This window comes from Primulina tabacum, chromosome 14 (genome assembly GCF_025594145.1).
Source record: "Primulina tabacum isolate GXHZ01 chromosome 14, ASM2559414v2, whole genome shotgun sequence".
NCBI lineage: Eukaryota > Viridiplantae > Streptophyta > Magnoliopsida > Lamiales > Gesneriaceae > Primulina > Primulina tabacum.
The window spans coordinates 24,568,068-24,640,156 of NC_134563.1; the positions used below are offsets into that span (position 1 = coordinate 24,568,068).

At 37.9% G+C, this 72,089-nt stretch overlaps 3 protein-coding genes across 3 annotated transcripts; 2 read left to right on the forward strand and 1 right to left on the reverse strand.

The window, feature by feature from the left end:
• Window positions 1-16,692: 16,692 nt before the first annotated feature.
• LOC142525147 (protein REVEILLE 6-like) lies at window positions 16,693-20,668 on the forward strand. The gene is made up of 8 exons (XM_075629323.1): window positions 16,693-17,052; window positions 17,646-17,703; window positions 18,427-18,550; window positions 18,647-18,814; window positions 18,908-18,991; window positions 19,512-19,621; window positions 19,949-20,008; window positions 20,254-20,668. The coding sequence occupies exons 1-8, from the start codon at window positions 16,835-16,837 to the stop codon at window positions 20,350-20,352; spliced, it is 921 nt and encodes a 306-aa protein (XP_075485438.1). The 5' UTR covers window positions 16,693-16,834; the 3' UTR covers window positions 20,353-20,668.
• Window positions 20,669-40,247: 19,579 nt separating this feature from the next.
• LOC142523865 (uncharacterized) lies at window positions 40,248-41,359 on the reverse strand. The gene is made up of 3 exons (XM_075627594.1): window positions 41,265-41,359; window positions 40,644-40,797; window positions 40,248-40,529 (listed from the first exon to the last, which is right to left on the reverse strand). Exons 1-3 carry the CDS (start codon window positions 41,357-41,359, stop codon window positions 40,248-40,250), a joined length of 531 nt encoding a protein of 176 aa, XP_075483709.1.
• Window positions 41,360-65,810: 24,451 nt separating this feature from the next.
• LOC142523866 (uncharacterized) lies at window positions 65,811-68,206 on the forward strand. Its single transcript, XM_075627597.1, has 4 exons — window positions 65,811-66,559; window positions 67,178-67,371; window positions 67,477-67,659; window positions 67,830-68,206. Exons 1-4 carry the CDS (start codon window positions 65,811-65,813, stop codon window positions 68,204-68,206), a joined length of 1,503 nt encoding a protein of 500 aa, XP_075483712.1.
• Window positions 68,207-72,089: the final 3,883 nt, after the last annotated feature.

Sequence of the window (72,089 nt, forward strand, 5' to 3'; positions counted from 1 at the left end):
CTCTATATCATGTATCATAAAAGCATTTAAAGTGCAACATATAAAATCTAAAACTGTAAAAACTCACAGACTTGAGGTGTGACTTCTTGAGCTTCTCGGAGTGGCAGTAACACAAACCTTTAGTGATCATTCGCTCTGATACCAACTGAAACATCTACTACTTTTAAACCTTAAAATCCTACTAAATTTTTTTAAAATTTGAACACCAAATTCGAACTTCATAATTAAACTAACTTAAAATTTCCATAATCCAAAATAATTTAACATCTACAAATTTGAAGTGCATAAAATCCCTAAATTGTCAATTAACAAAAATCATATATCAACCATTAGCATGATCAAAACTAACTTCAAAATAAAGCATTAAAATCTATAAATACTTTTAAAAAAATCTTAAAACTTTGACTAACAAGCTAATGCGAAAAATGTCACTCGGGAGTATACTGCCAGACTCGATCCACTCAAGCGTCATCGCCTCCCTCAATCTCATCATCACCTGCAACATTCAACCCTAGTGAGTCTAATGACTCAGCACGTTCCAACATGAGTAACAAATAATAAATATACAAGCACATTCATTAAAAATCATACTTTTACTCAAAATAAGCTAGCATAAATTTGTAGTCATAATTTAATCATAAATCGTCAAATCATAAAACTTTCAATCATTTATCATTTTGGGTGAGGTTTAATCCTTAAAAGTGACTAGCTCTATCATGTGGTCGACTGATCAATCTTATCTCACCATTGTGCATGGGGACGGACACTAGGCACCGACGTAAATGGAAATACGATCATTGGTCTACCTCTGGTTCTTCTAACGTAAACGGGATCACTTTGGGGCCTTTTCCTTTACGATATTTCCAATATTCATAAATCATATCCTTTTTGTCACAGTCAATTCACATCATTCAAAATATTTTTCTTTTATTTTTAACCATAAAATATCGTGTCCTTTCCAAATTCGTAAAATAGCATTTTAGTAGTAAAAATTGCACAGCTTTATCATATATCATAAAACCTCATATTTTCATCACAAACATTTAATATATCGTTTAACACGTGTTATGATTATTCGAGAAACTGCAAGACCTTTTTGTACTACCCAGATGTAAATTGATCGTTTTGCCCCTGGACTCAAAAATCCTCGATTTTGACTTTTTCTCACTTTTGTTGACTCGAGATTATCCCAAATAATTATTTAAGCTTAAATTTGACTTCTAATATTTTTAATTAACGTAAACATTGGCGTTTTGATTTAATTCTTTAATTATTAAACCGTGAAACGTTTAATTTTGAATTAATTCAAACTTAAATATTTTAGTCCCAAACTTTAATCATAACTTTTTCAAACCAAAACTACCCTCGTTAACCATTAATCGACCCCCGTGGACCATGGTTCATGCCCTTCACTTCACCAAGCCAAAATTCGACTAGCCTACCCATATTGAGCCACGGCTCAAATCCCTCAAGCCACCACTGATCCATCGTGGACCAGACCATTCACAGACCCCCCTCAACCCTAACCGACCTAGCCTAGACCAGCATGAACCAGCCCAAGTCCCTGTCAAAGCCCGCGCAGCCCTATACCTCTCTCCAAGTCCGCGGCCCTCATCCCCTCGAGCCACCACGAACCACGGCTACATCTGGACCTGCTACTACCCCTAGCCATCTTCCCTAAACCCTACTAGACCAGCCTAGCCATACCCAACCCAGCCACAAGCCACCCTAGCCGCAGCCATCCATCCGCGTGCATGGGTAAGAGTCCTACCCCTTGTGGACTCTTCCCTAGCTGCTATCCACGAGTCCTAGCCTTGATAGGACTCTTCCTAACCCTGAACCACATCTAGCACAAGCCCTTACCCGAGCCGTGACCGAGCCGCATGCCGCCATGCACCAAGCCAAGCCCATGATCGTGTGGCCCCCTATAAAAAACCCTCGGCTCGTTTCTTCCTAGCCAAGCTCGACTCCAGCCCTCGTGTTGTCCATTAACGACTCTTCTCTCGTCACTTAAACACCTCCTATTGGCAGCGTGTCCTTAGGAATCATAACATTTTTCAAACAAGAGTAAAATATCATAACTTTGAAAATATTTGTTCTATCGTTAAAACAAATCTTGTTTAAAAATTTTCATGCAAAAAAATAAACAAAATAAGCATAATATGACTTGAATGATGCGTCAAAGAAGTTTAGAATCGTGCCTTTGTGTTTTGAAACGCTCGATTATATGATCGTTGACGTGGGGTGTGAAGAAGGACGAACCGGCGACGAAGACTCCTTGTTTTTTCCTATTTAAAATCTCAAAAATATGGTGTGTGTTGTGTGTGAATTTTCTGCTGATCTGAGGCTTAAAAAATTTGTATGTTAGTAGGCTTGGGTTATGGACCTTTGAGTTTAGGAGCAATTGAGCTACTAATCTTAGGTAAATTAGGCCCAATAACAACTATTTAATTGAAAAATAAAAGTTTATAAAAAAATTAGTTTTCGATAATAATACTTTTGGTTCTTTAAAAGTCCCTCGTTTGCCCAAAACCGACTTCGTGAAATAAAAGCATGCTCGTCTTATAAAATAATTTGGACTCTACTATTTTTAGAAAAATTTAATCATATTAATAAGCCTTGAAAATATTTATTGAAAAAATATTTTATCTTGGTCTTCTCGGGTCTCCTTTCCTCAACCTATTATTGAATATTCGGATAAAATCTTCAATTCTCATAAATCATACAATCTAATCATTTAATTATACAATTAGACCTTTAATCATATAATATACATCAAGTAAGCATTTAAAATCAATTAAATAAAACAATTAAGCAATTTAAACCACTTGCATGCATGTGGTTTACGTGGGTTGGCTTTTTGGTTTTTTGACGTTACATAAACAAGATCGATCTGGGGATGGTTAGTTGTCTTCGGCTAGTTTTGATAGACGACGACTTTGGGATGTTGTTGCTGCTGAGAATTATATGAAATTACCAGGAAAAAATTATGCAACGGGAGAGATGGATGGATCAGAGCTACCCAAATTGTGACATATTGGTTCCGGCCCAGCAGTTGGATTTCGACGAGTTTGTGAAACCGCATGCAGATGCTATTATGTCCCTTGTTAGGGAATTTTACACAAATTTGAAAGTAAAGCACGAGGACTATTGTGTGAAGATCGGGGGCGGATGGTTGACTTTGACAGTGAGACGATCAACTCGTTGTACTCAATGCCCAGCTATGACACCAATGAGTACATGACGTTTATGAGAAAGGTAATATCATATTGATTGAAGACCTCCCGATAGACAAGAGACAGAGGCAGATTTCTAGTGGTCCGGGCGAGGCTTTGGGGAGTGGAGCATAGTGACAGCCGACCCCACGGGCGCCACACGCACGAAAAACATGTATAGAGACGGGACAGACATCGGACGAGTGTCTTGATGATCTAGAGCGCAGGATTAGGAGACAGTGGAAGATCACTTACAAGCACATGGATTATATGAACGATTTCACTGATAAGCTTGCACAACGCTTCCCTACGACCAGTGCCTCTGACGAGCCATACCCGACCCTGCCAGCGTTTTCACACCGACCCGTCGAGGATGATGCCGAGTATGATGAGGATGAGAATGAAGAGGTCGAGCTGTCAGACGAGGACAAAAAGTCCTGATGCTCGTTGTACGAGGTGCATGATCCCATGTTTTTTCTTTGTTTATTACTGTACATTGTGGACAATGCACGTACTTAAATTTGGGGGGGTTGTGAATTTACTTTGCTAGTTTCAGTTAAAGTTATTAATTCATTTGAGGACTACATGATTAGTTATTTCCTGCACTATAGTTAAGGTGTTTTAATTTCGTTGGGAGTCTAGTCGAGTCCTTTTGGTTTAAAAAAAAGAAAAAAGAGTCATTCTAATTCTTGCATCTAGAGTCATTAGAAAAGAGTCATGGATAAGTCATTGTATGGCCTATGATGAAACTGAAGTTATGGTTCTAAAGCTTATATTTGTTCATGATAACTTGGGACGCAAAATTTTTTGCACTGTCATGTTTGTTGATGCTATCGATGCTTAGATACAATTTACATACCTGTGATGCTAAATAGACATTTCAGATCCTAATTTTTAGTGATTCTCACATGACATTGACCGACACTTATGCAAACACAGAGATAATCTAGGCAATTATTTTTCAATATCTTTGGGCTTGTTTTCATTTTATGTTATCAATTGTTAGCCCATTGAACCTCAAGTTGTGTGAGATGCTTGAATTTTGTATACCTACCTTAGATATCATTTTGGGTTGAACAGAGGATGTGATTGGTTTGTATGAGATAACTAATTGATTGAGGGTACTTTACAACTTTCTCCGATCGACTGATCAGTCTTCAGCTCCACATGGTCCATGGGGGTGGGCACTAAGCTCCACCATGGAAATACGATCGTCGGGGCTTCCTCGGGGGCCTTCTCCTATAGACGGGCTCCCTCTGCGGCCTTTTCTCATAAATGGGCTCCCTCTAGGGCCTACTCCCGTTAATGGGCTCCCTCTAGGGCCTTTTCCTCTCACGACATCCCCAACAAAATCATATATCATTTGTCACAATCAATTCACATCTCTCAAAACATTTCTCATTTTCTTTTAAAATCATAAATCATCATAACTTTCCAAAAATAGCATTTTAGACTATGAAAATTGCATAGCTTTTACCAGAAATCATAAAATATCCATAAATCATAAAATAACATATTTTCATCAAAATCATCATTTTAAATCATAAAATATCATTTAATATGCATTATAATTCTTCGGGACGCTGCCAAGCTTTTACGTATTTTCCTAAATGTCAAATTACCGTTTTACCCTTAGATGTAAAAATTCTCGATTTTATCTTTTTCTCACTTTAAATGACATGGGAATATTCTAAATAATTATTTAAGCTAAAATATCATTTTTTCATTATTTTATTCCGCTTAAATCTAGGTATTTCAATTAATTTTTTAATTAACGTTTTGTGAGGCGATTAAATCCTGAATAAATCCAAAACTCATTATTTTGATCCCAAATTTTAAACATAATATTTTTTTATATATTCTACCCTTGTGAGCTATGAACCACACTCGTGGACCCATGGTTCCAATATTATTATTTTAAATCTCGTTTTTGACCCTTATATGACAACCCCGAGCCATCTTCCAAAATACTCGAGTCATGGTCGAGCCTCCTCAAGCCAAACCTGAGCCAACCCACCTAGGCACCCTCCTGATCAAGCCTAGCCCATAAAACATAGCCTTAGCTCGCTAAAATACACCTGGAACCATCCCCAACAATTCTGTGTGTGAACCTATCCTCCCCCAAGACTCCTAGTTGGCTTAAGACACCTCCAGCCCTTAACCACTGACCACTCACGACCCTCAATGACCCTGGACCACGCCCAACCTCATCTCAGACCAGCCTAAGCCGTCGGACCTGCCCCTCAATCCATGCACAAGCCCAGCAACCGAGCACTAGATCTGCACAAGCTGCTAAGTCACACTAATGGACTCCTAGCCAACCTAGGAAACTTCAAGCCGAGCCACCACCGAGCCCACCTGACCCTAACAAACCCTAGACCACGCCAAGACCCAACCAAGCCTAGCCCAAGCCGTTGAACCAAAGCAGCAAACCACCTGAAACAAGAACGATCTGCGTGCCTCTCCTCAACGTGATTGCTTCTCCTTATCGCTTGGGACTCCTCGCCTGAGCCACACCGAGCCATGTACCTTCCTACCCCTCTCTGAACCATCCTAGGGTACCGACCAGACCACCCAGCCTAGCCCCATGCTGAGCTGCAAGTCCCCTAGCCCGTGACTCACCTGATTGCGCATGGGGAAGGGTCCCAACTCCCGTGGGCTCTCCCCTATTGTTTCCTTCAAGTTCTATCCATGCTAGGACTCTACCAGGCCCTCACCCCTGACCCTCCTCGAGCCCCAGCCAGCCATGGCCGAGCCCACATGCAGCACAGCCCCAAACCGTGCCACTTGAATCAAACCATGCATGAAATTGCACCTAGAACCTAGAAACCCCCTCGGTCCTCTCATCTTGTTTCCCTCGGTTTCTAGCCTTATTTTCCCTTTAAATTTTTCATGTTTTAACCATATTTTATCATGTATTGGCAGCGTACTTGTTGGGAATCATAATGTGGTTCATATAAACGTAAAAACATCGTATTTTTGCAAATAAACGTTCTTTCGTAAAAATATTCAAACACCTATTCTTTTCAAGCATTAACATTTAAATCATGTGTATTATGATTTGTACGATGTTTTAAAAAGTTTAGAGAACGTGCCTTTGCGTTTATACGCTTGAATATATGATCGTTGACGAGGGTTTGACGTTGGACGACGAAGAACACAAGCCTTTTCCTTCCTTGATATTTTCGAATATTGTGTGTGTGCTTGAGGTGTATTTCGGCTGCTAGGAAGGTTTATTTGTGGTGTTTTGTAAGTCTAAGAGTCCTATTTATAAATTAATTAACATGTCAAGGGGCTTTGGTTTAGGGCTTGCAAGCTTAAGGATGATTGGGCATATTTAAATTAATTAAATTAGGCCCATAACACTTATTTAATTAAAACATAAATGTTTATAAAATTAGTTTCCCAAAAATAATATTTTTGATATTTTAAAATTTCTTTTTTTCCCAGAACCGGCTTCCCAGGAAAAATCGAGTTCGACTCGTAAAATCTTGAACTCCAACATTTTTAGGAAAATTAAATCATTTTTAATCATATTAGGAAGTCTTGCCAATATTTAATGAAAAATAAATATTCGTATCTTGGTCGTCCCCGATCTCCTTTCACTTGCCTATTATCGAATATTCGGGTAAAATACTTAAATTTCATGTAATCATGTCATATTATCATTTACTCATGCAATCATACCTTTAATCATATAATAAATATCATACAAGCATTTAAAATCAATTAAATAGAACAATTAAGCAATTAAAATAATTTGCATGCATGTGGTTTACGTAGGCTTAGTTTTCCGGACGTTACAAAATATTTCTTCACCCAAAGGGTTTGAATATGAGACAAAGATGGTGGCTAGAACTTGTTAAGGACTACGACTGTGACATTAGCTACCATCCTAGCAAGGCTAATATAGTTGCGGATGCTTTGAGTAGAAAGGGGACACTTTTGGCACATTTATTAGTATAGAGACCTTTACAAGTGGAAATTCAGAGCTTCGATCTTGAATTTTATGCTAGGGGAGAGGCCCCTAATCTCGCTACATTGACGGTGCATTCCACTCTACGTGATCGAATTTTAGCCGAGCAGTCTAATGACGAGCAACTACAGAAATAGAGACAACGAGATGAAACGGAGGGCAACATGTTATATTCAATCGAGGATGGCATAGTTAAGTATCGAGGTCGACTATGGGTTCGTAGTGGTGATTCACTTAGAGTTGACATTATGTCTGAAGCTCACAGTACTCCTTATTATGTTCATACCGGAGTACCAAGATATACAAGGACTTGCAATTTTTATATTGGTGGCGGGGAATGAAACGAGGCATTATGCGCTTTGTATCTGAATGCTTGACATGTCAACAAGTGAAGGCAGAGTATCAAAGATCGGCGGGAATGCTTCGACCAATCCCCATTCCCGAGTGGAAGTGGGAGAGTATTACTATGGATTTGGTGGTAGGATTGCCAAAGACGGTGAAAGGACTCAATGTCATTTGGATGATAGTGGACCGTTTTACTAAATCAATACACTTCTTACTAGTGAAGACGACTTTTTCAGTGACGCAATATGCAGAGCTACATATTCGAGAGATAGTTAGACTTCATGGTATTCCAGTGTCTATAATGTCGGATAGAGACACACGTTTCACCTCATCGTTCCAGAATAGTCTACATGCAGCATTAGGGACTAAACTACTACTCAGTACCGCATTTTATCCTCAGAAAGACGGTCAGTCTGAAAGAGGTGTAAAAATTTTAGAGGATCTTATCCATGCACGCGTGATTGATTTCCAAGGGAGTTCGGAATCTAAACTACCTCTATTGGAGTTTACTTACAAACAATTATAAGTCATCCATAGTAATGGCTCCATATGAGGGACTCTACGGAAGGAAATTTAGATCGCTTATCCATTGGGACGAGGTAGGAGAGAGAGCTACGTTGGAACCCGAAATAGTTCAGCACACAGCTGAAATGGTCGCCAAAATCCGAGAAAGAATGAAAACTGCTCAAAGTCGACAGAAAAGCTACGCGGACAAAAGGAGACGAGATCTCGAGTTTGCAGTAGGTGATCACTTGTTTACAAAGATAGTACCTATGAAGGGTGTTATGAGATTTGGCAAGAAAGGCAAACTTAGTCCAATATTCATTGGACCATTTGAGATACTCGAAAAAGTGGGAGCATTAGCATTTAGAGTGGCTTTGCCACCTAATCTCGCAGGAGTTCACAATTTCTTCCACATATCGATACTACATAAGTACATCTCAAACCCTTCACATGTACAGAACTTTGAGCCACTGCAACTTATTGCAAACATGTCATATGAGGAGAGGCCTACTCGAATCTTGGGTAGACAAGAGAGAAAGTTGCGAAACAAGGTGAGAAAAATGGTCAAAGTCAAGTGGCTGAATCACTCGGAGGAAGAAGCCACTTGAGAGACCGAGGCAGAGATAAGGAGTCGATATCTCGAATTATTTGTTAAGTCCTAATTTTGAGGAAGAAATTTTATTTAAGGAGGGGAGGATTTGTACCGTCCAAAAACCAACTTACGTAAACCACATGCATGCAAATGTACCAAATTGCTTAATTATTTTATCTTATTGATTTTACATGCTTGCATCATGCATATTATATGATTAAAGGTAGATTGGATGGTTAAATGATTAAATGGCATGATTTCATGATAATTGAAGATTTTATCCGAACATTCGATAATAGGCTGCGAAAAGGAGACTAGGTACGACCAAGACAAAATAAATATTTTTCAAAAATATTTTCAAGGCTTCTTAATATGATTAAAAATGATTAAATTTTTCTAAAAATGATATAGTTAAAATTATTTTACGAAACCAGCACTATTTTATCAGGGAAGCTGGTTCTGGGAAAACCATGGACTTTTAAATTATCAAATACATTATTTTTTAAAACTAATTTTTTTAAACTTTTATTTTTCAATTAAATAGTGTTATTGAGCCTAATTTACCAAGGATGTGTAGGCCCAATTGCTCTTAAATTTGAGAGCCAAAAACCCAAGCCTATTATCATGCAAATCAAAATCTATAAAATAAAAACCTAGGCTTCTAAACCTCTCAATCAGCCGATCCTCACACACAACACACACTGAAATTTTTGAAATCTTGGAGAGGAGAAAACTAGGAGTCTTCGTCACCCATTCGTTCTTTTTCGCACCCCACGCCGATGATCGTATATTCGAACGTTCTAAAACGCAAAAACGCACGTATCTAAATCATTTGACGCATCATTCAAACAATATTATGCATGTTTTGATTTATTTTGCATTAAAAATATTTACGTTCGATGGGTTTAACGATATAAAGAATATTTTCTAAGTTTTGATGTTTTTACGCTTGTTTCTTTAACGTTATGATTCCTAAGGACACTATTCCAATAGGAGGTGTTAAAGGGATGGGAAAAGAGTAGTTAGGGGATGAAATACATGTTGTAAATCGAGATTGGCCAAGGAGGCAAGGGCCTAGGGTTTTCTTAGGCTACCCAACTTGGAAGGGGTTCGGCTATGGGTTGTGCGCCGGGGGCTCGGCCAGGGTTGGGCTGGGGCTTGGTGTGGTCATGTTCAAGGTTAGGAAGATTCCATGTAGGGCTAGGACCCACGGTTAGCCTGTAGGGAAGAGTCCAAGATCGCATGGACTCTTCCCATGCGCGTGGGGTGCAGCCGAGGGCTGCTGCTGCGTGGAGGTTCAAGGCTTGGATATGGTGGTCTAGGCTAGGTCTTAGGGTGGTCCAGTGAGGGTCAGGAGGGTTTGGGCTCGGTGGTGGATCGAGCAGAAGAGTCCTAGTTTCGGTAGACTCCAAGGCTCTCAAGGAACGGTCGCGGCTCATGCAGGAGGTTGTGGCGTGTGCTAGGGGCTGGTCAGTAGGTTCTCTAAGTGGTCTGGTCACGGATTGGCTTGAGGTGGCTCGGGGGTGGTTCGAAAAAAAAAGTGAGATGGCTCGAGGGAACTAGCTAGGGTTCGTGATATTGAAGTTTAATGGTTAAGGGGTCGAACCATGGTTCACGTGTATCAATTCATGGTTCACGATGGTTGTTAAGTCATGAAAAGTATACTTTTAAAATTTGGGAATAAAATATTACAGTTTGAATTAATTTGGGAATTAAACGCTTCACCAATTAGTAAATAGGAAATTAAATCGAAAGTATCGAATTTAAGCTAAATAAAAATATTAAAAAATAAATTTAAGCTTAAGTAATTATTTGGGATGGTCTAGAGTCAATGAAAGTAAGAAAATTTCAAAATCCAGAAAATCTTTCGTCCAGGGCAAAACAGTCATTTTACACCTAGGTAGTACGAAAAGGGTTGGCCGCTTCCCGAAGGGTCATAATGCATGTTAAATGATATATTATGATGATTTTGATAAAAATATGATATTTATTATTTATGGTAAAATTTTGCAATTTTTACTGTAAAAATGCTATTTTTGAAAGTCGTGATATTTTATGATTTAAAAAGTAAAAAGAAAAAAATTTTAAAACATGCGAATTGACTGTTACAAAGAGGATATGATATATGATTTTGGAAATATCGTGAGGGAAAAGACCTAGAGGGAGCCCGTTTACGGGACAAGGCCCTAGAAGGAGCCCAACGATCATATTTCTATTTTACGTCGGTGCCTTGTGCCCGTTCCCATGCGCAATTGTGAGCTAAGACTGATCAGTCAACAAGAGGATAAAAGGCTAGTCATTTTCAATGATAAAACTTCACCCAAAATGATAAATGATTGAAAGCTTCACGATTTTAAGATTTACGATTTATTTATGCTTACTAGTTATTTTTAATAAAAGTATGATTTTAGTGCATGTGTTTTATATGTATTACTTGTTACGCCTGTTTAGAAAGTGTTGAGTCTTTAGGCTTACTAGGTTTGAATGCTGTAGGTGATGATGTTATTGATGGAGGCGCTGACGCTTGAGTGGGTCGAGTTCGGTAGTACACTCCCGAGGAGCTTTAATTTTTTGCATTAGCTTGATAGTTAAAAGTTTAAGATTTTGTTAATGATTTTATTAGAGATATTTATGTTTTATTTTGAGGATAGTTTCGATCATGTTAAGAGGTTGATGTTGAATTTTGTTAATTGACGATTTAGGGATTTTTATGCGCTTGAGACTATAAACCTTAAATCATTTTGATTTATGAAAAGGTTAAGTTATTTTAATTATTAATTTTCGAAATAATGTTTATAAAAAAATAGTAGGATTTTAAAGTTAAAAAGTAGAGGAAGTTTCAAGTTCAGTTTCCAACTGAACAAAATTGTCACTCAAAAAGTTCAGGAAACATTAGCTGCACCAGAACTACCATCATCTCATTTGGTGCTTTTTGAGACTTTCTTTATGTCTGAAGCTGCTCAGAAACTGATCTCTAAGAAGACTGTTGAGGCATCTAGCTCTGCAACTGATCATCAGGATCAGGCTCTCAGTCAATCAATTCAAGAAGAAACAGTGGCAGAACTGGCAGAAGAATTCTGCTCAGAACTTCCACTTGCAGCTGATGTGATGCTGGACAGTATGCTATCACATCTCATAGATCTTGGGTCAAATATCTCTCAAGTCAAATCCACTTAGTTAATGCATTCTTTGAGTCTGGACACCTTAAAAGATCACACAATAAAGGACTTAAAGAAGCTGGCAAAGGATGTATCTGCTCTCTTTGGCACCATGGAAAAGATGTAATGAGAATAAGTTACAATCCCTACATTGCTTTCCTCCCAGGAACTACTCAGCGACCAGATTGATTTGTTCATATAAGCCTATCTTAGAATATTGAAATAGTACAAGATCAACTGGTTGAGGTATCTGCTCACGTCAGTTCAGCACTCCTTCTTTCAGCAGGCACAAGCAGCAAGAAGAGGAGTGAACCAGAAAAACCAATTGATAAAGGACCAGCTGAGAATAAATCTAATAAATAAGATCAAGTGTCCTAAATCAGTTGCTAGTTTGTTGGACGTATGTAATTTTTTTCCATTTTGAAATGTATGTACGAATCTGTACTTACCTCTTTCAAATTCAATGAAAAAATATTCCTTATTATTTACGAATCTGTACATTATTTTATCTACAATCAGTCTCCATTATTTCAGTTTATCAAAATAATCAGTTCATCAGTTCAGATATCTAAGTTTTGTCAAACACCGAAAAGCGAAAAATTGTTGGAACATTATAAGTTTTAGATTTTGACAATTAAATCCACAAGACAACTGAAGAACCAAACAGATCGAACGTATTCAAGAAATCGTAACTGAAAGAAGATCTGAATCCGATGAGATAAAGTTCAGCAAACGAATTGGTAATTAGAACTGAAAACTTCGCTTAAATGAACTGGTAAAATCTTTATCAACAGAAGTATCCTGAACTGTAATGACATCAGTTAATACTAATGATGTCAAGCTAAACTGATTTGTCGAACAGTTGCTTCCTGATCAGTTAGCCACGTCATTAGTTGTAGTATCAACCGATAGACTAATAATTCGTACCAAAGCATAACAGATGAAGTAGAACAGAACAGTTTGATACTTCATACCCACTACAAGAAAAACCGTTGTCGTAGGCTCAAAAAACTCGCTCATAGACAATAATTTCTTAAAAATCGTTGTCTTTGATATGTATACGACAACGGTTTTTAAAAACCGTTGTCTATGAGCGTGTTTTTTTGGGCTACAACAACGATTTTTAAAACAGTTGTCTATGAGCCGTTTTTTTTAGATACAACAAGAGTTTATAAAAAACAGTTGAGGATTGGCGTTTTTTTTTGGACAAACGACAATGGTTTACTTAAATCGTTGTAGATTAATGTGTTTTTTTTGGAGAAACGACAATAGTTTTAGTGAACCGTTGTGGATTAGGGCGTTTTTTTGGAGAAACCACAACAGTTTTAGTTAATCGTTGTTAAAATAGCGACGGTTTAAAAACAGTCGCTATTAAAACCGTCGCTACATTAAAATTGCGACAGTTTTCCCAATTGGCGACGTTAAAATATTAAAATATTAGCGATAGATTATGACTAAACTGTCGCTAATTAGAGACGTTGTTACTCTAAATCGTCGCGAATTAGCGACGGTTTTGTTTAAAACTGACGCTAATTGGCGACGTTTTTTAGAAAGCCGTCGCTAATTGGCGACGTTTTTGAGAAAGTCGTCGCTAATTAGCAATGGTTTTAAATAAACCGTCGCTAACTTAAACCATCGCTAATTATAGCGACGGTTTATTTAAAATCGTCTCTAATTAGCGACGATTTTCATAATCCATCATTAATATTTTAGACGGTTTAGCCATAACTCGTCGCTAATAAGCGACGGTTTTTCAAAAACCGTCGCTAATTGAAGCTACGACAACAGTTACCGTTGTCGTAGAACACACTTTCAACAACACTATCAATTACAACAGTTGTAACAATGCCTGACAACGGGTTTTATCCGTTGTCGTACAACGTTTTTGTTGTAGTGACCACTGTCAGATAAAGTCATCAATTTGAACTAAACGACGATTCCACATATATTAGTCACTAAATGCATTCAATGTGCGTTGGAATCAGAGACCATATATAGTTGATCGATTCAACAGAAGAAGGTTGGTGAAAACATATTGGAAAAACTATCTATGATCATCAATCAATTGCGATACATTTTTCAAGCATTTATCAGTTTAAAAATTGCACACTTAAGCTCTTATTTCATTTTATTTATTTGTAGCATTCAGGCTATTCCTTAAGAGCGATTTAGTTATTTGCCGTGAGGTATTTGAAAAACTTAGAGTTTCAATTTGCTATGTATAAATCCAACTGAAGTGGATTATTACAATATGTTGTAATACATCAAAATCTCTTAGTGAAAAATTTATCCTTGAGATAGAAGGGGTAACGTAGGAGTATTTGAAAACTCTGAACATCCATAAAAATTGTGTGTTCTATTTTGTTATTTATTCAGTTTTTATAAGTACCTCACAGTATTCAATCTATAGTTTAGTCTAATTCTGCACTATCATTAGTTGACTGATTTATATCGATAAACAAGATTTCAGAATCATTCAAATTTAAAACTGATTCATACTCAAAATATTGTAAAAATCTAGAGTGTTTATTGAAAACCCCTCTAAACACTCCAATTGCATTGACCGATCTTATCATTACCTATTATAAGATTTAAAATACTTGATTTCCTTCTTTGAATATTCCAAATATATAAGAAAACACTATATTTCGAGCAATCACCACAAATTCAGTCATTATTGGACTTTTCATGAAAAATGTATTAGGATGACTTATTCATGTCATTTTATTTTAAAAAAAACATAGTTCATCATTCATTACGAAATAAGATTAAGTATTTATTTTGACATACAAAGTACCTATTTTAGAGTTCTAGATGCTTGATTTGACTATTTGAATAATCTAAATGCGTAAGAATTGATATGAGTATTTAGGGAGTAAAATAAAATATTTTTAGACTCGAAATAGTTACTTTTTTTATACCAATTTAGGTATCACATTTTAACTTCACAAATGACTCCATCAAAATTCACTCAATATTATTTGAATTTATATTTTTGACATAAAAAATAATCAAAATTGAGTTTTAAAAGGGTAAAATCAAGTATATGTGTGATCAAATTAGGTATTGTTTGTACCAATTTAGGTATCATATTTTTAATTCACAAATCTCATCATCAAATTTCTTTCAATATTAACTTCAAACTATATATTTTGACATCCTCAAATAATCGAATTTGAGTATTTAAAAGATAAAATCAAGTATTGTGGACACAAATTATGTCTTATTTGTATTAATTTCGGTATCACATTTTTACTTCATGAATGTCATCATCAATGCCACTCAATATTAACTTCAAACTATATTATGACATCCCTAAATAATTGGATATGAGTATTTAGAGAGTAAAATCAAGTATTTGTTGGCTCGAAATAGATACTCTTTGTACTAATTTAGGAATCACATTTTAACTTCATAAATGACATTATCAAAAGTCATTTAAAATTAATTGAAACTCAAGTATTTTTTTTACACTTGAGTATTCAAATAGTCAAATCAAAGATCTGGAACCCCAAAACAGTTATGTTATCGGTTAAAATAAGTATTTTTTGTTATTTTATGATGAGTGAGAAATTGTGTTTTCTCAAAAGTTAGACGACATAAATAAATCATCTTAATGCATTTTCAATTAAAAGACCAATAGTAGCTGAATTTATGGTGATCATCGCTCAAGATCCAATATTTTTTTACACATTTGGAGTATTTAAAGAGTCAAATCAAACATTTGGAACTCCAAAATTGATACTTTTATAGGTCAAAATAAGAACTTAATCTTATTTCATGATGAGTGATGAACTATGTTTTTTCAAAAATAAAATGACATGAATAAGTCATCCCAATCTATTTTCATGAAAAGATCAAAAATGGCTCAATTTATGGTGATTGTTCTAAAATATAGTATTTTTTTACACATTTAGAGTATTTAAAGAGCGAAATCAAATATCTGAAATCTCATAATATATACTAATTTAGTAGATGGATAAGACACAATTATTTTGGTGGAGAAAATTATATATTTATTTAAGTAATAAAAGGCAAAATTGTAAATTTGTCTTTTTATGAAGTTAAAACTAAGTTTGTACTGTTGTTATATATTGATTTGTAAAAAAATTTACCTAGGTACTGAATCTTAAATTAAAGACGTATTTAGGTATTATTTTTTAAATTTAACGATAAAATATTTAGTAATAAATCATGTAAACATAAAAGTGTTCTCTTATATTTTTTCAGGTATTAAAAAAAGACGAACAATGACTGAATTTATAGTGATCGCTGGGATATCCAGTATTTTCTTATACATTTGTAGTATTCAAAATATCACAAATCAAGTATATGAAATACCAAAACAGGTACTTTGTATGTCAAAATAAGTATTTACTCTTAATCTCTAATAATTGAGAAACCATATTTTTTTAAAAAAAATATTTTATATGGAAAAGACAGTGTATTTTTTTGGATAAAATTATAGATTTATTTAAATAATAAAAAGACAAAAATGTAACTTGTAGGGAGTTAAAACTAAAATTATAGAACTGTCAGGTACTGATCCTTAAAAAATTGTGGTTAGATATTGAATCTTGATTCAAAGATTGATGGAAGGATTTTTCACAAATTTATCGAATTTTTAAAAAAACTAATGTAAAATACAGAATTTTTTAATGTATGTGTAAAAATAGGAAAACTAATTGTTTGTAGCTTATAATTTAAAGCATAAAAATTGAAGAACAAGAAGTTAGTGGACAAGTAAGAGTATTTAATTATTTTTGGGCTGAGAGAGAGCAAGAACAAAGAAACCTAATTTTATTCTTGTAGGGACTACAACAAAAATTTGGATTTCACAAAAGATTTTAGTGAAAGTTCCAATCAACTAATATCTTATCTGTAATATTTATGAACCAAAATTACAGGAGAGAAGAAGCATGATTTAAGAAGGGATGGAATAGTAAATTCGTGTAAGCCATTCATTCAAGTCGACAAAAACATGCTTCCACAATTACTAACGGCCGGACAGCTGTTTAATCTCAGCTTGACATAAATCCGGCGCATGTCATCGCTGAGCACAAACCCACCAGATTGCTTCGACTTGTATCCGGCGGTGATGGCCTTGCCGAATCTCGGCTCTTTTTCTTCTCCCGCTGTCTCCAATGCCATTTGTTCCCCAGACGACCCGAATAAGAAGATCCGAAAGCCCTACACCATCACCAAGTCGCGCGAGAGCTGGACGGAGCCGGAGCACGACAAGTTTCTCGAGGCACTACACCTGTAAGTTTGAAGGTTCAAACTCCGTTTTCACATCAAAGTTTCGCCATTTTGTGTTTGAAGATGAAATTAGGGTTTTTTTTGTGTGTGTTTGGTGTTAGGCGAGGGATGCGGTCTCGTTGTTAGGATTATAGGTTGCGGTTTGTGCAGGGTGCATTAGTGTTTATGAGTTGTATGCTGTGGATGTGAATTGGATTCACCTGAATTGGGAACTTTGATTTCAGAATCTTATCAGTTTTGTGAAATTTCATTCTTTTATTGCTTGTGGTTTTAATTACGGTGCAACATTTTAGAGATGAAGTGAGTTCAAATGAAGTAGTTTCTCAGCTAACCAATTATTTTTCTTTCGTCGGAAAGTTCACCCATCTCTTGATTTGCTCAATATCTTCGAATTAGAATTATAGACTTGCGGGCATTTCCGGTTTCCTGATTAAATGTAATGAAACATAATTATGGGATTATATGCCCTTATATTTAAGGATGATAGTTGCTTCACTACATTGTCATTGTCTACCGTAACTGTTTCATACTTTTAGACTTTAGTTCGGTCCGTTTTGGTGCAATTTCCGGATTATATTTGTTTTTGGTGATAACAGTTTTGATCGTGATTGGAAGAAGATTGAAGCATTTGTGGGATCAAAGACTGTCATTCAGGTTAATTTCTATCTCCAGGCTAGCCTAGATATGCCACAGCTCCACTTGATTTTTCTAATTACCAGTGCATTATTTCCCCCGTTGCTTCTATATTCCTCCTGGTCTATTTTTCAGAAGTTTTTGGTGTAAAAGACGCTTTTGCGGTCTCTTTAAGGACGAACTCTCATATATTGGACATAGGCTCAAGAGTCTCAAGCCCATGGAAGAATCTAGATGTGTGAGGGAAAGGGAATATAATGTGGGAGTTGTAGCTCATTGGTGGCATTCTTTTAACCTGTTTACTTGAGTTTTTACTAGCTTAGCTAGGGTAAGGTGGAGAGAACACCTGTACAGAGGATAACTGTGGGTTATATCTTTTTATACTTCAATACTCAATTTGCAGTTTAGTGGCTTCTTTGCTCTGTTCATCCACATTCCATTGACAAATTATCTGAGGAGTGCAACAGACGCTTATTTCCTTTCTTGTTTGAAGGTTGAGAAAAGTTTTGGTTTTTATGCAAGTTCATTCTTGCTAGGTTTAATAGACGAATTAATTTTTTTTTTCTGAGCCGAAATTATTTTAGTTTTATAATTTGTACTGACTCTGGTTTTTCATATCATTGGCATAATGAGTCCAAGATATATGTGTTGGTCATCGAACAATTTTTTTAAACATAGTTATGCCTAATAGTAATATTTTGCTACAGTGGAATTTAAAACAAAACAGGGTTTACACTTTTGTAGATTCGTAGCCATGCGCAGAAATATTTTCTGAAAGTTCAAAAGAGTGGAACAAATGAACATTTGCCTCCACCTCGGCCAAAAAGGAAAGCTGCTCATCCCTATCCGCAAAAAGCATCTAAAACTGGTATGATTTTTCTGTTCAACTGTGAATTGTGGCATGCCTGAAGCTGGAAGATATCATAGCTTAAAAATTGACTTGATATGTTTTTTGCTCCGGCAGTCACACAAGCAGTATCAGCTTTCCAAGCATCCCCTGCAGTTCCTGATCCTGGATTTGGAAGGAGGCCTGATTCTTCATCATTGTTCAAGCACCCTGATGCTGCGGTGCTCAATCATAACTGGACAGACAATTCTGCGCACGCTACTAATTTGTCACCTGCAAGCAGAGGTCCATTACTTTTTGTTGCTTATCTAAAAGGTTTTTCTATTGCTTTAGGGCTTCAGTATTGATAGAGAGGTTCAAATACTTGTTGTGTTGCAGATGATGTAAAATTTGCAGCCCAGTCACTACCCAGTAATTACTATTGCAGCAGTAATGAGAGCACTCCACGTACAAGGCCAACAGGTGAGAAGACAGAAAATATTGATATAGAACTGCAAATGAATGGTGATTGATGCCTATGTTATATTGGGTGTTTGTTTCATTATAAATCGACTGATTCTATCTTGGTTAATTCTTGAATATCTTGTGAAATTCATTTGCTTATTTCAGTTGGTGGTGTTTATTACTCTGAAATTCTTGCTGCCTGATGTCTAAGTTAGTCATTGTATTTTCCTAGATGCCAAAGTACTTGTTCCTTTTGAGTTTAGTAATTCCTTTATAGATGGATTGCTTTCTGTGGTAGTGATTATCCTCTGTTTCTTATGTTATTCCTCACCTTTGTCTGTGTCATACATTCTGCATTTCCTTTGAACTTGTTCTCTTTTAATATAACGGGTCTAAGCTTTTCATTAACACATCTTGCATGTCTGAATATAATTAATAACTTATTGCTTATATGGGATCCATTGACCTAGTGGTACCGATACCATCTTTAAACTGATGCCTTCAGTTTCTTATTACCCTTTATTTCTGTCTTATGCAGTTCTTCCTGATTTCGCTCAAGTTTACAGCTTTATAGGAAGTGTCTTTGATCCAAATGCGACGGACCAATTGCAGAAATTGAAGAAATTGGACCCAATTGATATTGAAACAGTATGGCTTCATTTTTACATAATTAAAGTTACTGTTTTGATAAGTGAATATGAAAAATCCATATCGATATACCATCCATCTGCATATCATATAAAATGTTAAAAAGAAGTCATGAGTGACACATTAAATGAACCGGGAACAGAAAATTGAATTTTTGATGTTCATCTTCTTTACGATAACATGTCTCTTCAACTCATTTCCCTCAATCATCCTCCCCCCCTCCCCACCATAGAGAATACTATCATCTTTGTCAAATCTTCCAAAATCAATGCTCTAATTTTTTTGTGAATGCCTTGGCCTCTTACAATCTTTTGGAATCTCGAACAGGTGTTATTGTTGATGAGAAATCTATCCATCAATCTGGCCAGTCCTGATTTCGAGAATCATGTGAGTGCTAATTTGTTACGAGAACTGTAGCATTTGGTTCAGCACTAGTTTATCATCCAGTCTCTCCTTCCACCTCTACTATTTATATTGTCTTCTTTTGGTTTCTATTATAAATTAATCTTCAAGTGGTAAGATGTACATGCCATTTTTGGCATGAATTCATCTCCATCTTTCCATGAAGGTGCGGATTATGGTATAATGAGCTGGTGAATTTTTTTACTTACCATATCACTTGACTATTGCAGAGAAGGTTACTTTCATCGTACGAGATCGACGCTGAGAAAGATAGTGCTTATGATGTAATTTATCACATCCTTGGTAGTGAATCCGAGGATGCAACCTAATTTATGATGGCATTTGTGTACGTGTATTCCCCTTTGGCCATTTTAGGAGTGAGGTGCACCATGAATCCATCAGTACGTGAATGGTGTGCATTCATCTCAGTTGGATGTCAACTCTCTTTGATGTCAGAATAGGGGCAAACTTTTGGAGATCCCCCACTCCGTAGAAAAGTTTTCAGTATTATGTATTTGTTTGTATTGTTTCTCATCACAAGTTTTGTTTCTTTGCTCTGTATTTAATGTATATGTACATATTGTAACGTACGTGTACATTATTTTTGTCTATAAATACAAATTTTGCCTTGGTATTGTAGTTAAATCGATGTGTTCAAATTAGTTTGATTGTACCAACAGGCAGGTTTCAAGAAAATAGGCGACATGCTACGTCGCCATCCCTGGGGTTCGATTTTATGACCTGAAGGCAACTGAGAAATAATTGTTAATGCACCTCATCGGTGGATTTCATGGTAAAGTGCACCTTTAGCGGTTTTTTTTAAAATATAGGAAATTCGTATATTTTTTGGTTATTTTAAAGTTTCATGCATTAGGGTTTTAAATTGCGTTTCGCGCACGAAAGAGTATAAGAGACCGAGATAATCAGGAAAATTTTTTTTATTAAATAATTATTTATTTTAAAGTTTCATGCATTAGGGTTTTAAATTGCGTTTCGCGCTCGAAAGAGTATAAGAGACCGAGATAATCAGGAAAATTTTTTTTATTAAATATTTAAAATAATTATTTAATATATGGTGTATTTAATTATGATTTTTGAAAATGGGTTTTGGTTGGGTATTTTACTCGTCGAGTTATATTTTTACCGATACGCAAATTTTAACGATTCGGAGAACTTTTTGATGGTTCGTGCAATATTTTCAAAAACGTACTTAAACGAAAAAATTTTCGAGAGGGTTTTTGGGCTTGACGAGTTTATTTTTGGCACAATGAGCCTAAAACTTTTTAAACTCACTAAATTATTATTATAGGCCCATTAGTGCATAAGCTTCTACTTAAACTCTACCCTATCAAACCTTAACCCAAAACCTAAGCAATAGCATTTCAGTAGCTTTCTTCAGCAGCCACTCGATTTCCTCTCAAAGCTTTCAAAGAAAATCTTCCCCACCTCTCCGGTACGCATTCTACGCAAGAATTTTCAAGTTTTTGAGCACATAAATGCTAAGACACGTCTTGTACCTATTTTTCTCATCATTCACTCTATATACATGCGGTTGTGGGTGTGTTTGCATGAGAATTATTCGACTAGCCATGTAGTAACGTTTTGATAAGGATTTTGACATGTACATGCTTATATCTTTTGCATAACTCACGTTTTCTTGACTTTGTGCAAGGGGGCTGCCATTTTGTGTTGCTAGAGGGCTGAACACGCCAAAGATTAAGGGACCTAAGTGCTGGAGTCGGTTAGGGTGCAAGGTATTGAGAGGGCCGAACTTTTACTTAGGTGTATGGCTCGGTTGAGGGATGATCGGCTGAGGTGACTGAGCCGACAGTGCAAGGGCCGATCCAAGTCCTGGACCAGACCCCTGTGGGTCTGAGACATGGCCTAGGATGGCTCGAACGCTGCTGGACCTGACCACGAAGCCGATCGATCGAGTTGAGAGTAGGTTGGCCGCGGGTGGAGTCTTCTTTGGTAGCTCTCAGGCGTTTGCGACTTGCAGCATGCATGGGGCTGTAAACTTGGGTCATGTAGGTCCAGGAGGGTCCAAGGGTGGTCTAGGAAGGGTTGGCTCGGTCCTTGTTGGTTTGGCCTAGAGTTGAGAAATCGCGTCTAGGGTAAAGCTAGGATTTCGTGGTAGATGTGCTGGAAATTTCCACCAACTTTCAAGCGTGGTTCGTAGGTCCTAAGGGGTATGGAACGAGTGGTTTAGGGGCTGGTCGAGTAGGTTCAAGTCATGGTTTAAGTTGGGAAAATTTGGTTAGGTTCGGGTTGATTCGGGTTAAAACCGAGACCCCAGTCCAAGTTTTAAAATGAATCGTATAAGTTTTGAAACGGGCTCAAGTCTACGTCTAAGAAATGCTTATTAATATGTATTGAGGTGTTTTGAGGAGTTTGGTAAGAGTCGGGTCAAAATTTTGAGGTCCAGGGGTAAAATGGTCAGTTAGGGTTTTCAGGGGCAAGATGATCATTTTGCACCTAGGTCGAGTTAGCAGTCCTGGCAGCGCCCTAAACACGATTTTGACATGTTTTAAATTTTTATGTTATCTTGAATATGACTTTTATGAAATTATGAAAAATAAGTTGCATGCTTGATTTTAAGGAAAATTACGTATATACATGATTTTTATAAGTGATAAAAATGATGACATTTTGAAAGAAGTGAGTTGGTTGTGACTAATATGTATATGTATACGATGAGCCTTAATGCCAAGACTCAGTAGATGGGTAATACTCTAATCGATGTTCCCGAGGCCGGGTACCACGGTTATATGTAGATGGATCCATCGAATAGAGCTGATACGATAAAGCTGATACAAAAGTCACAACTAATGAACGAAACTCAATTAAAAGAAACGAACATGTATATGATGATATGTTTAGAGATGCTTCGACACGTATGCTTTATTATGTTCACGTTTACGATTTAAAGCTCATGAAATGTATTTTTTATTAAGGTACTTTTCACTGTTGCCTGCTATGTATATGTACTTGCTATAATGTTACAGGTGTGTTGAGCTTTTAGAGTCACTAGGTGTGAATGATGCAGGTGAGCCTATTGATCAGGAGATTGGAAGTGCCGAAGACTAAGTAACAGACTTGGTTGTGCGCACGCGAACCCGAGAACCATAATTTCTGCACATCATGTTTTTGAGATGGAGTGATTTTTGGATATTTTATTACTAGGTCTTTTTATTATGTTGATTCTTGATAGGATTTTCATATGTGTTGTATTTGCATTATTTTAAAACGTAAGATTATGGTTGATGATTTGCCTATTTTTAACTGCGATGTTTTTACTGATAGCTGAATATTTTTATTTTTAAAATATGAAATTTTCAGCTTTTATCGCCTGCAAGTTTAAAGATGTATAATTTTCGAAAATGAGTATTTAAAAAAAATTCTAGTAGTATTTGAAGTAGCAGAAGTCTCTGTTGGCATCAAATCAAGGGTCCTGTGTAGGGTTGTGCCACCACCAACTTGTGCAGCTCAGTCTTCAAGCCTCAAGTTTGTAAGTTAAATGTTTTAATGCTATCCCCTGCATGATTACCTGATACATGTTTTGCAGCGATTTATAGTATATTTTTAGCTGCTTCCATGATTTAAGGATTAAATATTTTGAAAACTAGATCAAATTACATGATGAACTACGTTTAGAATTTGGATTGTATTCAGATATCATGCCCCCCAGACGCGCCCCTAGCACTGACCGACAGGATGTTACTACTAGAGGCGATAGAGGCCTCCCATCACCACCGCCACCGCCAGGGGACGCAACTACCCGTGTACTAGAGAGTATTGCTAGACTTATGGAACATGCGCAGTAGGCTCCGAGACCTCAGACGGACATCTATGAGTAGTTTAGACGGCTAAAGTCGAAGGAGTTTGGGGGGACCACTGACCCTTTCGTGGCGGAGGGTTGGATTCGATCTTTGGAGTTCCATTTTCAGTATCTGCAGATGAGGGATGGCGACCGGGTCAGGTGCGCCATGTACATGTTGAAGGATGACGCATCACTATGGTGGGAGGGAGCCACTCACGTGGTGGACTTGGCTACGCTTACTTAGTGCCAGTTCAAAGAGATCTTCTTCAACAAATATTTTCCAGCTGATGTCAGGGGTCGCCTGACGAGGGAGTTCATGAGTATACGACAGGGGGACTCGTCTGTGGTAAAATTTATCAGGAAGTTCGAGAGGGGCTGTCATTTTGTTCCCCTTATTGCGAGAGATGCCGCTCAGAAGCTGAAGCATTTCATGGATGGTCTGAGACCCACTTTGCGCCAGGATGTTATGTTGATGAGACCGGCGAGCTATGATTCGGCCACCACTTGTGATTTTCAGGCGGAGCAAGCCTTGAGGGACATTGGGGTGGAGATGCAGCGGAAGAGACATCAGGCCGAGTCTAGTTCGCTGCTGCAGAAAGAGCAGTTTACAGGGTTGCTGAGGCCGCAGGGGCAGCAGAAGCCCTACGGACAGTTTAAGAGGTATGGACAGCAGAGACCACAACAGGAACCAGGGGCTCCTAAGCCAGAGGACAGACAACTGTGTAAGCAGTGTAGTCGGTTCCACTTCGGCAAATGTATGTGGGGGACCTTCAAGTGTTTCATATGCGAGCAGGAGGGTCACAAGGCGGCAGATTGCCCTAAGAACAAGGGTCCTACTACCGACAGGGTGTATGTGATGCACGAGGAGGCAGAGGCGGAGCTTGACTCTACATTGATCACCGGTAACATTTATGTTTAAGAATTTTTTAATTTACCGCCTTGATCATGGATTATATGTTTGTTGTAAGAATTATTTTGGGATTGAGAACCTAGAATAAATTAGGTTACATGTTCTAAATAGTTTTAATTAAGGATTGAATTGAATTGATTAAGGGTTTTAAGGACCTTATTGCAATAATTGAAAGTATGGAAACCTAATTGCAAAAATCTAAATTTTAAGGGTTGTTTTCGAAATTTTTGAATTTTTGGGATTAAATTCGTAATTTTTGAGAATTTTAAAGTTTAATTGCGCTAAATTCGAAAATTTTTATTGGGTGCTAGAAGTAAATCAATAATTTTTCGAGAATTTTGGGATAATTGACGGTAGAAACTTTTTTAAGTTTCAACACGATCAGATTTGATGGTTTGCTTTGTCACAGGAATGACATATATTTCAGGTGTATCCACCTATGCATTGCTAGACTCAGGAGCTACACATTCGTTTATATCCGAATATTTCGTCAAGCGACTAATCATGCCAGAGGCTATGGATTTGGGATTCAGAGTATCGATTCCCTCCGGAGATCAGATGTTTACATCGTAGATATTGAAGAGATTGGAGCTTCGGTTACATAAAAATGCGGTGCTAGCAGACCTGATTGTGCTACTATTGCCGGAGTTCGACATCATTTTGGGTATGGAGTGGCTCTTCGAACGAAGCTATCATAGATTTTCGGCGGAGGTGGTATTTGTCCGACCACCCAACGATAAGACATTTATATTTGAGGCAGCCAGACATCAGTAGATACCTCACATTATTTCTTGCATCTGTGCGAGGAAGCTCATGATGAGAGGCTGCCAGGCATTTTTGACCAGTATTGTGACAATGACAGAGCCAGTCAGTCAGAGGCTAGAGGAGGGTGAAGTGGTCAGGGACTTCCCCAGTGTTTTCCCAAACGATGTTTCAGGCATTCCACAAGACAGAGATGTGGACTTTTCCATCGAGCTTATGCCAGGTACGTGCCGATATCTAAGACACTCTATCATCTAGCACTTACAGAGATGAAGGAACTGAAGGATCAGACACATGACTTGCTAGATAAGGGTTTCATTCTCCTAGCTTTTCTCCATGGGACGCACCGGTACTATTTTTTAAGAAGAAATATTGCAGCATGCGGCTCTGCATGCGGCTCTGCATTGATTACAGAGAACTAAACAAAGTCACGGTCAAGAACAAATATCCATTGCCCAGGATCGATGATATATTTGATCAGCTCCAAGAAACATTAGTATTCTCGAAGATGGATCTCCGATCAGGATACCACCAACTGAAGGTAAGAGGGTTTGACGTGCATAAGACGGCATTCAGGATGCGTTATGGGCACTATGAGTTTATGGTGATGTCCTTCGAATTGACGAACGTGACAGTGATCTTCATGGATCTCATGAATCGCGTGTTCCAGCCGTATTTGGATCAGTTCGTCATAGTTTTCATAGATGACATCATGATCTATTCGAAGAGCTGAGAGGAGCACAATCAGCATCTGAGGACCGTACTGCAGACTTTACAGGACAGAAGGCTGTATGCCAAGTTCAGTAAGTGCGAGTTCTGGCTAGATAGAGTGGCATTCTTGGGCCACATGGAGTGGAGGTTGATTCCAGCAAGGTTGAGGCAGTCAGAGATTGGCCATTGCCTAGGAGTGTTACAGAGATCCGTAGTCTCTTGGGTCTAGCAAGGTATTATCGAAAGTTCATATAGGGTTTTTCTTCCATCGCGGTGCCATTAACTGTCTTGACAAAGAAAAACGTGAAGTTTGTTTGGGGACCCGAGAGCCAGGAGTGTTTTGACGAGCTGAAGCAGGCGTAGACCACATCACTAGCTCTAGCTATGCCAACAGGGCAAGGAACGTTTTTGGTTTATATAGATGCTTCGAAACTCGGTTTTGGCGCGGTTTGATTGCAGCATGACATAGTTATTGCCTATGCGTCCAGACAGCTGAAGGTCCATGAGATGAACTATCCGACTCATGACCTTGAGCTAGCAGCAATGGTTTTCGCCCGAAAGATTTGGTGGCATTATTTGTATGGGGATAAGTGCAGGATTTTCACTGATCACAAGAGCCTGAAGTACTTCTTCACGCAGAAGGAACTGAACATGAGATAGTGGAGGTGGCTAGAGCTAGTGAAGGATTATGACTGTGACATTAGCTATCATCCGCATAAGGTTAATGTAGTTTCGGATGCCCTGAGTAGGAATAGTGCAGTGATTGTTCAGTTGTCAGTACAATGACCGCTGCAGGCAAATATTCAGGGGTTTGAGCTTTCTGTCTACGCCAAGGGCCATGCCCCTAGTCTTACTACACTGACTGTACAGCCATCACTGAGGGACAAGATCCGAGCAGGGCAGACTGGTGAGGAGCGGTTACAGAAGTGGAGCTAGAGGGATGAGGCTAAGGGCCAGAGGTTGTATACACTTGTGGACGACATACTTAGATATCGCGACCGATTGTGGCTTCCTAGTAGTGACTCTCTGAGAGCAGATATTTTGAGCGAGGCCCACAACACCCCGTACACCATCCATCTAGGGAGTACAAAGATGTATAAGGATCTTCAGTCTCTTTATTGGTGGCCGGGCATGAAGCGGGATATTCTGCGTTTCATTTCCGAGTGTTTGACATGTCAACAGGTTATGATAGAGCATCAAAAACCTGAAAGGAAGCTGAGACCACTCCCTATTCCTGAGTGTAAATGGTAGAACATTACCACAGATTTCGTGACAGGGTTTCCGAGGACGACTGGAAGATATATTGCCATTTTTACCGGTACGCAAATTTTAACGATTTAGAGGACTTTATGAGGGTTCGAGCAATATTTTCAAAAACGTACCTAAACGAAGTACTTTTCCTGAGGTTTTTTGGGCTTGAGGGGTTTATTTTATGGCATAATGGGCCTAAAACCTTTTTAAACTCCCTAAATTATTATTATAGGCCAGTTAGTGCATAAGCTTCTACTTAAACTCTACCCTATCAAATCCTAACCCTAAACCTATCACATGGCCGCCCCTCCCCTTCAGCAGCACCAGCATTTCAATAGCTTTCTTCAGCAGCCACTCGTTTTCCTATCAAATCTTTCAAAAATAAATCTTCCCCCGCCTCTCCGGTGCGCGTTCTACGCAAGAATATTCATGTTTTTGAGCACATAAAGGCTAATGCACTACTTGTACATCTTTTTCTTACCATTCACGCTATATAATGTGGTTGTGTATGTGTTTTCATGAGAATTATTCGACAAGCCATGTAGTAACATTCTGATAAGGGTTTTGACATCTACATGCTTATATCTTTTGTATAACTCATGTTTTCTTGACTTTGTGCAAGGGGTTTTCCGTTTTGTGTTGCTAGAGGGCCGAAAATGTAAAGAATTAAGGGACCTAAGTGCTAGAGTCGGTTAGGGTGCGATGTATTGAGAGGGCCGAACGTTTTCCTTGGGTGTATGACTCGGTTTAGTGATTATCGGCTGATGTGACTAAGCCAGCGATGCAAGGGCCGATACCAGTCATAGACTAGATCTTGGTGGGTCTGATACGAGGCATAAAATGGCTCGAACGCTACTGGACCCGGCCATGAAGCCGATCGACCGAGTTGAGAGTAGGTTGGCCATGGGTGGAGTCTTCTTTGGTAGCTCTCAGGATTTCGTGTCTTGCAGAATGCATGGGGCTGTAAACTTGGGTCATGTAGGTCCAAGAGTGACCAAGGGTGGTCTAGGAAGTTTTGGCTCAGAGCTGGTCCTTGTCGGTTTGGGTTGGAGTCGAGAAATCGCGGATAGGGTAAAGCTAGGATTTCGGGGTATTTGTGCTGGAAATTTCCAGCAACTTTCAAGCGTGGTTCGTAGGTCCTAAGGGGTCTGGAACGAGTGGTTTAAGGGTTGGTCGAGTAGGTTCAAGTCATGGTTTAAGTCGAGAAAATTTTTGCTTGGTTTCGGGTTGATTCGGGTAAAAACCGGTACTCCGATCCAAGTTTTATAACGAATCGTATAAGTTTTGAAACGTGTAAGGTCTAGGAAATTCGAACTACGTAACCTGAATGGATGCAATCTAGAGCTTTATTTAAAATATGTTTTTAAGGATTTTTATGCATTTAATGCATGATTATTGCAAGGTTAGAGTTTATTTCATTATTTTTTAAAAGTTTCATGCATTAGGGTTTTAAGTTGCATTTCGCGCTCAAACGAGTAACGGAGATTGGGGATAATCATGGAAAAATATTTTTATTAAACAATTAAATGGAAAAATACTCGTTCGAACGCGAAATGCAACTTAAAACCCTAATAATATGAGGTGTTTTTAATGGATATTTTGAAATTGGGCTTTGGTGGGTATCTTTACTCGCTGAGTCATATTTTTAACCGGTACGCAAAATTTAGCGAATCAGGGTACTTTTTCAAGGGCTCGGGCAATATTTTCAAAAACGTACCTAAACGAAATATTTTTCTGGAGTGTTTTTGGGCTTGAAGAGTAAATTTAATTGCATAATGTGCCTAAAATCCTTTGTAACTTATTTAATTTAATTAGGGTCCATTATACACTAACCTTTTTAATTAAAAACCTTCCAACTAAACCCTAACCCTACACTCCTCACTCACGTATGCCCCTCCCCTCAGCTACAACAGCATTTTCGAGAGTTCCATCTTTAGCCACCTTGATTTTCTCTCAAGTTTTTAAGAAAACTCCTTCTACGTCTCTCTGGTGTTTGTCCCACATGTAGATATCTACGTTTTAGAGCGTTTAAATGCAAAGGCACTCCATGTATCCCTTTTTTCATCATTCACATTGTATATATACTGATATGTGTATGTCGTGTATGACGAATGCGTGAACTTTGCATGTTAAACGTTTATTATGCATCGGTTGTCATGATTTTGCGCATCTTCGCATGTAATTCACGTATTTTTGTGATCCTTTTGCAAGGGGACTGTCGAAGGGGTTCAAAGGACTGCTCACGTTGAGGTTTATGATGTCAAAGGGCTGGAGTTGGCTAGGCATCGAAAACGTTGAGGGCCGATCGATACTTGGTGTAGGTTGGCTCGATTTTGGCAAGATTGAAGGACTTGGGTTATGTCGTTGTGCATGGCTTGATCTCAACCAAGAATCCAACCCTTTGGAGAGGGCTTTGAGTGACTGAACGTGGTCCATAAGATTTTCTAAGGGCATAGTGCTAGGTTTGTTCTGGGGTGGTTCGAAGGGAGGGTAGGATGGATGATTGCGCACGTCCGCGAGCTTGGGCTAAGGGCGTGGTTAGGTCAGTCCAGGAAGGGGTCCATGGGCCGGTCATGGTCCTAGCATGGTCTAGTTTAGGGCTGGTCCAGCCTAGAGTCGAGCTAGGGTCGAAACATTCGAACCATGGTGCATTAGGGTTCTGTCGCCCATAGTGCAGAAAAATTCAGTAAGGGCCAGGTGGATTTAAAGGGTTCTTAGTGGTCTGAATTGGGTTCTTAGGGGGCGTGGTTATGTATTATTAACTCACAGTTTAATTTGGAAAAAAATTTGTTATGTTTTGGGTCGATTCGAGTCAAAACGGGGACCCCGGACCAAGTTTTAAAATGAATCGCATAAGTTTTGTAACGAGCTCGAGTTTACGTCTAAGGAACATTTATTATTATTTTTTAGGTGTTTTAAGGAGTTCGGTTGGCTTTAGGTCGAAATTATTAGGTCCAGGGGTAAAATGGTCATTTAGGTTTCAAGGGACAAAATGGTAATTTTGCACACGGGTGGAGTTTTTTGTCTTCACAGCGCTCTAAGCACAATTTGACATGTTATATTTAAATGTTTATGTATCACGAGCATGATTTTTATGAAATTATGAAAATACGTTGCATGCTTGATTTTAAGGAAAATTTACGTATATGCAAGATTTTATTAAGTGATGATTATGAAGAGACGTTTTGAAGGATGAAAGTTTAGTGACATCCAATTTTAGTATGAGGAATTGCGAGAAATATCAAAATCAAGGTCATATAGAACTGAACTAAGTCATCATAGGCCGTTTTAAGTTGGGATTCGCAAATGAGAATTTTGGTAGAAAATTTAATTAGGGTTGAGTAGACGTAAGGATAGCTTAACACTTATTTTATTAGAGTAGCGCAGCGGAAGCGTGAATTATTGGGATATTAGAATTAAGAGTCTAAACTGTTTGTTTATCGAAAATAAGCGAATTTCGGGGACGAAATTCAATTTAAGGCGTATAGATTGTAAAGTCCCGAAAATTTGAAGGTCCACATAAACCACATGCATGCATGTTATTAAATTATTTTAAATGCCTTTAATTCATGATTATTGCATGGATGAGTGTTATTTCATGGTTATTTAAAAGTTCCATGCATTAGGGTTTAAGTTGAATTTCGCGCTCAAACGAGGAACGGAGAGCGGGGATATTCAGGAAAAATATTTTTATTGAATAATTATTTTTAATTATTTAATATGAGGTGTTTTTTAAGTACAATTTTGCAAATGGGCTTTAGTTGGGTATTTTCACCTGCCGGGTTATATTTTTAGTCGGTACGCAAAATTTAACGATTCAGAGGACTTTTTGAGGGTTCGAATAATATTTTCAAAAACGTACATAAACAAAATATTTTTCGAGAGTGTTATTGGACTTGATGGGTTTATTTTAATGCTTAATGGGCTCAAAATCCTTTTTAACCATTTTAAGTTTAATGAAGGGCCTATTAGTGCATATAATCTTGATTTAAAAACACCATTAAGCAAACCCTAAACCTAAACTAACCTAGCAGCCATCCCCTCTCCCTCCCAACAGCAGCCTCTTCTCATTTTCAGCAGCAAGTCTCGAATTCTCCATAGGTTTTCAAGAAGTTCCTAGCCGGATTCTCCGGTGCAAGTCCTAAGCGCATATCTTCGGGTTTTTGAGCACATAAACATTAAGGCAGGCCCAAAATCTCATTTTTCGCATCATTCACATCATAATATGCTTGACGTCTTATGTTTTTAAATGGTAATTGTTTAGGTTTTTTGCTCTTTTCATAATTTTAAATGAAGTTATTTTTTTCAACAGTGGGTTGATTTTACAAAATGCATGTTTCGAATTTTATGTTTTTATTTAGGCATGGTTTCGGCCATTTCACTTTAAAATAAATGTTCAGTAAAATTTTAAAATGATCAGGTATTACAGGTAGTATCAGAGCAAGGGTCTTGTATAGTGTTGTGCCACCGTCAGCTTCTACAGCTCAGTTCAAGCCTCAAGTCTGTAAGTTTATATGATTTTAAATGTTTTTAAAGTTTTAATGCTATCACCTACATCTTTACATGATATATGTTTTACAGTACATGTTTAGTTGTTTTTTATTTTTTGGAGATTAAATATTTTAAAAACTAAATTGGATTGCATGTTGGTTACGTTGGAATTTGACATGTCTAAGGAATTCGGTTATTACGCATTAGGAAAGGTTGAAAATAATTTGACTAGATTGATTTGTGGATTTTTGTACTAATGTTCTACTCTTTTGGGTCTTAAGTTAATCATGAAAATTCTGAATGCTTTTGGGACATGTAAATTTTCTAAGAAAATATTGATGATTCGTGGATATTAATTGAGTTAATTTCTTGAGAATTACATATAAGGAATAATGATTCAAAAACTGGGTTGGCCTTTAGAAGGATGAAAATTGAAAATTTGGGATTTTAAGTTTCGATGGAAAGGTAAGAGTGGTAACGAGAATTGATTTTGAGTTTAATAAGCTTAAAGTTATTGAACCTTATGCTACGAGAAACCTATATAATCTAATTAAGAATGCCAAAAACTTATGGGTAATTATGGAATTTTCAAAATTAAGGACAGATTTGGGTAATTTTTGAGGAAATTAAGAATTAATTTTGCAATTTTTAAGAAATTTTGAGACTAGTTTAGCTGTAAGTGAGAATCGAATGGTTTAATTGATAGGAATTTCGATGATTTATGCTTGAAGTGATATTAAGAACCTTGAAATATTTGAGTTATAATGTTATAAGAAATGATAATCAAGAGGATTGTAGAATGAATCAATATTGGGCTTGAAAATCCAAGCGTTAGTGGAATAATATTGTGGAAAATTTAAGAATTTAGAATGATGACAATTTAAGGTAAAGTTGATTAATTAGTTAAGATATAAGATTAGACATTAAGTTAACTTATTTTTGGGGACTTAAGGTTTGATGTAGCATAAGTTTTAATCTTGATCTTAAGAGTTAAAACTATACATTTGTTAGGGTTAAATTTTATTAGAAAGTTGGGGATGATTGATTGTTAGTTTACTTGATAGAAGCAAGTAAGAAGTGAGTTAAACACCATATTTTGAGAATTTTTCTTTTCATTGAGAAACTTGGGAATAAATAAATATATATGTTGGAATCATGTAACTAAGACTATTTGGGTTGCGTAAGATTGAATTTCGAATTTTATGAAATAGATGTTCTACGAAAAATATGGGTGAAATAAAAACCAAAAGAAATTATTTGGGCTCAACATAAGTTACCAACGAACAAATATTAAGATTTTTATAGAATAAGTAACCTAAAATCTTGATGTGTGGATTCTAGTATTCCATGGATTTCAAGTGAAGTTGAATTATTAGAGTTAGTCTAATGCTACCCTGGGATTACTTATTAAGTTTTATACGCTAGTATCAATAAAAAATTAAGGATACATAAGAATGCGACATTCGTTTCAATGATGAAAGTCCAAGGTCTTAGGCCTCATCTATATTGTAACTGGGAAAGAAATAGTTTCACCAAGTAATTGATGTTAGATTGATTTTATTATTTAGATAGAAGATCGATCTTGTATATTTTGGGATTTATGGATTAACACTACTCGAATTTTAGAGTTGCAACAATTTGATATTTAGGATGTACTTGTAATAGTTAAGTTACGTTAGTTTGGTGTTGTAAGGTAAAGATTCAATACCAGGAATTATTATGGGGTTGAGATAAGGTTAACTTTTAAGTGTTACCGGGGATAGAAGTTGATCAGTAAAAATTGGTGCTAAGGTTTCTAAAGTCGAACTGCATAAATGATAATGTAATAGGTTGATGAGCATTATGGATATTTTATAAGTAAAGTGATGTGCGATAAGTTTGGAATTCCACTTCTAGTATGAGAAATTGCGAGAAAGGTCAAATTTAAGGTCATAGTAGAACATAACTAAGTCTTCATAGGCCGTTTTAAGTTGGGATTTTGCAAATGAGAATTTTGGTAGGAAATTTAATTAGGGTTGAGTAGACGTAAGGACAACTTAACACTTATTTTATTAGAGTAGCGCTGCTGAAGCGTGGATTATTATGATTCTAGAATTAAGAGTCTAAACTGTTTGTTTATTGAGGATAAGAGAATTTCATGGACGAAATTCAATTTAAGGGGGAAAGATTGTAACGTCCCGAAAATTTGAAGGTCCACGTAAACACATGCATGCAAGTTATTAAATTTATTTTGTATTTTAATTAAATTATTTTAAATGCCTTTAATGCATGATTTTTGCATGGATGGTTGTTATTTCATGGTTATTTAAAGTTTCATGCATTAGGGTTTAAGTTTCATTTCGCGCTCGAATGAGGAACAGAGACCGGGGATATTCAGAAAAAATATTTTTATTGAATAATTAATTTTATTTATTTAATATGAGGTGTTTTTAAGTATAATTTTTCTAAAATGGGCCTTGATTGAGTATTTTCACCCGTCGGGTTATATTTTTAGCCGGTACGTAAAATTTAACGATTCAGAGGACTTTTTGAGGGTTCGGGCAATATTTTCAAAACGTACCTAAACGAAATATATTTCAAGAGTGTTATTGGACTTTGTGAGTTTATTTTAATGCTTAATGGGCTCAAAATTATTTATAACCATTTTAAGTTTAATTAAGGGCCCATTAGTGCATATAATCTTGATTAAGAAACACCATTAAGAAAACCCTAAACCTAAACTAAACTAGCAACCGTCCCCTCCCACTCCCAACAGCAGCCTCTTATAATTTTCAACAGCAAGTCTCGAATTCTCCATAGGTTTTAAAGAAAGTTCCCCGTTTTTTCGGTGCAAGTCCTACGCGCATATCTTTCGGTTTTTGAGCACATAAACGTTAAGGCACGCCCAAAATCTCGTTGTTCTCATCATTCAAATCATTATATGCTTGATGTATTGTATTTTTAAACGGTAATTGCTTAGGTTGGCTGCTATTTGCATAATTTTAACTGTAGTTATTTTATTCAGCAGTGAGTTGATTTTACAAAATGCATGTTTTGAATTTTATGTATTTATGCAGGCATGGTTTCAGCCATTATACTTTAAAAAAAATGGTTCAGTTGAATTTTAAAATGTGCAGACTTTACAGATCTTATTTGAGAATTTTTCTTTTATGTCTAATCAATTGATTTTTCTCACTTATGGTTATCTTGACTTATATATTTTTGTTGGAATTTATGGATTGACTAATCGATGATTAGTGTTTTATGCAGAGGGTAGTTTTTCTTAACACATGGATCCTTATTTCGAGCTTCAAGATTTCCTATACTACGCTCAGGCGGCCTGATGGCACATTTAACCGTGAATTGAACGAGTTTCTTGACAGAAAAGTGCCTGCAAATTTTTAAAATTTCTAATTTATTAATATTATTTGGTACTATAGTAATTGTTGTATCTTGATTGATATGATTTGATGTGCAATGGTAATTGAAGGTTTTTTCATTATAGTGTTGGAGTTGGTGAGCTTTTCCCGGGGATGATGCCTCAGTTGGAAATTGATCATAATTCCATGCACTATGTAAATTTCTTTCATAGGGGTGACGTCCTGTTTGAGAAAAACTACTAATGAAATAAACCTACAATACATTACATGTTTGGTGTCCGAGTTGGTGAGCTGGTGGCCCGGTTGAGAATTGTTCCTAACTCCATGCGCCAACCTTTATATTAATGTTGAGTTTGTTGTACTCTTGTGTTATCTGTTATCTTGCATGTTAATTAATGAACATTGAAGTTGTTAACAAATTTTTGATTGTTTTGTTATTATTTCTTACTTGTTTTAATTAAGTAGCTTGGTCGGTTTTACATGCGATTTGTTTTCTATTTGAATCAATGAACATTGTTTTCGAGTATAGAGTTGTGTTGTTTGTTTTTTTTCGGAATGTCTTATTTACGGGGAGATTATGCCGAAATTTCTGTAGGCCCAAACGGAAATTTTTTTAACTTGTTTTTGTTGTTGACGCTAATAAATCCTACTCATTTGGTTATTAAGTGGTAATCAGGTGCACAACGTCACAGTTAAAAAATGATGCCGAACTAATTTGTAAACAAGGCCAAAGACATCGGTTTTTTTTACCTATTATTAAAATTTGTCTTTCATTTACAACAACGGTTTTTATATATTGCTTAAATGTTGTCATATACTAAAAACAACAACGTTTTTTATCCGTTGTTAATCGGTTGTCGTAAACTAAAAAGACAATTTTTTTACGCGTTGCAAAAGCATTGTCGTAGCTCATATAATACAACGTTTTATAAGCGTTTCAAAACCGTTGTCTTTGTTACATAAGACAACAGTTTTTATCCGTTGTTGTTGGCCGGGTTTTTAACAACAGTGGTTACAACATCAATTTTTCACGTTGTCTTTTAGCATTTTTCTTCTAGTGACGAGTCCTAACCTCAAGCCATCCTCTGTAAACCCTACTAGACTAGCCTAGACCCCTAGACCAGCCGCGAGCCTTTGCTAACAATCAAGCCGTGCGTGTATATGGGGAGGAGTCCTAGCTTTTGTGGACTCTTCCCTCCTTACCCAGCCACCCTCCAGCCTGCCTAGGGATCCTTCCTCTACTGCACCGGACCCTAATGAGCTAGCCCCGACCAGCCCCAGCCCTTACACGCAGCCCCTCGCTCGAACTCCCCCATGGCCGAGGCTTGTATCCCAAGGAAACCCTAGGTTCGTTTTTTCCTGGCCAAGCTCGACTCCAGCCCTCGTGTTGTACCTTAACGACTCTTTTCCTAGCCCTTAAACAAATTCTATTGGAAGAGCGTCTTTGGAATTCATAACATTTTTCAAACAAGCGTAAAATCATCAAAACTTTGAAAATATTTGTTCTATCATTAAACGGTTCATGTTTCAATATTTTTCATGCAAAAATAATTAAAACAAGCACAATATGATTTGAACTTTGCGACAAAGAAGTTTAGAAACTGCCTTTGCATTTTAGAACGACCAAATATACGATCGTTTGCGTGGGGTGCGAAGAAGGACGAACAAGCGAAGAGGACTCCTTGTTTTTTCCTCCTCAAAATCTTGAAATTGTGTGTGTGTGTGGTGTTAATTTAGGATGAATGGTGTCCAAGGAGCTCTAGAAGTCTTCTTTTATAATTTTCGAAAATTGCATGTTAAAATTTTAAGGTTTTTGGGATTTTTTTAAGGGATAATTGGGCCTTATAATTATTGGTAAATTTGGCCCAATAATACCTATTTAATTGGAAATAAAAGTTTACAAAATTAATTTTCAAAAATAATACTTTTGGTCCTTTAAAAGTCCATCGTTTACCCAAAACCGGCTTCTCGGATAAAATCGAGCTCGTCTCGTAAACAAATTGGACTCTATTATTTTTAGAAAAACTTAATCATATTTAATCATATTAATTAGCCTTGAATAAATTTATTGAAAAAAATATTTATTAAGCAATTTAACACATTTTCATGCATGCGATTTACGTAGGTTGACTTTTGAACGTTACAAATCCTCCCCCCTTAAATAAAATTTCGTCCTCGAAATTATGACTTACCGAATAATTCGGTGTAACGACTCCTTATCTCCGACTCGGTCTCCCAAGTGGCTTCTTTTTCCAAATGATTCAACCACTTGATTTTGACCATTTTTATCACCTTATTCCGCAACCTTCTCTCTCGTAGGACAGGTTTGGTGTAAGTTGTAGTGGTTCAAATTTTTGTACATGTGAATGGTTTGACATGTACTTACGGAGTATCGATATGTGGAAGACATTGTGGACTCTTGCGAGATTAGGTGGCAACGCCACTCGATATGCTAATGCTCTTACTCTTTCGAGTATCTCAAACGGTCCAATGAATCTTGGACCAAGTTTGCCTTTTTTTCCAAATCTCATAACACCTTTCATAGTTACTATCTTTATAAACACGTGATCACCTACTACAAACTCGAGATCTCGTCTTCTTTTGTCTGCGTAGCTCTTCTGTCGACTATGAGCAATTCACATTCTGTCTCGGATCTTAGAGACCATTTCAGCGGCATGCTGCACTATCTCGGGTCCCATCGTAGTCCTTTCTTCTACCTCGTCCCAATGAATAGGCGATCGACATTTCCTTCCATTGAGTGCCTCGTATGGAGCCATTTCAATAGATGATTGATAGTTGTTTTTGTGAGTGAACTCCACATGAGGTAGTTTCGGTTCTCAACTGCATTGAAAATCGATCACGTAGGCTAGGAGTATATCCTCTAAAATTTGTATGACTATCTTAGACTGACCGTCTGTTTGAGGATGAAATGCGGTACTAAATAGTAGTTTGATTCCCAAGGCCGCAAGTAAAGTCTTCCAGAATGATGAAGTGAATCGTGTGTCTCTGTCCGACACTATAGAGACATGAATTCCATGCAGTCTGACTATCTATCGAATATATAGCTCTTCATACTGTGTCATGAAAAAGTCATTTTCACTGGTAGGAAATGTGCTGACTTAGTATGGCGGTCCACTATTACCCAAATGGCATTGAGTCCTTTCACCGTTTTTGACAATCCTACCACGAAATCCATAGTAATGTTCTCTCACTTCCACTCGGGAATGGGAAGGGGTCGAAGCATTCCCGCTGGTCTTTGATGTCTGCCTTCACTTGTTGACAGGTTAAGCACTCGGATACAAAGCGCATAATATCTCGTTTCATTCTCGGCCACCAATATAAAAGTTGCAAGTCCTTGTATATCTTGGTACTTCCGGGATGAACATAATAAGGGGTACTGTGAGCTTCAGTCATATTGTCAACTCTAAGTGAATCACCAATAGGAACACATAGTCGACCTCGATACTTAACAATTCCATCCTCTGCTGAATATAACATGTTGCCTTTTGATTCATCTCGTTGTAATTGCTCATAATTAGATTGTCCTGCTCGAATTCTATCTTGCAAAGTGGAATTTACGGTCAACGTAGAGAGATTAAGGGCCTTTCCTCTAGCATAAACTTCAAGATCAAACCACTGAATTTCCACTAGTAGAGATTTCTGTACTGATAAATGGGCCAAGACTGACCATTTTCTACTCAAGGCGTCCGCCACTATATTAGCTTTGCCAGGATGATAGCTAATGTCGCAGTCGTAGTCCTTTACAAGTTCTAGCCATCTTCTTTGTCTCATGTTTAGCTCCTTTTGGGTGAAGAAATACTTGAGGCTTTTGTGTTACATAAAGATCTTGCATTTCTCTCCATACAAGTAGTTCCTTAAAATTTTAAACGCAAATACGACTGCTGTAAGCTCAAGATCATGCGTCGGATAATTATTTTCAAGTACTTTCAGCTGTCTAGACGTATACGCTATGACTCGCTCATGCTGAATAAGGACTGCGCCCAATCCTAACTTCGAAGCAACGGTGTACAACACATATTCCCCTTGTTTTGTCGGCATCACTAGAACTGGTGCGGTGGTGAGTGGTTGCTTCAACTGATCAAAGCTATTTTGACACTCCGTTCCCCATACAAAATTCTCATTTTTCTTTGTCAATGATGTCAAGAGTACTGCAATGGACAAAAAAACCTTGATGAACATACGATAGTAGCCAGCCAAACCCAAGAAACTGCGGATTTTCCTCACACTTTTAGGCATTGGTCACTGCTTCACTGACTCGACCTTAGATGGGTCGACCTCTACTCCCTCTTTTGACACAATGTGGCTTAAGAGTGCCACCCTCTCTAACAAAAACTCGCACTTGATGAACTTTGCATATACTTTCCGATCTTGTAACACTTGCAAGGTCGTTTTCAAGTGCTGCTCATGGTCCTCTCGGCTCTTGGAATAGATCAAAGTGTCATCAATGAAAGCAATAATATACTGATCGAGGTATGAATGAAATACGTGAATCATGAGATCCATGTAGATTGCCGGAGCATTAGTCAATCCAAAAGGCATCATTAAAAACTCATAATGCCCATAACACGTTCTAAAAGTCATCTTGTGCACAACTGATGATATCCAGACCATAAATCTATATTTGAAAATACCGAAGCTCCTTGCAATTGATCATAAAAATCTTCGATTCGAGGTAATGGATACTTATTCTTCACTGTCACTCTGTTCAGCTTTCTGTAATTGATGCATAGTCTCATGCTCCCATCTTTTTTCTTGACAAATAGTACTGGAGCGCCCCATGAAGAGAAATTAGGCTTGAATTTGATATTTTAATTCTTTCATTTCAGCAAGTGCTAGGCGATACGGTGCCTTAGAGATCTGCACAGTACTAGGCATTGATTCAATAGCAAATTCCACCTCTCATTCGGGTGGGATACCAGAAACATCGTCAGGGAACATGTCCTGAAAGTCCTTGACAACCTCCACATCCTCGATCAATCGACTGTCAGTAGTGGGTACAGATATAATACTAGCAAGAAAACATTGACAGCCTCTTCGAATAAGCTTCTTTGCACAAATACGTGAAATGATATGCGGCATTTGATTGTTTTGTGCAGTCTCAAAGATGAATGCTTTCCCACTGGGCAGTCTAATAGACACTGACCTCCGCCGAAAATCAATAGTAGCCCCATTTAGTGTGAGCTAATCCATGCCCAAAATAATATCGAACTCGGGCATTGTTAATACAATAAGGTCCGTCCATATAATATTCTTTTGCAATTTGAGTTCCACATCCTTAACCATGCTTGTAGAGACCATACGTTCGCCAGAAGGATCTATAACTTTGAATCTCGACTCTATGTCCATTGGTAAGATTCTCAATTGCTTCACAAAAGATTCAATTATGAAAGAATACGTAGCTCCAGAATCTAGCAAAGCATAAGTAGCTACGCCGCTAACAAAATTCGTCCTGATAATATTTTCATCATATTCGATTAAGGCCATAAAATTTTGAAATTTCATATCATATAGGCCCTTTCTAGTTTCTCATATTAGCATTTAAACACTTTAAATTTCAAAAAGTGCCAAGTAAACTCTTAAAACTTCGAAAATTTGACATTTTAACCCCTTGAAATTTTCGAATTGGTCCAAATTTTCTTCACCAAATTTCGAAAATATCTATTTAGTACCTTAATTTTTCAAGCATCTACAATTTGACCTAAATGGTTAGTGTTTGCAATAATTATTTCTTTAAACCCTATAATTTGAAACATGCAATTCTAAGCCATCAAGTTCCATGCACCTTAATTCAATTCCAGCATTCATGCTTATTATCTCAAGAAATAAGGCGATTTAAAATGCATGAATATTAGGAGTACTTGTAATAAGCGTAGTGTCTGGCTCTGCTTGCTCAGCGTGCATCACATAGGCCCTAACAGTCCTGGGTTTTTTAAGCTTTGGGCAATCAGCAGCCTTATGCTCCATTCCTCCGCACTTAAAGCACTTGTAGGTGCCCCACGTGCACTTTCCATAGTGATGGCGATTGCACTCCTTGCAGTGTGGACTTCTCTCAGTATTTGGGAAGTTTTCTTTAGGTGGATGTCCTTGCGGTTTGTACTGTCATGGCAGCTTCGGTGGTCCCGTAAACGGCTTCTTGTTCGGCTGACTTAATTGTTGGGCACAATTCCTCTTGCGCTGCATCTCCCAGTCAATATCCTTCATAGATTGCTTGGCTAGAAAATCTTTAGCAACGGCAGTAGTATGGTCAATAGGATCAGTCAACATCACATCTCATAGGATCGTCGGCCTCAATCCATCTAAGAAATGTCGTAACTTCTCCGCATAATCATTGGCAATCAAGGGCACAAAATGACAACCCCTAACAAACTTCTGCACAAACTCAGCAACAGTAAAGTCCCCCTGGCGGAGACTCATAAACTCTCTCTCAAGCCTAGAACGAATGTCGGTAGTGAAATATTTATCATAGAATACCCTCTTTAAATCCTCCCATGTCAGTGTCGCCAGTTCACTCCTCGCTCCTCTCCCTCCCACCATATAGAAGTTTCGCCCTTCGGCAGATAGATGGTAAAACGAATTCGGTCAGCGTCCGCCATATCCATATACTTAAATATCATCTATAAAGATCTAATCCATCCTCAGCCACAAATGGATCAGTAGTGACAGAAAAATCCGCGTGATCCATCCTCCTAAACAACTCATAGACAGCTTCTGGTCGGACCCTCGCACCATTTCCCACGTGCTGCTCTAGTAAACAAACCATACCGGAAAGTACACGGGCACTAGAATCTTGATTAGGTGAAGCAGGTAGAATCTCCTCCTCCTGCCTATCCTCATTATCCCTATTAAGAATCCGTCTAGGAGGCATCTATGTACAAATCGTCTATACTACGTAACCAACATGCATTTAAAATTTTTTAAATGACACATGCATCTAACCTCCTATATCATGTATCATGAAAGCATTTAAAATTCTGCATATAAAGTTTTAAGTAGTAAAAACTCATAGACTCGAGGCGTGACTTCTTGAGCTTCTCGTGGCAGTGACACAACCCTTTGGGAATCCTTTGCTCTTATACCAACTGAAACGCCCACTACTTTTAAACCTTAAAATCCTACTAAATTTTTTTCTTCAATATTCGAAACTTGCAAGTTTAAAATACTCAACATATCCAAAACTCAAAAATCAATTTAACATTTAAAATCTCAAGTGCATAAAATCCATAAATCGTCAATTAACAAAAATCCTTCGTCAAATATTAACCTGATCAATACTTACTTCAAAATAAAGCATAAAAATCTCTAATTAAATCATTAACAAAATCTTTAAAACTTTGACTATGAAGTTAATGCGGAAAATAATGTATCTCGGGAGTGTACTGTCGGACTCGATCCACTCAAGCGTTAGCGGCTCCATCAATCTCATCCTCACCTGCAACATTCAAACCTAGTGATTATAATGACTCAGCACGTTCTAAAAATGAGTAAAAAATAATACATATACAAGCACATGCATTAAAAATCATACTTTTATTCAAAATAAGCCAGCATAAATTTGTAAGCATCATAAATCGTCAAATCATAAAGCTTTCCATCATTTATCATTTTGGGTGAAGTTTGATCTTTGAAAGTGACTAGTTGTATCATTTGGTCGACTGATCAGTCTTACCTCACCATTGCGCATGGGGACGGGCACTAGGAACCGAGGTAAATGGAATACGATCATTGGGTTCCTTCTAGGGCCATCTCCCGTAAATGGGCTCTCTCTGGGGCTTTCTCCCTCACGATATTACCAATAATCATATATCATATCCTTTTTGTCACAGTCAATTCACATCCTTCAAAATATTTTTCTTTTCTTTTCAATCATAAAATATCGCGTCCTTTCCAAATTCGTAAAATAGCCTTTTAACAGTAAAAATTGCAAAGTTTTATCATAAATCATAAAATCTCATATTTTCATCACAAAAGTTTTAAAATATTATTTAGCATGTGTTATAATTCTTTGTGACACTGCCAAACCATTTTGTACTACCCAAGTGTAAATTGACCGATTTGCCCCTAGACTCAAAAATCCTCTATTTTGACTTTAACCTAGTTTTATTGACTCGAGACTATCCCAAATAACTATTTAAGCTCTAAAATTTTTATTTGACGAAAACTCGAGCTTTTTGATTTAGTTACTTATTTACTAAACCATGAAGCGTTTTAATCCCGAATAGATTTCAAATTTAATATTTTCTTCCCAATTTTTAAACATAAACTTTTCATTCCTAAACTACCCCCGTGAGCCACGAACCAACCCCCGTGGACCCATGGTTCAAACCATCTCCTTTTACCCTAGCCAATACGAACCCTAAGCTCTAAGTCAATTCGAACCATCCCAAACACCAAGCCACCCTCGAGCCACCTAGGACCAGACCTAACCCTGACCCTCCTGGACCCTACCTGAACCCTCTCGGACCAGTGCACCAGCCCCCAGCCCACACGAACCATCCATGCTCAAGACTCCTAAGTCGCTGTCGTCCCTCATCGAGCCACCATGGACCGTGCTGCAGCAGACCATGTCCTAACCCCAAGCCATCCTCCCTAGACCCTACTAGACCAGCCTAGACCCCTAGACAAGACACAAGCCCTTGCTGCTGATAAAGACGTGTGCGTGTAGGGGGAGGAGTCCTAGGGTTTTTGGACTCTTCCCTCCTTACCCAGCCACCCTCCAGCCTTCTTAGAGAACCGGATTCCCGAATAAAATCGAACTCCTCTCGTAAAATAATTTGGACTCTACTATTTTTAGAAAAAATTAATCATAATAATAAGCCTTGAAAAAATTTATTTTAAAATAATTTTATCGTGGTCATCTCCGATCTGTTTTCCCCATCCTATTATTGAATATTCGAATAAAATCTTCAATTCTCATGAAATCATGTAATCTAATCATTTAATCATGCAATTAGACCTATAATTATATATATACATCAAGTAAGCATTTAAAATTAATTAAATAAAACAATTAAGCAATTCAACACATTTACATGCATGCGGTTTACGTGGGTTGACTTTTGAACGATACAAAAGCATAACGTCATAAAATCTTAAAGTAATCTTAATGCAGAAATGTAGAACCCGATAAATCAGACTACGTATAAGCCACACATAATTACTATTATTTAAATTAAAATGATTTTCACACATGCATGAGGGTTTAATTCATTTTAAAATTTTTTAAGTCATGATCATTTATTTTAAATCGCAGAAGTTTAGTTTTATCTTTTCGGTTTAATACGCGAGGCCGGACTGGAGTTGGAGTATTGAGATAAAATTTAATAATAAGAAAATATTCCTAAATTTAATTTAAGTCAAAGAATAATTTATTTTAATGTACAAGAATGTTTAAGGATTTATTTAATTAATTGGAGTTAAGTAGTAAATAAGTTCTTTTATGTCCAATAATTAATTAAAAGCCTAAATTAAAATGTGTAATCAATGGGGATAAATTAATCTAAACCTATTTTATTTAAGAAATTGTAACTTAACATGATAGTAATTTATTTTAAGACCTAGCCATGCATGCAAGAAAATTGTTATCCTAAATTAAATTATTAATTCACTAAAATACGTAGTATGTGTTTAAAACTTTAAAGAGTCAAAATTCATGAATTAAGCAATATTTTTACCACACATTTGATAGCAATTTCGGCCCCTTGGAATCAAATCCTCACATGCTTGGAAACTCTGCATTTTTGATCATTTTCCTTATCCTTTCTTGGTATGATAATCCCTTCACCTTTAAATCACCTATAATTAATAATTAAGAAATATCTTTACCTTCATTTTGATAAGAAAAATCGGCCATCACTCCCCCTAAATCACCCCTCAATCCCATGATATCACACCTCATTCCTTATCTAGCAAACAAGTAGGATAGAAAGATTTGTTTGCCATTCTACCTCCCCATTTAATTAGTAAACTTCCCCTTCATCCCCTTTGCATTCTCTCCATCCTTACTCTCGAAAATTCAGAGAAAATCAGTAGCAAAAACTTGAGCCATCAACAAGAAAATCAAGAAAGAAAGTAAGAAAGAAACTCCGTCTCCGTCGCGCCGTGTTCGTCATATTGTTTTTTTTATTCAAAACAAATTTCCAGGCATGTAGATACCGTTCTTTTCTCTTCAATCAAGTCATATATACATTTTTAAACCATATTATGTTCATGAAGCACGAATCCATCGAATTTGACAGCACATAATTTTCGAAAACTTGCACAGATTTTTTCGGCTCTTCCTTGTGCTTCACAGGTTGGCTTGTTTTAGTGATTTCAGGGATTGGCTCGGTTCCAGGCGCTCAAGGCTGCATCTAGGCACGTACTAGGGTGTGTTAGGATCATGTTGGTCCATTAGTTCAAGCCCCATGCACGCTGGATGAAGACTTGACAGCAACTCTCCCTTAGTTGCAAGTTTGAGTCTCGATTCCTTTGTTTTGGTTGTCTAAGTTGAAGGTTCGGATCATGGTTGGTCTAAGGCCGGTAACCATGGTTAGAACCCTTCCTTAGCATGTCTAGGACGTGACCAAGATGGCATTTCAAGGCTTGGTTCATGGTCCCATCGATTTTTAAAACAAAATATACAAGTGCCCCTCGGTTTCATTTTTCTGTTTTGGGTGTGTGAGTTTCGGTCTTGGAGTGTTGGGTGGATCTTGGTTGGCTTCTAGCCCTTAGCCATGGTTCATACAATACCTCATGATGTCTAGATCAATCCATGGTCGATCATATGGCCACTGGAACGACACAAGACAACAAGTGATCCACACCATCGCATCGTACAGAATTTTGTTTGGTGTTCTCGGTTTCAAGCTTCGGTTGTCCTAGGTGTTTGCTTGAGTTGTGTTTGGCCAAGTTCCCTTAGCAATGGTTCAAGCCACACCTTAGGACATTGGAAAGAGACTCTGATCAGTGGTTCAAGCCCCAATGGCCTTGGTTTTGCAAACAATGCAAAGGAAAGCACGGCTGTTGTCACGGCTTTGGACAGCAGCTTTACTGCGGTTCAGAGGTATCGTGCGAGTCCTTGGTTGGCTTTTAGCCTATGGCCTTGGACTGGACAGTACCTCAATGAGTTAGGGAGGTCATGTTTTTGGCCGTTTGTGATTTGTTTAAGGTTAGTAGTCGTACGAGGATTTACGGTGCAATGTGCCAAAGTGACTCTCGAAAGAGCGTTTCACGATTTTGGCCTCCATTCACATTTTTCGTGTATTACAGCCCTAGGGTCATGTTTTCCAGTATTTTTGGTGTATTTTAACCATGGTTAAACGATGTTTCGATGTCGGTTCGGGTTGGTAAAAAACCATGGTCGAATACTAAGTATGTTGGACATAATTGTCTCGTTTTTGGTTCGGTTATGAAGTGTTGTTCAAGTTAAGATTATTTGCATGTTTCTCATGTTAGAATTAGGTCGCAGCGAGCCTGTGAACGATCCAACTCATTCGGTAAAAACATGGTTATAATTATATTACGTGCATAAAATATAAAATGTTTATTTTTGAAATATATGCGATATGTCTTGTGGCCACCTTACGCTTATGGGATTGCTTCACCCGGTGACTTACGACCGGTCTACGATTATGTATGGGTACGGATATCCAGTCCAAGGGCTGTGATGATCTCTACCGCCCAGTATACTGTGGTTTAGTCTGATCAGACGTGCATGTTATGTTATGTTATGGGCCACTTGCGTAGAAACATTATCTCTACCAAAAATTACGATATGATATGTTATGACAGAGCTCTATCGAGCAAGCTTTTACGTATGATTTTCAGATATGCACGTATTTATAATTACTCATGACATGATTTTCACCTTACGCTTTACGATACAATATTTTTACGTTACACGAAATTTTATGATATATTTACTTGTTATTCACGATATATGTATGCTGAGTCTTTAGACTCACTAGACTTGATTGTTGTAGGTACTGATGAGGTCGAGACCGAGGGTGGAGACCAGTGAGCTAGCTTGGGTCAGCAGTAGTAGGAACCCGAGGACCTCATGTTTCAGTTTATGCATTATTTTATATTCAAATCCAATTTTAATATGTTGAATGATTTTTAAGTGTTTGTTTTGAAAACAATATTTACTTCCGCTGCTATCTTAAAAATTAAACCTATTTTATCATATCATTTTATGAATGTTGCATGATTATTTATTTAAAGAGAAAAATTTTAAATAATTCCGCAAATTTACAAATACGAAATACGGGCCTCTACAAGAAAACTAGCAAAAGTTCTCAGGTTATGTGTACCATCAGTCCAGTTAGTTCAACCATCAAGTCCTCCATAATCAACAACATCACGCTCACCTACATCTATTACACCTGATGAGTTTATTGACTTAGCAAACCTTAAACATGATAACAAGTAATACATATTTATTCACTAGCAACAATGAAAGATACTTTTAACAAAATAGATTTTCATGAACACGCACAACTTTAAACCTTTTTCCTTTCATCATATACGTATATGTTTTCCCTTTTTATTGAATTCAGGTCGATAACTATCGTATCAGCTGCAGGTCGATGGATCTATCTATGTGTAACCATTGTACCAAGCGGCGGGAACATCAGCGACACTCTCACCCGTCAACTGGGCCTTGGCCTTACGTATAAGCATATCTTCATAACCTCGTATTAGTCACAATCAAGTCACCTCCTTCAACCTTTTTTTATTTTCATCACTTTATGATTCATATCACCGTATTAGTCACATTATTTTAATATCATCATTAGTCACAATCAAGTCACCTTTTTCATATCATCGTATTAGTCACATTATTTTCAACACTTAATGATTCATGCACATAAATCATTTTTATTTTTAAACGAAGCATGCACACATCTTTTAGCATTGTAGTTTCTCATCATAAAATTCCATAAAATTTCAAAATAAAAATTTTAACTTTCATTAAAGCATCGAGGACACTGCCATGACGACTAACATTTTTCAGTTGCAAAATGACCGTTTTTCCCGAGAAACCCAAACTTTCCCAATTTATCATTGGACCATAAACTGACGACCCAAATCCATCCAAACTTAACATAACACCTTAAAATACACCCAAAATCATTTTTTAGGCATAAAATTAAGCTATTCGACTAATTTCTCAATTCGTTTTAAAACATAAACGTACGTCTCGGTTTTAATCTGAATCTACTCAAAACATAACCAAACTTTACCAAACTTGAACTATAGCTTATTAACACCTAACCATACCCTATACAACCCAAATTAAGCCAATTAAAACCTTTGAACAAGCTTAAGACCTTGCTGGAAATTCTTGCACATTTTTTGAGTCCCTAGCTTGATCAAACCTTATGCCCCTTCCTTCCTAGCCCTATGCCGACCCAAACAGCTCCTATTCAACCTTCCTAGGAACATGACCGATCCCCTTATACCTACCTATATCAGCTCTAGCGAGCCATGCAATATGACGTGAACGGTTCTCCCTACAAACTCGCGGCCATAGCTAGGTTGTGTCCTAGCCGTGCGCCTGCTACTCCTATCCCCTCCAGCCTTTTGTGGACCACAAGATCGCCTGGAAAGTACCCCGCGCAGCCCTTTCATTCTTTTCCAACAAAAATTCAACCCTTGCCCCTATTGATCTCAATTCGTGCAGCCTTTCCATCCTTACTTTCCTGCCTTCCCTCAAGCCACCTTGGACCATGACTAGACCCTATTAGGCCCCTTAAACATTTCTCTACTGCACCTGGTTGCCGCGCCCTCCTACGAAGCCAACACCGAAAACCCTAGCTTATTCAGACCCCAATTTTCATTCAATACTTTGCCTCACCTATACAGCTCTTAACCGCGACCCTTAACCACCTTAAACACACTGAAATTTATCCCTTCCCATGGCCTTACCTTGGCAGCCCCTTTGTGCATCATAAACATGAATTTAAAAAGATGAAAACTCTAGTTTTGTTCATGTTTTTCCATAAAAACGAAAATATAAGATATTGTACCACATTTTTCATGCAAACATGTATCAATACATATAACATGATATAAATTATGAGTGAAGGAAGATTAAGGCGTGACTTTGCGTATATCACGCACCAAAACAATTTTTTGTGATGCGAAGAACATCGACAGAGAGGGACAGGACTTGCTACGTTTCTTTTCAAATCCATGTGAAAACCTTGAACTGGCATGTGTGTTCGTGTATGGCTGCTGCCCTTAGAGTCCTAATGCTCTAGGAGGTGGTGTGCGCGAGTTTGTGTTGTGTAGAATTGGGTTTTGGGACTTGTTTGATATATAAAATACATGGTACAAAATTAGGCCCAATAATAATATTAGAATAGGCCCATTAGAAAGTAGGTAAAATATTTTGTTTATAAAGTTTTCGAAAATTTTTAGCTGAGTTCCCAAAACATCCCTACCGGTTTAAAATACAACTCGGCACGTAAAAATATCTCAAAAAGCCTTATTTCGAAAATACCGTTTAAAATATATCATATATTAACTAATTAAAAAAATCATTTAATAAAACTATTTTTTCCTTTACGGTCCCGGACCAACATTCATCGATCGCGTCTCAAATAATCTTTAAAATACAGTTTTATGTACTTTCTTTCTTGCCTATCCAGGATTTGAATATGTCTTTCCTCGCATGACATATTTGAAGTCAACTGCAGAGGCTCATAATTCAGTTCATGTGAAGGATTCGACATGTAATTTTGCAGCATTGAGATATGAAACACATTATGCACTCAAGCTAGCGTCGGTGGAAACGCCACTCTATAAGATAATGTCCCAATCTTCTCTAAAATCTCAAACGGTCCTATGAACCTTGGACTAAGTTTTTCTTTCTTGCCCAATCTCATAACACTCTTCATAAGTGCTTCTTTCACAAATACGTGGTCACCCACAGCAAACTCTAGCTCTCTTCGTCGCTTATTAGCATAGATCTTCTGGCAGCTTTGAGCACTCTTTATTCTGTCTCGGATTTTGACTACTAGCTCTGCTTTTTGCTTGATTAAGTCCGGACCAAATTCTCGTCTTTCACCAACCTCGTCCAAATGTATAGTCAATCCACACTTAATTCCACAAAGCGCCTCATAACGATCCATTCCTATAGATGATTGGTAGCTATTGTTATAGGTGAACTCCATTAGAGGTAACTCCGGTTCCCAACTTCCTTGGAAATCGATCATTAAGCTAATAGTAGTTTCTCCAAAATTTGAATCACCCTTTCGCACTTACCACCGGGGAAGAAACATTGTACTGAACAATAACTTTGTTCCCATCGCTGAATGCAGACTTTTCCAGAAAGACGATGTGAACTTCGGATCTCTGTCATAAACATTAGATATTGGAATCCCATGAAGTTGGACTATCTCTCAAATATACAGTTCTGTATACTGCTTCATGGTGAATGTCGTCTTAATAGGTAGGAAATGCGCTAATTTCTTAAGATGATCAACTATCATCCAAATGGCATTGAAACCTCTAATAGTCCTTAGCAATCCCACTACAAAGTCTGTCGTAAGATTTTCCCATTTCCACTTGGGAATAGGAAGTGGCTTAAACTTACTTGCTGGCTTCTGATGCTCTACCTTAACTTGCTAGCATTTCAAAACCTCGGACACAAAACATAAGATGTCTCAATTCATGCCCGGACACCAATACAATGGTTGCAGGTCTTTATACATCTTCGTACTTCCAGATGAATGGAGTACGGAGTATTGTGAGCTTCCTTCATAATAACCTCTCTTAGTCAATCGCCACTAGGAACCCATATTCGATCTCAGTATCGAACTACGCCATCCTCTTCAAAGTACAGCTTTCGACCCTTAGACTAGTCTCTCAGTCTCTATTTTTACAACTGCTCATCAGAAGAATGACCTTCGCGTATTCTATCTCTCAGAGTCGACTGAACAATAATAGTAGAAAGATTAGGAGCCTCACTCCTAGCATAAACTTCAAGCTCTAATCACTGAATCTTCGCTCGCAATGGTCTTTGAACTGTCAATTGTAAGATAATTACTGTCTTTCTACTCAACGCGTCTGCAACAGAATTAGCTTTTCTCGGGCAGTAGCTAATATCGCAGTCATAGTATTTCACCTACTCCAACCATCTTTGTTGCCTCATATTCAACACTTTTTGGTGATAAGTATTTCATGCTTTTATGATCAGTGAAAATCTTGCACTTCTCCCAATATAAGTAATGTCTCCAAAACTTGAGAGCAAATATTACTGTTGCGAGATCAAAGTCATGAGTCGAGTAATGTTTGCGAAAAATTCTACAACTGCTTCTGTAGTAGTCTGTTGAATATCAGTGGCAACTGATTTAACAACTTCATCAATGTTTGCAAATGATAATTCAGCCTCTGTGTTAAGTTGAGATCCTGCAGTTCAGGAATGAGGAGCATCAGTTGACGGTTGTGCATCCTTTTAAGAAGGAGCAGTTACTTGCTTAGCAGATTCAGCAACTGGTTCCTCGGATATCTTTTCCAGTTGAACTGATTGTTCAGCTTCCTTTTCTGATGAACGATCTAGGGAATATTCTGGAATGATCAGTTCTTGATCTAGTTCCCAATGCTTAATTTCCATCTGTAGAGATAAAAGAACTGTGTCCAGCTGGTCATAACTGCTTTGTCGTTAAAGGCAGTTGGACTAGTGGGATCGAAGTTTTGGCGTAGCTGAACAACCATTTGTTTTATTTTCTTTGCCCGTACTTGATCAAAGAAATATTTCTTCCTCTGCAACTCTTGAGCCACTGAAGTTGCTTTGACCATTTTCAGAATAATGGTTTCCAGGGCAATAAACTTCTTCAAAACTGATTTGTTTTGCTGTTGCCTAGCAAACACGACAGTTCTAAACTTTACCCATTCATCAAAAGTTTTGAGCTTAGCCTCAGAAAATTCATAGACCTCTTTCCAGATGAGGTCAATATGGGTTCGAATAGTGTTTGTTGGTCTGGGCTCTTCTGTTATTTCCTCTTTTCCCTTTGAGTCAGTCAAAACATGAGAATGCTCAATCCTGACCTAGTTGTATCAATTTGTTCTCTGATCACTATCCCTTTAGGTCTGGAAAAATGGCAGAGCAATTGGGCCAGAGATAGTGATGAGTGGAGCTTTAACTCCAATAGATTTCTTATTTTCACCAGATTCGGTGAAAGTCTTCTTGAGAAGAGCAGTAGATGGAGGTAACTGATCATCAGTTGAGGATCCAACTGGTATTGCTCTCAGAAAAGTAGCCTTGGTCGGCTGTTCAGCTCCCGATTGGATCAGCCTCTTAGTTGGAATGGTGCCCACATCAATTGAAGGTTTTGTCTTCTGAGTTTTGGGCTTCTTGGAGATCTTGGGAGAAGGAGTCTTTTCAGAATCAGTTTCATTGACAATCAGTTTACATTTGATTTCCTTTTTCTGAATTGCCATTTTGGCTTTTTTAACTGATTTGGGAGCCCCTTGCATCCCAATCTCCTTTTCCACCTTGACAAACTGCTCAAGAGAGATGTCAAGCTTGAGTTTAGGCAGCTGAATACTCTTGGCATTGAAGATTGTTAATTTGGATGTCCTCTCAGATGAGTCACCCACTAAAGCCTTTCTCTTCAGCAGATAGATAAGCTGCACATCAAAATCCTTCCTGTTTTGAAGACTGAAACATGTTCTTCAAAAGATTGAAGATGATACCTTTTCAGTTCAGTCTTTTTCCAGTCATGATGGCCGTCATGGCTTGAAATTTCTCAAACGTGAGGGCAACAAAAGATCATGCTTTAGCTAGAAGCCCTTTGGCCATTATATCAGCTAGTAACTGTATTTCTGGCTTGAGTTCCTTCTTGGGATCAGAGACTTTGATTTTCCGACCATCGGCAGACAGCAGAGTTTGCATCTCCTCAACATCAGAGGATTTTACCTCAGAAATATTTGATAGCCCATCAGTTGGCAACTGAAATAGGTTGCTGAAGGATTCTTCGTTGATCATCAGCAACAAGTTGTTGATGGTGGAGGAGATGTTGCCGTCAGCAGAGATAAAACCGTTGGCGTAGAGATCTTGAATCTCTTTAGGCTAGATTTCTTGGCAAGAAAGTCCCAAAAATGTCTTCAGTCCAGCAGCTTCTATTTTGATAAACACACTTTTGATAGCATCATCTTGAACAGACAGGACTGAATCAAAATAAGTAGCCATAGCGTTCAACATATATGCTGGAACTTTGTTTGCCATTTCTCAAAGATTGATTATCTGCGAGAAAGAAAGCTCAGTGTATTGATTTGCTCTAGAGATTGAAATGCACGTAAATGAAGAAAGACTCAAATGAGGCAGGGATAAGTACGTTTGTATGTGACTGTTCAAATTTTTGGACACATGTCAGTCAAAGATAAATTGAATAGAATCTTGTGTACATGTGATAAAAGTGTGTGTAGAATTTAAATGGGCTACGTGGGGCCACGTTTTAAAACACTATTAATTGAAAGACATGCATTAAATGTGTAATAATCAGTCACATCACTTATTATGGAATATTTATCGATTTATCAGTTAACTTATTGGAGAAGATCAGTTAGGTCAGCAACTGAGTGATCAGTTATAGGCTGAATCATTTCAGTTAAAGGCCAACTGACTATTGTCTTCTCGTTATCCGTTTATATTCGATATTCCCCCTCAATAAATGCATGTAAATAAAAGAAAGTGTAAAGGAAACTTAGTCCAGATCAGTTAAGTCCATTCTGGTAACTGATGTCTCTTCATCTTTTTCATGTCTTTTTAAGAGCTATCTATAAATAAGACCATTATCATTCGATAATAACAATTAAGAACCGATGGATAGTTCAGGTAGTTCCAACGTCCCTCATCATGCAATGACACCTCGTCGTTTGGAGAAACTAAATAAGTCGCTTGAAAAATTCATCTTTACAAAAGGTGATGTCAACATGGACCAAGGTACATGAGCTCCAAACGATTCAACATGATGGATTAGTTGCTACTGTCAAGCAGAGAGCAACTGCAAAAAAGTAAAGAGGCGTGCTAAAGTCAACCATACTTCAGAGCTTGTCACTGATGATGTTCTTATTCATCTGATGCTTATGAAGGAGAATGTACTGGAGAGTATTTCTTCTTCAGAAGGCTTCAGGAGAATTAACAGTCATGAATTGACTAATTGGTTTTCCCTTTTGGCAAGATGCCTCTGAACATGAGATGAATCGTGTAACCTGGTTTAGATTTTATCAAAAAACTTGTTGATTCGATTCAATGTTCTTTCCTTATCTGCGTATGGACTGATACCAGTTGACAAATAATTAACTAACTGACAATGACTAACTTCATTAAAATATATTTGATTAACTGAATAAGAATAACAACTGACATATCATTATTAAAGATTGATATAATTAAGATAAATAAATTAAATCAAGAATATTGCGAAAATGAGAAAACTTAGTCTCTGGTAATGGTTTGGTGAAGATGTCAGCTGCTTGTTGTTCAGTTGATATATATTCTAGCCTTATTGCTTTCTTCAGAGCATGATATCTGATGAAGTGATGCTTGACATCAATATGCTTGGTCCTGGAGTGAAGAACTGGATTGTATGTAATTGCAATCGTGCTTGTATTATCACAAAATATTGGTGATTCTTTTGCAATGATTCCATAGTCCTTCAGTTGTTGTTGAATCCAAATCAGTTGTGCGCAGCAGCTTCCAGCAACAAGATATTCTGCTTCAGTTGTGGAATTTGCTATGGATGTTTGCTTCTTGCTGAACCATGAGATCAGTCTGTCTCCTAGAAACTGACAAGATCCACTGGTGCTCTTTCGATCTATCTTACATCCTTCATAATCTGCATCTGAATATCCAACTAAATTGAAGGAAGAATCCTTAGCATACCATAAGCCCACATTTTGTGTGCCTTTAAGATATTTTAAAATACGTTTGGCAGCTGAAAAGTGCGATTGCTTAGGATCTGCCTGAAATATATCACACATACAAACATAAAATACAATATCAGGACGACTAGCAGTTAGGTATAATAATGAACCTATTAAACCTCTCTAAAGTGTCGTCTCAACTGATATTCTCCCTTGATCATTGTTTAGTTTGATTGATGAGCTCATGGGAGTATTTGCATCTGAGCATGTTTCCATGCCAAATTTCTTAAGAAATTTCTTTGTATATTTGGCCTGACTTATAAAAATTCTAGTATCCAGTTGCTTCAATTGCAGACCGAAGATAAATGTCATTTCACCCATCATACTCATCTCGAATTTTTCCTGCATTAGCTTGGCAAATTTTTCACATAATACGGGGTCAGTTGACCCAAAATTAATATCATCAACATATATTTGCACAAGTAAAATATTATCATTCTTCGTGAGTTTGAACAGAGTCTTATCAACTGATCCAACAGTAAAATCATGATCAGTTAGGAATTTTGAAAGAGTTTCATAACAAGCTCTTGAAGATTGTTTAAGACCATATAAAGCTTTGTTCAAATTATAGACATGATCAGGAAGAGAATGATTAACAAAACCTGGTGGTTGTTCAACATATACTTCTTCCTGCAACTGACCATTCAGAAATGCACTCTTCACATCCATCTGGTACATTTTAAAGTTCTTGAAAGATGCATAGGGAAGGAACATTATGATTGCTTCCAGTATTGCAACTGGTGCATAAGTTTCATCGTAATCTATTCCTTCTTCTAGCCTATATCCTTGTGCTACAAGTCTCGCTTTGTTGCGCACAACTGAACCATCTTAGTTCAGTTTGTTTCTTTGTACTCACTTTGTACCTATAATAGGTTTTGAAACTGATCTTGGAACTAAGTTCCAGACATTGTTATGGGTAAACTGATTTAGCTCTTCTTGCATTGCATTTATCCAGTTAGGATCAGCAAGTGCTTCATCAGTTTTCTTAGGTTCTAGTTGCGAAACGAAAGCAGAATCAACAAATAAATTAAAATTTTGATTCCGAGTTCTTACCAAATCAGATGGATTACCTATCAAGCAATCTCCCTCCCCGCTCCTCTGGTGCTTGTCCGACGTGCGTATCTTCGAGTTTGCGAGCATATTCACGTTAAGGCACTCCTTGTATCCATTTTCTCATCATTCACATTGTATATTTGATGATATGTGTGTGCCGTGTATGAAGGATGCTTAAACCATGCATGATAAATTGTTTTGTTGCATCGGTTATCATGAATTCTCGCAAAATTTTGCATATAACTCACGATCTCATCGTTTTGGTGCAAGGGCTGCTAGTTGTAGCATTGTAGGGGCTATTTCACATGAAGACAAAGGATGTATAGGGCTGAGAAACGATCGAAGCATGGCTAGGTTAGGCTTCCGAGCAGTTGGGTCGTATAATGCAGGAAATAGCTAGATCGCATGATTTTTGATGTGCAGCCGTGCATGGCTCGATTACAGCCATGAAGCCAGCCCTGTTGGGTCCATGACAGAGTTGGGAGAGAGCAATGAGCAGCTGGTCGTGGTCCCTAAACTGATCGAAGGGTTAGGTTGAAGGGTTGTTCGTTGGTTCAATGAAAGGGCAATTGGGTGTTATGCACGTCCGTGAGCTTGATAGCTAAGGGCTTGGTTATAGTCGGTCCAGGAGAGGGTCCTTGGCTTGGTCTCGATCCGAGAGTGGTCTAGTGCAGGTCTAGTTCCGTCTAGGGTGGGGTAAGCTCGAGTATGGCTAGGCACGGCCTTAGGGTTTGAGGTGTTCACCAAGTTCAGGTTCTGTCCAGCAATCATTTGGGAACTTCCGAGAGCCTTAGTGGGTCTGATATGTGGGGTTTAGGGGCTGGTAGGATGTGTACAAGGAGTGGCAAAAATTTGGAAAGTTTGGTTAAATTTCGGGTTGATTCGGGTTAAAACCGGGACCCTGGTCCAAGTTTTAAAACGAATCATGTGAGTTTTGAAACAGGCTCGAGCTTTCGTCAAAAAATATTTCTAAATATGTTTTGAGGTGTTTTAAGGAGTTTGGTAAGCTTCGGGTCGAAATTTTGAGGTCCAGGGGTAAAACTGTCATTTAGGGTTTCGAGGAGCAAAAATGGTCATTTTGCACGTGAGTCGAGTTTTTAGTACTGGCAGCGTCCTGAGCACAAATTTATCATGTTTTTTAATATTTATGTATCATATATATTAATTTTTACGTAAATATGAAAATACGTTGTATGCGTGGTTTTAAGGAAAATTTTACGTATATGCATGATTTTATTAAGTGATGAATTTGATAACACTTTTTGAAGGATGAGAGTTGGTTGTGACTAATACGATATATGTATGAGATATTATGAGCTGAGTCCAAGGCTCAGTGGACGGGTAATGTTGTCACTGATGTCCCCGCCGCCGGGTACCACGGTTTTATTAGATGGATCCATCGAATAAAGCTGATACGAAAGTCACAACAAATGAACTGAATTCATTGAAAAGAAAATGTATACGTATATGATGTTATGATGAGACATGTTTTGACATGCTATGATTTTATACGACATGTTTACGTTATACTTTTAAGTTCATGAAATGTATGTTGCCCAAAGTATTTTTCACTGTTGCATTTTATGTATATGTATTTGTTATAACGTTACAGGTGTGTTGAGTCTTTAGACTCACTAGATGTGAATGATGCAGGTGAGCATGTTGTTGAGGAGGCTGGAGGTGCCGAATTTTGAGTAGGCAGTGTTGGATGCGCGCACATGACCCGAGGACCATATTTTACGCACATCACTTTTTATGAGTTTAGAGTGGACATGAACATTTCATTACGCTTGATCTTGACAAGTTGTTAGTTATCAAGATTATTACTTGATTTATTTCTACGTACATTTATGATGGCCGAGTTGATAAATTTTAAACTGCAGTATTTTATCTGTTATTTAATTATGATCATTTTTAAAGGCGTATTTTTCAAAAGTGTCGCATGCATGCATAATTTTAAGAATATTGAAAATGAGCTGGTAAAAAAAAATTAGTAGCATTTTTAAGTAATAGACGTTTCAGTTGGAATCAGAGCAGGGGTCTTTGGAATGCATTCAGATATCATGCATCCCAGACACGACCCCAGCGCAGACAGACAGGCGATACTCCTGGAGGTGGCAGAGGAACACCATCACCACCGCCAGGAGATGCAGCTACTCGTGTACTGGAGGGTATTTTCAGGCTTATGGAGCAGGCTCAGCAGACTCCCCGACCTCAGACTGATATTTATGAGCAGTTCAGACGGTTCAACCCGAAGGAGTTCGGGGGTACTACTGATCCGTTTTAGCAGAGGGCTGGATCCGCTTGTTGGAGCTCCATTTTCAGTATCAACAAATGAGGGATGGCGACCGGGTCAGGTGCGCCACCTATATGCTGAGAGATGAAACATTCCTTTGGTTGGAGGGAGCCGCGCATGGAATGGACTTGGCTACCCTCACTTGGGATTGGTTCAAGGAGATCTTCTACAACAAGTACTTCCCAATTGATGACAGGGGCCGTGACGAGGGAGTTCATGAGTCTACGATAGGGGGATTCATCTGTGGCGGAGTTCATCTGGAAGTTTGACATGGGCTGTCATTTTGTGCCCCTCTTTGCGAGAGATGCCGCCTAGAAGTTGAGGCATTTCATGGATGGTCTAAGACCTACTGTGCGCCAGGATGTGATGCTTATGAAACCGACAAGCTATGACGAGGCGACCAGTTGTGCCTTCCAGGCGGAGCAGGCAAGCAGTCAAGATGAAATTTATAAATTTTGTCTGTTCCAATACGTGCAAGAAATCAATCACTACTAAATATATTCTAAATTCTATATATATATATATATATATATATATATATATATATATATATGGTTTAAGTTCTAATTCTAGAAAGAAAGAAATTTGGCAAAAACTTGTGTGAGATGGTCTCACGGGTCGTATTTTATGAGACAGATCTCTTATTTGGGTCATCAATGAAAAAGTATTACTTTTTATGCTAAGAATATTAATTTTATTTTGAACATCGATAGGATTAATCCGTCTCACAGATAAATATTCGTGAGACCGTCTCACAAGAGACCTACTCAAAAAATTTATGTATTCCATAAAAAAATAATAATCATGCACTAATTATTTCAGAAATCATATAATGATGCCAAACTATAAATTTATTAGGTATATTTAGATGATTATTTAGAATATTTTGATTAAGTTACAAATATTTTAAATATTTTATGTTATTTGATATTTTATGTTAATTTTGTTCCTAAAAAAACTCATTAATAAAAATACTGATCGCACTTTATGAATCAAACCTAAAAATGACAAATACAAACGTTGGCATACGTAGTTCTGTATTATTTTGTGTTTGCACAATATTTCGATTTGCGGACGTGTCAGGTGCAAAGATCACCAATTTGTGTAAAACAATTGACTCCCCCCTCCCCCGAGCAAGCATTGGCCCAGCGCGGCCCGTTGGGCCAAAATGCTTGCATATTAGCCCATTTCAAACTCCTTTATTTGTAGTGGCCCATAAATGTTTCCACGTGAACTGGGCTTGCATTGGTGGGCCGAGCAACTCAAGTCCATTCTCCCTTGGACTTTGATATTCTTATAAGGTCTTTTGGGATTCCCTCCCAAACACTTCAAATCAAAAACTCTCATGTTCCCTCTCTTTTTCCTTCTCGCTGCCCTTGTCCGATTACTCTCTGCTGCCAATGTGGAAGCACGTCACTCCGCCAGTCCTACACCTCAACCGCGGCGGATCTCAAGCTCCTTCCAACTGTTCTTTGCTGTCGATTGTTCTCTACTGTTGCCCAAAGTCATTGTATGGCTCACGATCCCCCTTCGGCGCATCCCTCTGAATCCAACGTTGCGGGCGCCATTTCTGCCAAAGACACCATTTCTGCTCCGCTACTGGTTGCATACACCAGGTCCGCTATTGTTCTCAATCCCTTCTTCCAAGCAGATCCTTCGTCCTTTGTTTCTTCCACTACACCGATCGTGCCAACCCATAAGTCATTTTGATCATCATTGTGCCTTTATGGTGTTTGTGAATTTGCCCAAACATGAATATATAAAATCTTGTTGTTGTCATTCTCGGCTAGATCGACGCCCAAACCGTCATGTCTCCCCGGTTCACCACTGCCTTTATCGGAATATGATCATCGTCTCCTTTCGTTGTTGCTTCTGGATTGTCCACTGGAGTCCAATTTTGTTTTATTCTTCTCTTCCCTGCAAGAGCGAACACTACTCCCTTCTCGAGCCATTGTTTTGCGACTACCATGGACAAACAAGATTTCCTTTCGGTTGTTTCTGCTTCTTCTACATATATTGGTAATCTCTCTCCATTTTTCTCCGATACTTTGTGATGATATTCGGTTTCTTGTTGTCTTGATTGGAGTAGACTCTTTATTTCTTTCTGCTTTGTATGATTAACCTTGGGGCACTTTGACTCTCCTAGAGAGATTTGAAGGAATGACGACTGGTTTTGCTACAATATTGATCACTGTCATGTTACTTTATTTTATTTTCATGTTGGCTGATAAGCACGAATTATATAGCGTTTTAGGGACTTTATTTTGTCGTATTCGTTCTTATCTGGAGCTTTTATTCCGAGTTTCACGCTTAATTAATTTGATTATTTCTATTTGCAGGTTTGATCAAAAGATGATAAAATCCAACGAAAGGGAAAGAAATTCAAGCTTCGCAATGCCATGTCAGAAACACCTGGAAAAATAGGAAATGGTGAAAGAGTTAACACACACCCCTACACGGACCGCGTGTAAGGGTCCGTGTCCATCATCCTCCAAAGAAGAAAATTACAGTGCCTACACAGACCTCTATCCAGACCACTACACGGGGTCCGTGTCCAGTGTTTCCCGGACAGAATTTTACAAAGTATACACGGATGTCTACATGGGGTCTGTGTCCTTCATATAAACATCAGATTTGGCGAAGATTTTTGGAGGAAGATATTATAAAAGGGAAAATAAAAGATATCGATCGGACTTTTGGAGAATTTTCGAGGGTTGGCAACGCTTTTGACACTTTAGAGAATTGTAGAAAAGACGGCGACGGCTTGAGAGAAAATAGAGAAAACTGCGCTTCACACGCAAGATTCGCGCACCATCACTGAGATTTTCTCCTCTTCTATTTTCTTATTTTTATTCATGAATTCGAATATTAGATTTTCTTCTAGTTTTGAATTTATGGAGTAGTTTTTCTTGTGATCGAGACCACAATAGAGACAAACTATTGATTTTGTTTATTTATTGGATTATTTGATTTATGAATTAATTTTATGTTATTGATTAATGTTTGCGTAAATTTTCGTGCTTTTAATTTGGCCAATTATTTGCATGTTTATTGTTCAATCTTGACTCGAAAGAGAATAGATTGAATTTAGCTTCAAAAATATTAATCAACACACGGTTAAACCGACTAAAAATAGTATTTGGTTTCAATGTGCGAGTTTAAGCGACAGCTGTGATTCCATCATTGATAATTGTGTTTTTGTTTAATTAAATTCAATTAGAAATAATTGGACTGTTAAATGAAAATAGGATTATAAATTCTAGAAATAGATTTATAGTTAAAGTAGAGAATTTCATCGTGACATCGAATAATCTGTGTTAAATAATTCCAATACGTGGCAATAATCAAAGTTTGGTATCGTTGTGTGTTCCCGGTCATTTTATTCAAATTGAAAATCTCCAAGTTTCAACATGTTCTGCAAATTTGATCTTAGTTATTAATTTAGCATAATTTAGTTTAATTTAATTAGTTTAAATCATTTTCAAATCACTTGTTATTGTTTGCCTAGATTAAATCGAATAGTTCAATCTTAGTACTTAAATAATAATATCTGTGGGATCGATACTTGGACTTATCGTCCATTTACTATAACTTGACCTAGTGAGCTTGCTAGATTCATTCCCAACCGATTTAATCGGTCATGTTTTTTGCGTCGTTGCCGGGGACTATCTGTTTAATATTAGGATAAATTATTTATTTGAGACTAGGCATTTATTCTTACTTCTTATTTTTATTTTTAAATTTTTATTTTTAATTAACTTTGTTACAGATTTTTACACCTTTAGGAGCTTGAATTGTGCACTTGAATTTTAATTGCAGGAGTCTAGCTAGTGATATATGAGCCGTGGTCAGGGCTTCAAAAATCTAGTGCCACTTGATCTAGAGATTGAAAGCACTCTCCGTCGAATCCGTAGAGCTCGAAGGAACAACAACTTGGCTCTTGAACTTGAATCTGAAGAGGAATCTGAAATAGACCTTAAACCAGAATTTGAAAACATGGCCGGAGAAGAGGATAATCGTACTTTAATGGAGCTTCATCGACCAATGTTTGGAGGTTATGGTTCTAGTATTGTCCGCCCTACAATTCAAGCGAATACATTTGAACTTAAGCCGACCATCATTCAGATGATTCAACTCCAAGTCAAATTTGGAGGATCACCTTCTGAAGATCCCAATACACATATGGAGAATTTTCTGTCGATCTGTGATACAATCAAGTGCAATGGGGTGAGTACTGATGCCATTCGTCTCAGACTATTCCCATTCTCCCTGCAAGGAGAAGCTATGGAGTGGCTTCGAGACCTTCCAGCTAGTTCTATCACTACATGGAATGGATTAGTCGAGGTCTTCATGCACAGGTATTTTCCCCCAACTAAGATTACACAATTGCGAAATGAAATCACATCGTTTAGACAGAGAGATGGGGAATCACTGAATTCAGCATGGGCAAGGTTTAAGAAGATGTTGAGAATGTGCCCGAGACATGGTTTTTCGATAGGCCAACAGGTTGAGAAGTTCTACTACGGGGTGGATCCATATGTGAGATCAATTTTTGATGCAGCAGCGAACGATAGCCTATACAGGAAAACACCAAACACAGCGCTTGAAATCATATATAATATGGCAGAAAGCAATGTAGGTTGGCAAGACAACAGAAGGGAGAAGAAAGTCGGATTCCTTGAGATGGATGCTTTGACAGCAATCACAACAAAGCTTGATGGATTGACACATCATATGGCACAGTTACAAACAAATAGATCAATACCAGTCAAGCCAGTAAATCAAATTCAGAAAAACACTGATATAATTGGTGGATCATCTAGTGACATGCATGTCATGCCAGATATGTCTTGTGACGGAATACGGTTCTTTGGAGGGGACTCAGTTAACTATGTGGGAAATCAAGGTCGGCAAAAATATAATCCATACAGTTTCTCATATCACCCAGGCTGGAGGAATCATCCGAATTTTGGTTGGAGGCAATCAGAAAATTCTGTTGAGCAACCATATTTCAATCCTCCACAACATCCTACACAACAAAAGCCTCCTCGGCAACAAACTAAACCTCCGCAAGGTACTGGACCTTCTATGCCACCCGGTTTCAAGCCACAAGATAGCAAGTCAAATCTTGAGGATATGCTCGCCAAGTACATAGCCGGGAATGAAATGAGATGGCAAAATCATGATGCCATGATGCAAAGGGTAGAGACTCAACTAGGGAAGTTGGCAACGTAAATGGCTACACGAGCTCCGGGTTCACTACCTAGTAACACGGAAAAGAATCCGAAGGGTGTCAATGAAGTTACGGTGACATCTCCCATAAAGCAAGAAGTAGTTGATGTTGAAGGAGATGTGAAAGAAAAGGAGTCATCCTAGCAAGGTCCGAGGACGCAAAGGAGAAAGGTAAGTCTCTAAACTTGAACCTCACTATTGATATTAATTCACTCCTGTTTCCCCAAAGGCAAAGCAACTGCAAATAGATACTCAATTTTCAAAATTCCTGTAAATTTTCAAAAAGCTGCACATAAATATCCTGTTTGCAGAAGCTTTAGCTCAAATGCCCTCCTATGCAAAATTTCTTAAAGAAATTCTGTCGAACAAGAGGAAACTGGTGGATTTTGAGATAGTGAAGCTTTCGGAGGAGTGTTCAACAATTTTACAAAATAAGTTGCCTCCAAAAGCTAAGGACCCAGGTAGCTTATCTATTCTTTCTACCATAGGCACTTCATTTTTTGGTAAAGCTTTATGTGACCTAGGTGCAAGCATTAACTTAATGCCATACTCATGCTTTGAGAAGCTGAAAATAGGTGAAGTGAAGCCAACTACAATTTCTGTACAATTAGCTGATAGATCAATTAAATCTCCAAGGGGGATTGTCGAGGATGGGTTGGTAAAAGTTGACAAGTTCATTTTTCCAGTTGATTTTGTTGTGTTAGATATGAAAGAGGATCGAGAGATTCCTCTTATTTTAGGGAGACCATTCTTAGCCAGCAGAAGGGCTTTAATAGATGTGCATAAGGGTGAGCTAGTTTTAAGACTGAATAATGAGAGTGTGATATTCAATGTTTTTCAATCCATCAAATACCCCAATGATACATCTGATTGTTTTAGAATTGATGCTACTGACGAGTTTGTTGAGTGTGGTCTGCATGGATTAATCTGTGAGGATCTTTTGGCGGCTTGTTTGACCCATTCATGCCCGCAAGAATTGGCAAGTCAAGAGCTGGACGAATGTATTCATTATCTGGAAGCAGGCAGACCGATTTGAAAAACGGTAAACTCTAGGATTGGGGAGCTTGGCATATCCCAAGACCTTTAAAATCATCCATTGAAGAAGCCCCAATCCTAGAGATGAAACCTCTTCCTTCGCACTTGAAATATCTATTTTTGCTTCATAACGATAAACTGGCAGTGATAGTTTCCTCTACTTTGACAGGGACGGAAGAAGAAAAGTTGTTGCGAGTTCTGAGGAAAAATATCAAAGCCATACGTTGGAATATTACAGGCATCAAGGGGATTAGTTCATCCATGTGCATGCACAAAATTCTGATGGAGGCCGACCACAAGACATCTACCCAACCTCAAAGGCGTCTAAACCAAGCTACGCAAGAGGTGGTCAAGAAAGAGGTGATAAAGCTACTGGACGCAAGGATTATTTATCTGATTTCTGATAGTAGGTGGGTAAGTCCAGTACAAGTTGTTCCGAAAAAGGGTGGGATCATGTCGTAAATAATGAGAACAATGAGTTAATTCCTACCAGAACTGTTACAGGGTGGCGTGTTTGCATTGATTATAGAAAACTTAATGACGCCACTCGTAAAGACCATTCCCCCCTCCCTTTTATTGATCAAATGTTGGAAAGGTTAGCTGGACATCCTTTCTACTGTTTCCTGGATGGTATTCGGGTTATATGCAAATTCCCATTGACCCTGAAGATCAGAGAAAACCATGTTTACCTGTCCGTACGAGAAATTTGCATATAAACGAATGTCATTCGGTCTATGTAATGCACCAGAAACTTTTCAACGATGCATATGGAAATTTTTCATGACATGATTGAGGATTTTACTGAAATATTCATGGATGATTTTTCTGTCTTTGGCTCTTCATTTGATACTTGTTTGATTAACTTGACTAAAGTCTTGAAGAGATGTGAGGAGTCAAATTTGGTTTTAAACTGAGAAAAATGTCATTTCATGATGAGAGAGGGAATTGTGTTGGGGCACAAAATTTCAGAAACATGGATTGAAGTTGATAAGGCAAAAATTGAAGTAATTGAGAAACTTCCAGCCCAAACAAACATAAAAGGAGTGCGTAGTTTTCTGGGACATGCAGGGTTATATAGACGATTTATAAAAGATTTTTCTTGCATTGCTAAGCCACTAACCAATTTTCTGATGAAAGATGTGCGCTTTGATTTCTCCGATGAGTGTGTGCAAGCCTTTCAGGTATTAAAAGAGAAATTGATAACCGCACCTGTGATGATAGCGCCTGATTGGGCGTCACCATTTGAGGTGATGTGTGATGCAAGAGACACAGCTCTAGGGGCAGTGTTGGGGCAAAAGAGGGAGAAATGCATCCATGTCATCTACTATGCTAGTATGACACTGTCAGCTGCCCAAGTGAACTATGCAACTACAGAGAAGGAGCTTCTTGCTGTGTTTTTTGCTCTGGATAAATTTAGATCATATTTGATAGAGAGCAAAGTTGTAGTGCACACTGACCATTCCGCCTTGAAATACTTGATGGCCAAAAAGGATGCAAAACCAAGGCTCATCCACTGGATTCTTCTGTTGCAGGAATTTGACTTGGAGATAATCCATAGGAATGGGACAGAAAACCAAGTTGCAGATCATCTCTCGCGTTTGGAGAATCCAAGTCAAGGTAATGAAATAATTCACGATGATTTCCCGGATGAACAACTTTTTGAGATCAACAATTTACCGTGGTACGCCGATTTTGTTAATTATCTATCCAGTAATTCAGGCCTCCCCATTTTACTTATCAGCAAAAGAAGAAGTTTTTCTCATATTTGAAATATTATTTGTGGGAGGATCCTTATTTGTTTAGAATATGTGCAGAAGGTATAATCTGTATATGTGTTCCCCAGGAAGAGGTAAGTGAAATTTTTTTTCATTGCCATGCTGGTCCGGCCGGAGGCCATTTTGGGGCAACTAGAACTGCGTCAAAAGTCCTACAGTCTTGTTTTTACTGGCCTACTATGTTTAAGGATACACATGAATATGTTACAAATTGTACAAATTGTCAGCGCACGGTTAATATCTATAGGAGACATGAATTACCTCTCAATAATATATTGGTGTGTGAGATATTTGATGTATGGGGTATAGATTTTAATGGGTCCGTTCCCAGTTTCTTTTGGGAACAAGTATATTCTGGTGGCTATAGATTATGTGTCTAAGTGGGTGGAGGCACTTGCATGCAAAACTAATGATTCTAGGGTTGTCATTCAATTTCTCATTAAAAATATTTTCTCACGTTTTGGCACACCTAGAGCCATTATTAGCGATGGGGGTACTAATTTTTGTAATCGTCAATTTGACAGTTTGTTGGCTAAGTATGGGGTCCGACATAAGGTGGCCACACTTTATCATCCTCAAACTAGTGGCCAAGTCGAGGTATCGAACAGAGAACTTAAACGCATTCTTGAGAAGACTGTCGGTGCTTCAAGGAAAGAATGGTCTAGAAAACTCGACGATGCACTTTGGGGTTACCACACTGCTTTTAAAACTCCCATTGGCATGTCTCCTTTTAGATTATTGTATGGGAAGTCGTGTCACCTACCCGTAGAACTTGAACACAATGCTTAATGGGCTACTAAATTTTTGAATTTTGATGCAAAAGGCACAGGTGACGAGAGAGTGTTGCAACTGAATGAGTTGGATGAGTTTAGGTTAGATGCTTATGAGAACGCCAAGCTTTACAAGGAGAAAACCAAACGTTGGCATGATCAGAACATCGTCCATCGAGAATTTGTGGTGGGACAACTGGTACTATTATACAATTCTCGACTGAAGCTAATTCCAGGCAAGTTACGTTCACGGTGGTCAGGACCATTCACGATCATGCAAGTTTTCCCTTATGGGACAGTAGAGTTCCCCAGTGAAGCAAATTGAGCATTCAAGGTGAATGGACATAGGCTGAAGATTTATCATGGTGGTACTATGCCCGATGAGCCGACCACCGTGGATCTGCAGGATCCAAATTGAATAAAAAAAATACGGTCAGGGCAGAGTTTAATAAATTTGGTTGGAGACCTCTCCTGGACAACGCCGACCCCTATTACCCCGAGTTGGTCTGGCAATTCTACGCGAATTTCGAGGAAAAAAACAAGACCGGGATGCAACATATACGTACTTACGTCAAAGGGGTTACTATTGAGTTAACCACCGCATCTCTGGCCGCTATTTTGAAATTCCCCAATGACGGGCCTCTGGTGGTCTTCAATCAGTTGGATATCTTCCTGTCGGACATCACTTTCCGGATCCCTCAGGCGTGGAGCCGTCTACACTATTTCACATCCCAAACCGGCTCCCGCTCCTTCCGACGTCTCTCCCGCTGCTTGATCGCCTAATTTGTTACTTCACGGGAGCAAACATCATTTTGAGAAAGGCCGGGAACAATGAGGTCCGCTATATGGATCTATATATGATAGACAAGATGTTGAATGGATTGGGGGCATTCATGCTATTCCAGTGGCGTCGATCATGATTTCTCTTATGCGTTCAGTCGCCCATATTGATCCTACAAAGAATAGGGCGCCATATGCCCCCTTTCCTATCATCATCTCCCGGATTTTGGCGGCCCATGGTGTCGATCTCACTGGTGAGACTTCCTTCCTGCCCACCTCTACATAGATGCTCACAACCCAGGCCATGCAGGGCACGTACTTCATTTTCCGACAGGGCTCTTGACACCGTTATCCCGGGAGTCTCCATATCAGTCCACATCACCGTAACCCACCAGTGCCTCCCCCTACAACCGATGAGCGAGTCTGGGAAGATTGAGTGGCGGAAGAGGCAGCATTGGATGCCCGAGCACCACCTCAAGTTGGTTTGCCCCACCGACAGCGCGCCCCGAGAGGTACTCGTCAGGTCTTCTCGGTCATATTTGACTGCATGGACGACTTGCGCACCCGATTGGCTCGACTCGAGCACCATGCCAGGACGCAGTCATATTCCAATGATATCTATGCGCCGCCTTTTGACATATCCACACTGGATGGCCTTGAGGATTTGGACGTGGGTTCTGATGACGAGTAGTTTAGTTTCATTATCATAGGACTTGTGGAGGATTATATCGGTTGTATCACTTTGAGCATTTCATTCTTATGTTGTTGTTGATGTTATGGGACGTAATCATTATGATTATCTCTTTTGGGTTTCTTCGTGTTCTTGTGTGCATTTTCAATTCCTTTTTATGGTTCTTTGTGTCTTTGATGTCGTTCTTTTCTGAAGTTGATGATTGCTACCATATTTTCACCACTTACTCGACATTTTTCCAGGGAATTGTTTTTGCTTTAATTGTTTTGTTAGTTCATTTTTCATCGCTTTACACTGAGGGCAGTGTCGATTTCAAAGTGTGGGGGTGGGTCAGTTTTGTTACACATCGTTGCACAGCACTTAACAACACTTTTTATGTAGGATCAGACTATATCTAGAGAAAGAACTCTTGTTTTACTTGATAACCGGATTAATTTGTTAGATTTTGGATCACCCGGGAAATCATTTCATGACTAGTATGAATGAGAGGAATCGTAGTTTGAAGGAGAGAGTCAGACATGAACCAGTTTTGTATTGACATTTCATTCGATGCACGTAGTCAGACTTTTGATCATTGATGGTGAATTGGTGCAAGGTAGACTTAAAAAAAAAAGAAAAAAGAGAAAAAAAGAGAAAGAAACAACCTAGAACTCGTCTGATTAGCCCTCGAAGCGAAAATACGAACGATGGTTACTTAGGGATGATTTAGGCGATCTTTGGACCGTTTGAGCCTTTCAACCCTACCCGATACATCATTTATTGTCTCTAGTAACCCTTCTTGAGCCTGTAAAAATCGAATGGTGTCTGTCAATGACACACAATTAGACCTCATTCGTAATTTATTCAATGTCCTACATCAACAACCTGAATTTTAGCCTATACACTTTTTCCTACCTACGTTTGAGAGAAATAAACCTTCTGTACACGTTGAAATATTCCAGATACTCCAATGAGTTGAAGAAATATGTTTGAAGGTGTCGATGAAAAAAAATGTGTTTTTTGAGAATGAAAGAGGAAAAGTGTATGGTATTGAAGACACCCGAGAAATCTATGGGTGAAAGATGGAGGAAAATGAAAAAGCAAGGAGATGATAGAGCTCTAAATATGATAAAAATACAATGATTGGTGGCAAGTTAAAAGTTGAATGAATGCGCTGCAGGAATATGTTTATTTTTTCTCACTTTTGATTCTCATTCCTTTTATTGTAGCCGTGAACATTGGCCTTACGTTATAAGCTTCAAAAGACACTACAAGAAAAAAGGCCTACGATAACGGTGAAACACCATTTTCGTAGGTCTTTTAAAACTGTTGTTAAAGCCCATGTTGTTAAAGGATGCGCTCAAAGACAACGGTTTTTTCGTTGTTGTAGCTACAATTTGCGACGATTTATGAGAAACCGTCGCCTAAAAAATTAGCGACAGATTTATGCAAAACCGTCGCTAAGCGACGGATTAAAAAACGTCGCCTACAAATGTAGCGATGGAAATAAGAAACCGCCGCTCAAATTTGGGACAATTTGTTCATGCATTCCGTCGCTACGTTAGCGACGGTTGTATCATGATTTTCGTCGTTAATATTTTCGGTAAAATAAAATAAAAAATTAAATTTAATAATTTAATAAATCTAAAAAAACTTACAATATTACTATTATAACATAATTCTTGATCTTAACTAACACTTAAAAATTTACCAAAAATTAAAGGGAAAAAATTTACAATAAATCGAAACTAAAATCGTGTAAGAGAGAAAAATTTTAAGTGTTGTGAAGTGGTAAAATTGTGTAAGAGAGAAAAATTTTAAGTGTTGTGAGGTGGGCGTAAAAAAATGGATGGAAAGTGGCGTTATTTATAGAAATTTTAGCGACGGTTAAGGAAAAAGCCGTCGCTAAATATGGCAGTTTTTTCAAATTTTAAATTTTGCGACGGTTGAGCTATCTTTTGCTACGGTAAAGAATAACCGTCGCTAATATTAGCGACGGGTTTAGTAAAGTTGTCGCTAAATGAAAACATGCGACTGTTTGCCTTTACCCGTCGCTATTTAGCGACGGTTGCCAATAACACCGTCGCAAAGTTTAAAATTTGAAAAAACCGCCATATTTAGCGACGGTGTTTTTCATTAATAACCGTCGCGAAATTTTCTATAAATACTTCCGCTTTCCATCCATTTTCTTACTTCCACCTCACAACACTTAAAATTTTTCTCTCTTACACAATTTTAGCGACGGTTGCGAGTAAAACCAACCCAATTTTGAAATAGCAACGGTTTTCATTAACCGTCGCTAAATATAGCAACATCTTACACAAACCGTTGTCGATTATCCAACAAACACGCTAATAGACAATAGTTTACATAACCGTTGTCATAAATGCTCAAAGACAACGGTTTTATAGAACCGTTGTCATTAACCCTAAAAACCGTTGTCTTTGACCCCTAAAAGACAACGGTTTTATAAAAACCGTTGTCTTTGCTTAAAAAACGCTCTACGACAACGGTTTTAACTAAAACTATTGTTAAAAAGTTTTTTGACTAAAACCGTTGTGGTAGAGGTGTTTTTGATTAAAAAATTTCTTGTAGTGAGACCTATTAACCAAGTCATGATCGTTCAACATTTAGTAGAGAGGGGTATGAAAGTCAAGCACATGCGACGTTTAAGAAATAAATGAATTTAAGTGATCCTGAAACCAAGTAGTTGTTGATGAATATGAGTTCTGACTTGCACACTACACACATCTCATTCTGTTGATTTTTACTGGCTAATGTATGAACCTTAAATTGCGATGAAAACAAATCTTGTGAAATTCGAAGCATGATCTTTTGACCGGAGATGATAAAATTTGAAAAACTGAGAAGTTTTGATTGTATTACTTGAGTTCTGAATCTAAGATATGTCACATCTTTATTTCATGTCTGATTTGTTCGAGTACGAACAAAGGTTAAGTGTGGGGGAAGTTGATAAGCACAAATTATATAACATTTTAGGGACTTTATTTTGTCGTATTCGTTCTTATCTGGAGCTTTTATTCCGAGTTTCACACTTAATTAATTTGATTTTTTCTATTTGCAGGTTTGACCAAAAGGTGATAAAAGCCAACGAAAGGGAAAGAAAGTCAAGCTTCGGAATGCCATGTCAGAAACACTCGGAAAAATAGGGAATAATGAAAGAGTTAACTCAGAACCCTACACGGACACTGTGTA

Excerpts from the sequence above, each read along its gene's own strand:
- LOC142523866 (XM_075627597.1), top strand. The coding sequence starts at position 65,811 with ATGAGAGAGGGAATTGTGTTGGGGCACAAAATTTCAGAAACATGGATT. Across the intron at positions 66,560-67,177 it reads GAGATCAACAATTTACCGTG|TTTGTTGGCTAAGTATGGGG; the intron begins GTACGCCGATTT and ends TCAATTTGACAG. Across the intron at positions 67,660-67,829 it reads TCGACTGAAGCTAATTCCAG|GATCCAAATTGAATAAAAAA; the intron begins GCAAGTTACGTT and ends GTGGATCTGCAG.
- LOC142523865 (XM_075627594.1), bottom strand. The coding sequence starts at position 41,359 with ATGGAAAGTGCACGTGGGGCACCTACAAGTGCTTTAAGTGCGGAGGAA. Across the intron at positions 40,798-41,264 it reads AGCTTAAAAAACCCAGGACT|GACGAATTTTGTTAGCGGCG; the intron begins GTTAGGGCCTAT and ends AAATATTATCAG. Across the intron at positions 40,530-40,643 it reads ATCCTTCTGGCGAACGTATG|CTCACACTAAATGGGGCTAC; the intron begins GTCTCTACAAGC and ends GGCATGGATTAG.
- LOC142525147 (XM_075629323.1), top strand. The coding sequence starts at position 16,835 with ATGTCATCGCTGAGCACAAACCCACCAGATTGCTTCGACTTGTATCCG. Across the intron at positions 18,815-18,907 it reads TTTGTCACCTGCAAGCAGAG|ATGATGTAAAATTTGCAGCC; the intron begins GTCCATTACTTT and ends GTTGTGTTGCAG. Across the intron at positions 20,009-20,253 it reads GTCCTGATTTCGAGAATCAT|AGAAGGTTACTTTCATCGTA; the intron begins GTGAGTGCTAAT and ends TGACTATTGCAG.